We start from the raw sequence: 72,089 nt of genomic DNA, 5'->3' as shown, positions 1-72,089 counted from the left end.
AGATATATGACAAAATAAAAGAACAACATGAAAGAGATTACAATAAAAGAATGGAAGAAGGATGAATGTAACTACAAGGAATTGAGAAGAGAAAAGTAAAAGAAGATGAATTAAAACATAGATCTAGAAATTCTAATCTAAACCTAATCCTAATTCTAAAGAAAAGTGAGAGCTTCCTTTTCTAAAACTAACTCTAACTAATCCTAATGAGTGTGAATGAATGTAAATCCCCCTTTGCTCTTCAATCCTTGGCTTTAAATAGCATTTTTGGCACCAAAGTTGGTTAGGATTGGGCCCCACAACCCTTCATAATTTGCTGGCCACGTTTTCATTAAAAAAATCATATTCTAGCACCGGCACGTACGCGTCCATGGGTTAATTCGAAAGGTGTGCGTAAGCGCCTTGTACACGCGCGCGTCCATGGGCGAGTTCAATTCTTTGGCTTTTCATGATTTCTTCACTTTGCATGCTTTCCTCTTCACTCCTTTGATCCATTCTTAGCCTTTTCAATCTGAAATCACTAACAAACACATCAAGGTATCTAATGGAATCAAAAGGAGATTAAAATTATCAAGTTAAAGGCCTAAAAAGTATGTTTTCACACTTAAGCACAAATTAAGGGAGAATCATGAAACCATGCTATTTCATTGAATAAATGTGGGTAAAAGGTCATAAAATTCCTTAAAATCAATACAAGAGAAACCCTACAAATGGGGTTTATCAGATGTTGAGCGAACCACAAGTGTAGGAGCAGAACTCCACCATAGAACTCAAGCAAGAGTTGATTTAACTCTTGCGAGAGAATTCTGATTTGTATGCTTGGAAAGCATTCGACATCCTGGATATCTCATCCAAGTTAATGTCACACAGGCTGGCAATTTACCCTAGTTTAAAACCAGTTCAACAAAGGAGAAGGAAACTCAGCTTGGAGAGAGCCTGAGTAGTAGAAGAACAAATAGAAAAACTCTTGGAGGCCAAATTCATTAGAAAAGTTGAATACCCGCTTTGGTTGGCCAACATTATTTTGGTAAAAACAAATAGGAAGTAGAGGATGTGTGTAGACTATACTCACCTAAATAAAGCATGTCCCAAAGATCCATGTCCCTTCCCAGCATTAACGCTCTAGTAGACATGACATCAGGATACAAATTCTTATCATTCATGGATCTCTACTCAGGCTAAATATCCATGCATGCCCTAGACCAGGAAATGACCTCGTTCATCAGTCCAAAAGTCAACTATTGCTTTGTGGTAATGTTATTTAGATTAAAAAAATACAAGAGCCACTTATCAAAGGTTAATGAACAAGGTCTTCCATGAACATCTCGAATCCTTGATGGAAGTGTATGTAGATGGCATGCTTTTCAAGTGAAAAGTGAAAATGACCTTGTGTTCAACCTTTAAAAGGTATTGTATACAATCAGAAGACACAAGATGAGACTTAAGCTAGCCAAATGTGCATTTGCCATAAGGGCTGAAAAGTTTCTGAGATTCTTGCTCACTCAAAGAGGAATCGAGGCCAACCTGGATAAATGCTCTGCTATGAATTTGTCATCCCAAACTTGTGTTAGGAAAGTACAATAGCTAAACTAGAGGCTTATAGCTCTCTTTTGATTTCTTGCAGGATCAACCCTTAGGTTGTTAGCCTTGTTTTTCCTGCTGAAGAAAAGTACTGACCACAAGTAGACAGAAGAATGTGAAAAATTATTCCAAGAATTCAAAGAATATTTATCCTGATGTCCCATTTTGATAGCCAAAATTTTGGACGAACTAGTGATCTACATGCTAGTGACTAATAAAGCTATGGCAGCAGCCCTTGTCTGAGAAGAAGACGAATGAAAGTAATAGCCTATCTATTTTACAAGCAAAGCACTACAAGGGCTGAAATAAATTATCAGAAGATTGAAAGGTAGTCAATTCAATTGTATTGACACCTAGAAGATTGCAACCTTACTTTCAAGCTTACATTATTAGAGTATGAAAAAAGAAACCCATGAAATATATTATAAAAGACTCATAGTAGGGCGAATGTTGTAATGGGTAGTGAAGATATTCGAGTTCGATCTCAACTATGAGCCTAAGTTGACCATCAAGTCCCAGTATCTCACTGACTTCAAAGTAGAATATGTTGGTCAAGAACCTAGAGAAGAACCAATAACTTGGAAGATCTATGTTGATCGATGGTCCAACAAAGTTGGTAGTAGGGTCAAAGTAATTGTTGAAAAAATGAAGAAGGCATCATAATAGAGTTATCTGTGAAATTCAACTTCAAAGCATCTAATAATCAAGTGAAATATGAAGTAGTGTTAGCAGTATTGTGACTTGCTCGTGAAGTATGAGAAACCAAGGTACTTATTCTCAATGACTCTTAGGTCATCACATCGTAGAAGATCTTAAGTCTGCTTTTAGAATTTTGATTAGTTGAGGTCTATCACATAGCAAGAAAGGAAAATGGCCAAGCAGATTCCTTGTCGAAGCTTGCAAGCACGAAGCCAAGAGGAAACAACAAAAGTTTGATATATGAAAACCTCCAAGCCCCTTCGATCACTAACAAGTCAGATGCAGAGGTACTCACAATAATAGGACTAGACATATGTTAGATGAATCCTATTTTGAAATACCTCAAGTTTGATATCCTTCATTCTGAACAAAAGAAGCCAGGAAATTTGCCCGAGAAGCACAGTATTAAACCCTCGTATAAGGAACTTTGTATAGAAAGGGATCTCCACTCCATTACTTAAGTGCGTTGATAAACCACAATTTTATGGTAAATTTTAGATCAAAATGAGTGAATTTTATCAACTTATCTTGCATTTATTCATTGGAATAGTATGCTTTTTGTGAATTTCTTCTAATTGGGCTTAACGATTAAAGACATACTTTTTAGGCTCTTAAATTGCTAAATTTAATTCACTTTAATTCCATTCAATGCCTTGATGTGTTTGTTGAGTAATTTTAAGCATACAAAAGTAGAGAATTCATAAAGAAATGAAGTTTTTGGAGCATCTCATGGTTGTGCGTATGCTTGCCTTATGCGTACACGTGAATCTCAAGTTGTGCGTACGCATGACTGCCAGCATGTGATTTCACTTAAGTGAACACGTGGGTCACAATTTCAAGGCTCTTTTGGACCCAATCCAACTCATTTCTGAAGTATTTCAAGCCAAACTCAAGGAGGATCAAAGGGGGGCATTAGAATAGTTTTTCCCATGTTTTAGGTTAGATTTCTAGCATCTTAATTCTTGTAGTTTTACTTGCTTTTCTCTTTATTTTGTTACTCTCATGTTTATAAATTCTTGTTGGATTTTGATTTCATTTAATGTAATTTATGTTTTCATTCTTTCTTGATGTTTGATTGAGTTATTGTTATTGTTATTTTGCATTTGGTAGTTTTAGATTTTATTATTATTGAAATTTTACCATGTTTAACTTTTATGCCTTTCAAGTGTTTGTAAAAATGCTTCTCTTAGTTTTAGGGTAGATTTTTACACTCTTGGATTGGAATTGAGTAATTAAGGTGACGTTGATGTCACTAATATTCGAGTTGATTGACAATTTGGAGGTTTTAATTAATTTCATTTTCATTAACGAGTAAGACCTATGGATTGAGATTGATTAATCCCCGTTGACTTACCTCACCATTACAGGTTGACTAATTGAGTTTTCTCTTGCAATTGTTACATTGTGGTTAGTGACATGAGAGTTGTTGATGTTCAATATTGATTGGTGATCTAGGATTGTTAGTTGTTCTTTTTTTCATTGAAGAGTAAGACCTACGGATTAAGACTGACTATGCTTATTTGACATTCTACCAATGTTGGGGATGACAAAATGGGATTCTAGGTAATCGCCATGTTTGTGATCAATGACTTGGAAGAAAGCTTTGATTCTCAATCCTTGCCAGTAGTGTCATTTAGCATTTATATTTCCTTTAGTTGTTAGCTTTACCTTCTTGTCATTTATTTCATGTCTTTTATCTGCAAACCCCCTAATCTCATAACTGATAATATGCACACCTCACTGTAATTCCTTTGAAAGATGATCTAAGGTCTAATACTCTTGGTTTTTATTGGTTTGTATTTGTAATAAACAAATTAAACTTTGATATGGGTCAATTTTTGGTTTGGAACTATACTACTGACGAATCCATTCTTTCAATTAGCGAAATTTCTAACCGACATTTGGCCCACAACATGCATCTTGACATCCAAAATGGAAGAAGTGTTGGAAGAAATCCATGTAAGAATATGCAAAAACCATTTTAGAGCCAGTCATTGGCCAAAATGGTCATTCAAGATGGGTTTTATCGACCTACTCTGCAAAAGAATGCCACCAACAATGTGCAAAAGTGCCTGACTTGACAATTCCATGCCAACTTCCATGTGACAAAACTCAAAAAGCTCATTAGTGTCACTTCACCCTAGTCTTTAGCAAAATGGGGGATGAATCTACTCAGACCATTTCCACAAGCTCCTGGACAAGTGAAGAATTTGATTGTAATTATCGATTACTTCACAAAGTAGATAGAGGTAGAGCTCTTAGCTTCTATTGCTACACAAAAATGTTCTTGCTCATAAATATAATCACTAGGTTTGGTGTTCTAACTTCTGTCACGATGGACAATGGTACTAAATTCACTAATGAAACCTTTAAAAAATTGGTGGCCGACCTCAAGATCAAACATCAGTTCAAGTTCGTTAAACACCCTCAAGATGATTGGCAAGTTGAACTAGAAAAGAATGTCATATTGGTAGGATTAAAAACAAATTTAGACATAGCAAAGGGGCCTGGGCCAAGCAACTACCACATGTATTGTGGGCATATCGTACAACACCTCAATCCACTACTAGTGAATCACCTTTTTTATTTGTATATAGAATAGAAGCCACAATCCTAGTAGAAATAAATATGGAAAGCCCACATGTCTGATTTTACAATGAGGTTAGAAATATCAAGCCTTGAAGAGAAGAGCTTGAGCTATAACCTGATGATGAGCGGATATTCTATACGCTTTTTTATGTTATTTTCATAGTGTTTTCAGTATGTTTTGTTAAGTTTTACTATATTTTAGTAGGTTTTAATGCAAAATTTACTTTTTGGATGCTAATTTGAGATTTTATATTTTTCTATGAGTTTAGGATAATTTTGAGTGAATTTGGCAGAGTTGTTGCGAAGTCTGATTTAGAGGCAAGAAAAGCATAGCGGATGCTGTCAAAGTCTGACCTCTGTGCATTCAAACGAGTATTTCTGGAGCTACAGAGGTCCAAATGATGCGTTCTTAACGGCATTGGAAAGCTAACTTTCAGGGATTTCCATCAATATATAATAGTTTATACTTTTCTTCAGATTGAACATCCCAAAATGGGCGTTGAACGCCCAAACTACTCCCTAGTGGGTGTTCAACGCCCCAAAGGCGTTCAATGCCACAAAGGGGGCAAGGGCACAGCTCATTCACCCCCTAGTGGGCGTTCAATGTCCACTTCTTCAAGTTAGACGCCAAGCTCAACTCAAACACTCACCAACTGGGCGCAGAAGTGGATTTTTGCACCTTTAGCTTAGCTTATTTCATTGTTGTAATTTCCAATTATTATTAATGTCTCTTTAGGTATAGGTTAGTATATATAGAAAGAAGATCACTCTTGTTGGGGATCTCCACCACATTCGAACTAGACATTATTCTCTGTACAGTATGAGCAACTTAACCTCCTAGGTTAAGGTTAGGAGCTCTGCTGATTCCTATGGATTAATATAATTACTTTTCTACTCCAATCTATGTTTGATTCTATTCTATGATGCATTGTCGTTCTTCATCCTAATGAATCTCGATTCTACATGAGTTCTTTACGAGTCTGACCTAGATAGTATTGAGCTACAGCTTGAGGATGCATCACGGGTTCCAATAAGTTATCTGGGCTAATTGGGGTATGTGACATAAAACCTCGTTAGTCAAGGGTAATTGAGGTTCCTGTGGCTCTAAGGGCTAGAACCATAAGAGCATCAGTCTCTGATCCGGAAGATCCAACCTTGTCTGTGGAATTTTGAGTAAGATCATCAAAGAGATTAAATTGCGCGCGCTTCACCCTCTCCCAAATTGATCTAGTCCGCTCGGATGTTTGGTTTAGACCTGAGGAGATTAATGACCACGACCAATGGCTTAATCACTTACAGCCTTGCCATTGAAGGAATCTTTCATCATTGAAGTAGTGAGAATAACGTGTTAATCCAGAAGAAGAAGCATCTCAGAAACCTTAACTACTGCTAATAACTGTCTCTACGTTCTATTATTGCTGCTTGTTTATGCGCCTACAACAAACAACTACTATCCTTCTATTCGCCTGATTAAGATCTGCAGGATAACCACCGCTTGCTCAATCCGACAATCTCTGTGGGATTCGACCCTCACTCACCCGAGGTATTAGTTGGACGACCTGGTGCACTTGCCAGTTCAGTTGTGCGAGTCACAAATTCGTGCACCACCCGACATTAGAAAACAAGCTAGGATAAAAGAGGAAGCCAAGAAGTAAAGAATGGCAATTAGATACAACAGGAAAGTCATCAAGAGAAGCTTCAATGAGAATGACCTCACTCTGATTCAGGACGACTTCGTACACCAGCTCCTGGGGAACAAAAGCTTGAAGCTAACTAAGAAAGGCCTTACAAAGTCGTATAAGTCAGGATATTACAAGATCTCTGACTAACAAAGCAACAAGCTACCCAGGTCGCGGCGTCCTTTCATCCTTAGGAGATATTTTTGCTAGATAGCGAACTTTGCTCCATGATGTATTCTTTTTTTTACATATGGTTTAGGAGGATGTTAACATGGTGGTGTGTCTCCCAAGAAACAAAATTCAATTAATTAAAACTATATACAAAGAGAGGGTTAGGAGAATATTACCATGGTGGCGTGTCTCCCACCTAGCACTTTTATTTATTGTCCTTAAGTTGGACAATTGAATGAAGCTTTTGCTATGGTGGCTGATGAATGGATTTTTGACGGTTTAGGATTTTGCAAATGAAATCTTATTGTAAAGTATAGTCTCTAAACCAACAATAATCCTTTCATACAAACATTTGTTTGTCACAAGTAATAAACCCCTAAAATTATAAACCGAAGTATTTAAACCTCGGGTCGTTCTCCCTAGGAATTGCAATAAAGTGTCTTATTATTGGTTATGGAGTATGTTTTGGGGTTTTGATAAGAGACGTGAAAGATAAATGGCAAGGAAGTAAACTAATGGCTAAAAATGTCTTGGCAAGGGTTGGTGATCAATGATCTCTATCCTAATCACTAACCACAACATGAGAATTGGCAAGGATCAATCCCATTAAGTCATCCTCTAACTGGTAGTAAAGGAAAGTCAAATGAGCTATATCAATCCTAGTCCATAAGTCCTAACTCTCCACTAATTCAATTAGTGAGAACTAGAGTTAATGGATCCCAATCATCAATTACTTGGACATTAGTAACTCAAGAGTACCTAAGTTACCTTTCCAAGCCAAGAGCACTAAAATTCTACTCTAAAATCCAACCAAGCTATTTATCAAACACTTGGAAGGTAATAAAGGTAAACATTATTAATTACAAGAATTAAAGGAGTCTACAACTACAAAAACAAGAGATTGACAATAGAAAGGCAAAACAATTATGAAACAACAAAGAACTTACCAATTACATTGAAGAAGAAATGTAGATCTACAAAAAAAAAGTCCATAAACTACAACTAAAAATACAAAGGAATTACAAGAGAAGAAGAATTCTACAACTACAAGAGAACAACTAAGGAAGAGAAAGGAAAATTAGAAGAGAGAAGAAGTAGTAGATCTAGATCTAAACGTAATCCTAATTCTAGAGAGAAGTGAGAGCTTCTCTCTCTAGAAACTAACTCTAACTACTTCTAAAACTAAACTATGACTAATGATCAAAAGTATGTTGATTCCCCTTCAATCTTTGGCTTAAATTGAATCAGAAATGAATTGGATTGGGCTCACAAGGCTTCAGAAATCGCTGGCCACGAGTTGCACTTTAAAAAGTCACGTGCAGCATCGGCGCATATGTGTACAGTGCGTGTACGCATCCCTATACGCGTGGCAACTATAGCAAATCTTATATTATTTCGAAGCCCCGGATGTTATCTTTCCAACACAACTAGAACCGCCTCATTTGGACCTCTATAGCTCAAGTTATGGTCAATTAAGTGCGAAGAGGTCGGGCTTGACAGCTTTGCGATTCCTTCATTCCTTCACGAGTTCTCCATTTCTACATGCTTTTTCTTCATTCCCTTGATCCAATCTTTGCCTCCTAAACCTGAAATCACTTAGCAAGCACATCAAAGTATCTAATGGAATCAAGGTGAATTAAATTTATCTATTTTAAGACCTAAAAAGTATGTTTTCACTCTTAAGCACAATTAAAGGAGAAGTTATAAAACCATCCTATTTTGTTGGATACATGGGAGAAAAGTTGACAAAACTCTCTAAATTCAACACAAGATAAACCCTAAAAATGGGGTTTATCAGTGGCTTGTGCTTAAATCCTTCCTTGAATCCCCATCAATGTTTGCATCTCCAATAGCCTCTGGGATCCCAAATCTGGCACACCCGATCTTCTTGTTGATCCATGTGATTCCATCCGAGTGGCAAGCATTCAAATTTCTCACTCAAGCATCCAAACATTCTCCGAGATCCATCCAATTGAGAATTACACCAACCATAAAATTTTAAAGATTCAACTTCTATGAACCTAGGATCATGTTTCCAACCACTACCTAATTTTCCTTTATTTCCCAATCCACAAAGATTCCTAAGTTGACTATTATTTTCAATCATACCATATTCAAGTGGGATAATGAATTCAAGGTTAAGGATGTTACCCACTTAAATGAAGGAGGTGATAGTGCTTCTTATATGATCTCCACCTCTTGACAAGCTTCCTTAAGCTTGTTTCCTTGTTCAAGTTCTTCAAATTCTTCAACCACTTCTTCGAGTTTCTTGATCCCAACCTCCTCCTCTTGCAACTCATGCTTTAATTCCTCTTCTTTCCCTTGTGGTTCCAAGCGCTCCTCCACTCCACATGCTTTAATTGGGGTTGGTTCTTCACTTTTATTCATGGAAGTGCTTGAATTGCTGGAAGAGTGTAGTGAGGCTAAGTGAGATAGGGCTCCGACTAAGGTAGCCATGATGTTGTCTTGCCTCTTTTGGTACTCTTCTTGCTCTTCAAAGAAGAATTGGAATGTTTCCTCCATTGAAGGTTATGGGAAAAAAGGAAGTTCATCATATGGGAGAAGGTCCTCATATGTTGAAGGTGGTCAACAATGATGAGAGTATTAAGGTGGTGTGGGATATTGATGTTGGAATTGTGGTGGTTCTAAATATGGTTCATAATGTTGTTCATAAGGCACATAAGGTTGATGGTATGGTGGGTATAGGTTAGGCTCATATGGAGGTGCTTGGTAATAATGTGATGTGGCTTGTGTGTAAGGTTGATCATAATTTTGAGGGTTTGGGTTATATTGGTGTGCATTAAGAGGTGGATAGTAGCTATAAGAATATGGAGGAGGTTCTTGCCAAGAGAGTTGCCTAGAAGCATATGTCTCATCACTTAATTGATCCCACAATTCATGATGCATTCCATCATTTTTGTTCTCACTTCCTACAACATTATAACAACCAAACTCCAAGCCAAAGGGGTGAGATTTCATAGAGAAAATAGGTCTAAACACAAAAGCTAATAAGAGAAACTAGAACAAACTCCTAACAACTAACAAAAGCAAGCAACTAATCAACCAAAAATAAGCTATTCACAATATTCACATATGCACAATAGCCAATAATAAGAATGATAAACCCCATTTTGAGGGTTTATCTTGTGTAGAATTTGGGGGGGGGGGGGTTTTATCAACATTCTTTCACACTTATTCATAAAAAATGCATGATTTTGTGTCCCCTTCCTAATTTTGCTTCATGGTTGAAAACATGCTCCTTTGACCTTAAATATACTATATTTTAACCTTCTTCTATTACCATTTGATGCCGTGATGTGTTTCTTGAGTGATTTCAGAGTTTATAGGGCAGGAATGAACTAGAAGAGAGGAAGGAAGCATGCACAAGTGGAAGGAACATGAAGAATGGAGCTTTGGAGATTTGGCATCGACATGCACGCATGTCCTGCGTGCACGCGTGGATGCATGTTGCTGGAGTTGGCGCAAAATGTTGGCGCATTCGCATGGATGAGCAAAAATCCTAGCGACGCGTACGCGTGTCTTACGCGTACGCGTAGCTTGAAAAGCTCATCGACGCGTACGCGTGACGCGTAGCACGTGACTTCATTAGTGAAATCATGCCTGGCGATTTTTGAGGAGCTCCAGGCCCAATCCGAGGGAATTCTAGAGGCAAAAGACCCAAGAAGATCAAAGGAATAGGGGGATTCACACGTGAAGGATTTTAGCTAAGTTTTGGAGTTTATGTTTCTAGAGAGAGAAACTCTTGCTTCTCTTTAGGTTTTGGCTTTCTCAATTTGAATTTCTCTTGGATCCTTTGGTTCAATCTGTTGTTAATTCAATTTTACATTGCTTTAATTTGTAGATCTAGTTCTTCTACTCTCATTTTAGTGTTCTTGTTATTCTAACTATTTTAGATCTTGGATTGGGATCTTGTTTATTTTGAATTCTATTAATGCATTGAGGTATTTCATGTTCATTGTTGTTAATTGCCTTATTGTTGTTAATTGTTTGTAGTAGATAACTTTGATTTGAATTTTCTTCTTAGTTTCACAATGTCTCACATTCATGTTCACCAAGTGTTTGAGAAAATGTCAACTATAGTTATGGAGTAGACTTTTCACTCTTGGCTTGGGAGTTGAGTTATTGCAGACACTTGAATTGTTAATGTCTTTTGTTGATTCATAATTGAAAATTGCTAATCGATTTGCATGCCACTAAAGCTAGTCTTTTCTTAGCATTTGACTAGGACTTGAGTACTCAAGTTGATTATCTCCACTTGACTTTTCTTCATAGTTAGAGGTTGACTAAGTGGAGTAATAACCAATTCTTATCACAATTGATGGAGACTATAATGATAGGATTTCTAATTCTCACCACTAGCCAAGGCTTTTACATTGATTGATTGTCATTGACCTTTATTAGTTTGATTTCTTGGTTTTCTTATTCCAATTGTTAATTGCTCATTATCTCAATTTATGCTCATTTACTTTTGTTGCATTCAACTTCAAAATACCAAGAAAACTCCTAACCAATGATGTGCATCTTAGGGCAACTCCTAGCGAGAACGACCTGGGATTCTACTCCCAGTTATTGATTTTGAATTGTGCTGACACATTTTCTAAATTTGGTACGGGATTGCTTGTTGGTTTAGATGATACTTGCGACGGGATTTATTGATAAATTCTATACCGACAAAATATCTCGCATCAAAGCACACATTGCAACTCCCCGGTAACGACGCCAAAAACTTGATGAAGAGGATTTGTGCCGGTTTAGAATTTTTCTCTAGAAAAGAGAACTTCGTCGTTGATAGCATAGTCTAAACCGGCAATGGAATCCCAACATCAAAGTATAAAATAAGATGTCACAATTCAACACAAAATAATCGGGAGTTTTAAGTCCCTGGTCGTTCTCCCTAGGAATTGCAATGAAATGCTCAATTATTGGCTATGAGCAAATGAGGGTTGATGGCAAGAGGCAAGAAATGTAAATGAAAAAAATAAAATAAAATAAAATAAAATAAAAAGAAAAAAATAATAAAAAGGGGACAAAATGCTCCAAAGTTTGAGAAATAAAAATGCACATGGGATGCGAATTAAAAAGAATTCATAAGTGTGTGAAAAAATGAATTATGGGTAGCAAGGTATTGTACTAAAATTGTATAGGTTTTTATATGTGTTTGGTAAGAGCTGATGATCGGATATTACTCACTATATCAATATGTATATAATGATTCCGTCCTTAGCAAATGCACCAAATTATCGTCAAGTAATAACTCACTATGAGTGAGGTCGAATCCCACAGAGATTGATTGATTGAGCAACTTTAGTTAATAGGTGATTTTAGTCAAGCTAATCAATAGAGATTGTTGAGTTCAGAATTCTAAATAGCAGAATGTAAATGACTTAAAGGTAAAGGAAAGCAATAAAGTGCAGAAAAGTAAATGACAAGAATGTAAAGTGCTGGAACATAAATGAATTAATTGTAAATGGGGAATGGGTAATAGCAGAAATTAATGAAATCTATAAAGAATAGGGAGGATAAAAATAGGGAAAATCATTAGGATCAGGAGATATTACTCTCTTCGGATTATATCTAGATCATCTCATCTTCAATCATGCAACTCATTGACCTTTTGGCAATCATGATTGATTGAACCCCAATTCCTTGATGATTCAATCTCTCAAATCTTGATAATCAACCAATTCCTTGGTCTAATTGCTCATGAAGAGATATAGGCTTGGTCTCTGATTATACCACACATCCTCATAGATCTAAATAGTGGGTGGATTTTATGTCACCATATCCAATCCCAAAACCCAGATCTACTCAAGTGTGAAAAGGGATTTCAAGCATGATTTCATGTTTTCTTTTCCAAGGCTCCCATGAAACCCAAGTTGCATTCAATCTCTTTTCCAAGATGATTGAATGTTAAGCATGAAGAACGAAATTCCTTCTAGCTAATCAAAGAGAGATGAAGAGAAGAAGAAATTCACTATTATTAATCCATCAAATACAATAGAGCTCCCTCTCCCAATGAGAGGGAGTTTAGCTACTCATAGCTTAGAGAAAAGTACAAGAGATAGAAGAAGATAAAGTGAAGTAAAGACTACTACTAGCCAACCCAACCAACCAACCCCTTTTTCAGAACTCTCAGGGGGTATTTATACTACTCCTATTACTAGAAGGTAAAAATTACAAAAAGGAAAAGAAAATTACAATTAAAAATAAAAGAAAAACTCTTTAAAATGAACCACATGCCTGGAGTGTGAGCGGCGTGCCATGTCCAGCTCCTCAGCTTGGCTTGGCGTGCCACGCCTGGCTTCCAAGTGGCACGCCTCCTTTCTTGCAGCTAGCCTGGCATGCCACGCCTTCGAGCTCAAGTGGCATGCCCATTGTGATTTCTCTATTCTTCCTCTCTGAAAACTTGAACTGGTGTGCCACGCCCTCAATAAATCTCTCCTTCCCTTCTTCTGGAAACTTGAACTAGCATGGCACGCCCAAAACTGGTGTGCCACGCCCTTGTTGAATGCTTCTTCTTTCTTCTCTAGTCAAATGAACTGGCGTGCCATGCCTAAGTATGGCGTGCCACGCCCTCAAGGAAAGTAGAACTGGCAATAAGTCCTTCATGCTCTTCTCTGGAAAGTAGAACTGGCGTGCTACACCCAAGTCTAGCGTGCCACGCCTGTTATAATGAATGAATAAACCCCTCTGGTTTGGTGAACTGGTGTGCCATGCCCTGTTTTCAAGAGGCACCCCCTGGTGCGAGCAATTTTGGCGTGCAACGCCTTAGTCATCAAGTTGCATGCCCCGAGTCATTTTGCCTTGGCGTACCATGCCTAGAGTCCCAAGTGGAACTCCTTCGAGGAGTCTTCATTCTTTCTTTTCTAGAAACTTGTATTGGCATGCCACGCCCTTGTTGAAGCCACACTTATCATCTCTGGTTGGTTGAACTGGTGTGACACGCCTTTGATCTCAAGTGGCACGCCCATAATGGTGTTGAGCTCTTCAAACTTGGCGTGCCATGCCTAGAACTCAAGTGGCACGCCCAGGATATGAACAAGGTTGGCGTAACACGCCTTAAACATCAAGTGGCACACCCATTGTGTTGAACCTTCCACTCCCCTCTGCTTAGTTGAACAGGCGTGCTACGCCTTCGATCTGGTGTGCCACGCCCTTTGTAGATGGTGGGGTGGTGGACGAAATTGTGATCATCAACAATGGCTCCAAAGACTTGGTACTCTTAAACATGAATCACACTTTGTCACAACTCCGCACAACTAACCAGCAAGTGTACTGGGTCGTCCAAGTAATACCTTACGTGAGTAAGGGTCAATCCCACAGAGATTGTTGGTATGAAGCAAGCTATGGTCACCTTGTAAATCTCAGTCAGGCGGATAATAATTGATTATGGAATTTCGAAAATCAAATAATAGTAAATAAACATAAAATAAAGATAAAGTTACTCATGTAATCCAATGGTGGGAATTTCGGATAGGTGTATGGAGGTGCCGTGTTCCTTCTGAATCTCTGCTTCCCTACTTCTTCCTTCTAGTTTTTCATCATTCCTTTCTATGGCAAGCTGTATGTAGGGCATTACCGTTGTCAATGGCTACATCACATCCTCTCAGTGAAAAAGGTCCAAATGCTCTGTCACAGCACGGCTAATCATCTGTCGATTCTCAATCAGGTTGGAATAGAATCCAGTGATTCTTTTGCGTCTGTCACTAACGCCCTGCCTTCAGGAGTTTAAAGCTCGTCACAGTCATTCAATCCCAGAATCCTACTCGGAATACCACAGACAAGGTTAGACTTTCCGGATTCCCATGAATGCCGCCATCAATTCTAGCTTATACCACGAAGATTCTGATTAAGGAATCCAAGAGATATGCGCCCGGTCTAAGGTAGAACGGAAGTGGTTGTCAATCACGCGCGTTCATAGGTGAGAATGATGATGAGTGTCACGGATCATCACATTTATCAAGTTGAAGTGCAACGAATATCTTAGAACAGGAATAAATCGAATTGGATGGAAAATAGTAGTAATTGCATTAAAACTTGAGGTACAGCAGAGCTCCACACCCTTAATCTATGGTGTGTAGAAACTCCACCGTTGAAAATACATAAATGAAAGGTCTAGGCATGGCCGAATAGCCAGCCCCCAAAATGTGATCAATAGTCTCCTAAGATGAATAATAAAATAAAACTGAGACCAAAGATATCTAATACACTAGTAAAAAGTTCTATTTATACTAAACTAGCTACTAGGGTTTACAGAAGTAAGTAATTGATGCATAAATCCACTTCCGGGGCCCACTTGGTGTGTGCTTGGGCTGAGCCTGATCTATCCACGAGCTGAGGCTTCTCTTGGAGTTGAACGCCAAGTTGTAACGTGTTTTGGGCGTTCAACTCTGGTTCGTGACGTGCAGGCACGGACCTACGTGCAAGGAAGAGGGGGCATTTGCCCCTATAAAATTTTTAAAATATACACATATATATGTTGTTATATTATGTTTATTTTAAAATAAAATATAAATGATTTTCTTGTGTTTTATGTTAAAATTTTGTTATTAAACTTAACATATAACAATAATAATTATTATATTATTAAATTTGAGTTTGTATAATAATAAAAAATAAATAAATAAATAAATTCAAAAAATACTGATAATTAATTTTATTATATTAGTTAATTAGTTGATAATTAAATTAAAATTTAATTATAAGTGATTGTGTGTATATTTTTAGTTTTTATCAATATGTATAGATAGTTATAATTTAAAATTTTAAATACATCTAAATCAATTTGGATTAGTCGAGTGATCAGTTTAGTCATTGTCCACTTAAGTATGTGTTGGAAATTCAAATTTCATCTCCTATGTGTAGCAACTCATTGGCCAATTACAAACTTTTAAATGAAATTCAAATTCATAACAGTTTAATCCTTAATTTGTTGAGTATTGTAGAAAACAAAAAAATATATATCTATACTTAAATTTTATTATATTTTTCCCCCAACTGCAAAATTTTTCTGGGTCCGTCACTGGTGACGTGTTTCTGGCGTTTGACTCCAGAATGCAGCATGGAACTGGCGTTGAGTGCCATTTTACGTCCTCAAATTCCGAATAAAATATGGACTATTATATATTGGTGGAAAGCTCTGGATGTCTAATTTCCAACGCCGTTGAGAGCGCGCCATTTGGAGTTCTCTAGCTCCAGAAAATCCATTTTGAGTGCAGGGAGGTCAGACTCCAACAGCATCAGCAGTCCTTTGTCAGCCTCCTATCAGAGTTTTGCTCAGGTCCCTCAATTTCAGTCAGAAAATACTTGAAATCATAGAAAAATACACAAACTCATAGTACAGTCCAGAAATGTGAATTTAGCATAAAAACTAATGAAAACATCCCTAAAAGTAACTAGATCATACTAAAAACTACCTAAAAATAATGCCAAAAAGCGTATAAATTATCCGCTCATCATGGGGTTGGCGTGCCACGCCCAGCCTGGCGTGCCACGCCCCTTGTGGGTCTTCAAGAAAGCTTCTTTGGAATGTATAGTTGGTGTGTCACGCCTGGCCCATGGCGTGCCACGCCCATAGTAAAGCTTGTTGTCCCTTCTCTGGAGTTTATAGTTGGCATCCCACGCCCATTATGCTTCATCTCCTTGGCATGCCACGCCTGGCCTTGGCGTGCTACACCCATTGAAAGCTTTATGTACTCTCATCTGGACTTGATAACTGGCGTACTATGCCCATTAGCTGGCGTGCCACACCCATTCAATTTGTTGGCATTTGCACCAAGTGGCACGCCAGCATACACACCCAGCTCCTCTTTCTTGTTTCCTTCTTCTTTTGTTGCTCTTTTCACCTGAAATTCAAAAAAAAAAACTCATTTTAAAGCAATGTACCATAAAATTCATCATTTAGTTCATGAAATTACATTAATTGAATGAGATTTCACTATTTCTATGGTCTTTTTTTATAAGAAAAAGAGGTAGATGATGCAAGTCATCACGAGCTTAGGCTAATCAAAGATTCAAATTTCAAGCTCATTTGACTATATGCATCCTTACCTTTACCTTATCCCCATTACAACAATGAAAAGTCCTCATGATACTTGTATGCATACATTGAATAATTGTCGATTGTTAGATAAAAAACAAATCTTGGAAAGCATGGGTATGAGAGAATTGAGTGAATCAACCCTAAATACTTGAGCGATTAGAGTGTATACACATCCGGTGATGGGTTCAATTGCTCAATTCTATGCTTCCACCTATTATTATTGCTTATCTTACAAGTTTGTAAATTCTTTTGTAGAACATAACTCAATTGTGGATTTGACTTTGTTATGATTACTTTAGCCTTATGTTCATATATGTATTCTTGGAAATTGATTTATTTTGACCAAGTAGTTGCATGTAGTTAAGTAATTTGCATATATAGGTAGTTTACTTTGAATAAATGTAATATCCCTTTCTTGTTTCTTTCTTGAGTATAGCATGAGGACATGCTATTATTTAAGTGTGGAGATGTGATAAATTCACATTTTATGGTTTATTTGCTTTAATTTGGTGGATTTCATCAACTTTTCTTGTATTTATTCACTAAAATAGCATAGTTTCATGATTTCTTCCTAAATTGTGCTCGAAAGTAAAAACTTGCCATTTAGGCCATTTAATTGCTAAATTCTATTCACTTTAACTCCATTTGATGCCTTAATATGTTTTTTGAGTGATTTCATGCTTACAAGGCTATTATGGATTGAATAAGTGAGGAAAAAGCATGCAAAAGTGGAGAAATCATGAAGAAATAGAGTTTGGAGCTTTTCAGCAAGCATGCCTACACACAAGTAGAAGTTTGTGCAGTCATGCGTACACACAAACCTTTGTGCATACGCACAAGTGGAAAAATCAGCAAGTGTGTGTACGCACACATCTGTGCGTACGCACAAGTGCCAACACGTGACCTCATTTAATGCAAAACACTGGCAGCGATTTTTTGGCTTCCTGAACTCAATCCAACTCGTTTTCTGAGCTATTTCAACCCTAATTCAAGAGGAAACAAAGGGGGAGAGCAATTAGGTTTTAGTTTTAGACATGTTCTAGGTCATTTCTAGAGAGAGAAGCTCTCTCTTCTCTCTAGAATTAAGTTAGATTTAGTTAAATTTCTCTTAGATTAATACTTTAATTCTTGTTTTAATTTAGTTTTTTTACTATTTCTTATTCTAGCATCTTGCTTCTTTTAGTTTCATTTGTTATTTTCTTTTATTTAGTTATTTTATTGTTAATGAATTCTTATTAATTTGAATTTCTAGTAATGCAATTTAATATTTCTTTGTTTATTGTTATTTAATTGAGTTGTTATTATTAGTTTCTTACATTTGATAGCTTTAGATTTTATTATTGTTATCTTCATGCACACCAAGTGTTTGATAAAATACTTGGCTTAGTTTTAATGTAGTTTTTCCCCACTCTTGGCTTGGAATTGAGGACTTTGGTGACCTTGAGTCATTGATGTCTATTCTTGATTGATATATTGGGGTAGTTAATTGATTTGGTTTCCACTAACTCTAGTCTTTCACTAAGCTAATTAGTGAGTAGACTAGGACTTGTGGATTGAGATCAATTATGCCTATTTAACTTATCCTCGATTTTAGAATTGACTAAGTAGAATTAACTCTTCATAATCATCATATGCTTGTGGTCAATGGCTATGATAGGTACCTTAACTCTCAATCCTTGCCAAGAGGTTCCTTAGCATTTGAATTTCCATTCCTTTTGATTAATTGCTTGCACTACAACATTTTAGGTCTATGGCTACGGTTTGTTTTGTCACGGTAAAAAACCGTGACCATAGACCCTTTATGGTCACGATTTTTTAGGGTGACTAAAAAAAGCTATGGTCACGGTTTTTTGGAAAGGGTGACGATAGAGTACCCATGGTCACAGTTTTTTAAAAAAGGGTGGCCTAAAAGGGTCTATGGTCACGGTTTATTACAGTGACCAAATAGGGTCTATGGTCACGGTTTTTCAAAAAAGGGTGACCTAAAAGGGTTTATGGTCACGGTTTTTGGGAATGACCTAAAGGGGTCTATGTTCACAGTTTTGGGGAGTGGCCTAAAAGGGTCTATGGTCACAGTTTTGGAGGTGACCTAAAATGGTCTATGGTCACGGTATTTTACAGTGACCACAAAGGGGCTATGGTCACGGTTTTTCAAAAAATGGTGACCTAAAAGGGTCTATGGTCATGGTTTTGGGGGGTGACCTAAAGGGGTCTATAGTCACGGTTTTGGGGGTGGCCTAAAAGGGTCTATGGTCACAGTTCTAGGGGTGACCTAAAGGTGTCTATGGTCATGGTTTTTTACAGTGACCAAAAAGGGTCTATGGTCACGATTTTTCGGAAGGATGACCTAAAAGGGTCTATGGTCACGGTTTTGGAGGGTGACTTAAAGGAGTCTATGGTCACGGTTTTGGAGGGTGACCTAAAGGGGTCTATGGTCACGGTTTTGGGGTTGGCCTAAAAAGGTCTATGGTCACGATTTTGGAGGTGACCTAAAGGTGTCTATGGTCACGGTTTTTTACAGTGACCAAAAAGGGTCTATGGCCACGGTTTTTCGAAAGGGTGACCTAAAAGGGTCTATGGTCACGGTTTTGGGGGATGACCTAAAGAGGTCTATGGTCATGGTTATAAGGGACGACCTAAAGGGGTCTTTGGTCACGGTTTTAAGGGGTGACCTAAAGGGGTCTATGGTCACGGTTTTTTACAGTGGCCAAAAAAAGTCTATAGTCACGGTTTTTCAGAAGGGTGACCTAAAAGTGTCTATGGTCACAGTTTCGGGTGGTGACCTAAAGGAGTTTATGGTCACGGTTTGGGTGGTGACCTAAAGGGGTCTATGGTCACAGTTTTGGGGGTGACTTAAAAGAGTCTATGGTCACAGTTTTAATAATTTGAATTTTAATTAATTAAGATTTTTATGTATTTTTATTATTTTAAATATTTTATCTTTTTAAAACTTAAAAATATTAATAATTAAAACAAAATAATAATTTTATATGATTTACTTTAAATATTAAAATTTTAGATATAATTTTATAAATAAAAAAATTAAGTTGAATACTATTAATTTTAAATGGGAGTATTATATAATTAAATTTAAGAAATTTCTATTATGAATAAATTATGGTTTATTTTATTAATTTGAGCTCTTAGAGATTAATTTATTAGGAATGATTAAATTAATCTTTATGAATACATTGAGTTTAAGTTAATTAATGTTTATGTACAATCTTTACTGTAATTAGTTATTTTATATAAATTAGAATTAAAGTTTTGGTAATAGAACAATAATAAAAAATTATATCATATAATCTGAATAATTGATATTCTCGGATTTAAACCAAATTTTATAAAATGTGATTAGTATGTTCTTTTTATAATTTAAATTGAAAATAATTATTTGAACTCATTGATAAATTGATAAATAAAATTATGTGTTCCGAAATTAATTTTTATAGTATTATATTTAATTTCTAAATTGTTATTCTATCATAAATATTTTGTAAAATTGTTAATTTACTCATGTATATTTTACCCTAACTCTAATTTTCCAAATTAAAACTCAATTCTAACCTAATTTTACAAATAATAAACGCATACATACCTTCAGAAAGGGGACGAACGAAAATAAGGGAAGCTTGAGGGGGGAAAAAAAGAGACAGAGAAGGGAGAAGGGGGAATCGAGGGAGAACTGAGGGGAAGGAAGTCACCGCGCCCTGTACACTCGTCGCCGCTATTTCGTGGAGTCTGCCCTAGTGCCGGTTGAACAGGGATGAGGGACAGGTGTCGAGAGAGATCAACGGAGAAGTTCATGTTGTTCGTCCTCGTCGCTGCCATGCATTGCTGCCGCCGCCGTTAGTTCCGCTGCCGTCAAGCTTAAAGGAGAAAGGGAGAGCGACGCTGAGAGAGAGTGATTGACGGAATCCAATGAAACATGTGAGAGAAGGGAAGCCAATTCTGTCACCGTCGCCGTACCCAGTCACCGTCAGTGGAGCTCGCTGTAGGTGGAGGTGAACCGGTATTGCGTCCTTTTTGCCAGAGCCACGAGCGCCACTACTACTCCTCAAATTACACCCCTCTTCCATTAGGGTTTGCTATCTCAGCCCCTTTGTTTTATTCCAGTTTTGTTGATCTCTACCAAGTTGTTCTAATTTTATCAGTATACATACATCTCTGTTTTAGTGTCTTACTGTTTTGTAATTGCTGGATTTAGTCTAAAATTTTTGTCAAAAACTTTAATAAGAACATTAAGTTCATCAGTTTGTGCTTTCCATCTCGCTACAAAATCCTCACAGCGGATTCTAAGCCGACCACTTTGTTGACCAGCTCTTCTCTGCCATTTCTGTCACAGTGAGACTTGTATAAGAGCCAACCTCAAAGTGTTCTTTAATCTCTTCCTGTAGTAACTGCACTTCCTGTTGATGCTGACTTATTTTATCAGCATCTTCTTTCAACTCTTTTGTTTGAAATTTACTGATTTAGTCTGAAATTTTTGTCCAAATTTACTGATGGCTCTGTTTTGTAATTACTAGTTGCTAATAGCTCTTAATTTTTTTTTCAAATTTGCTGATGGCTTTGTTTTGTAATTGCTGGTTGCTGATAGCTCTTAATTTTTTTGTTCAAATTTACTGATGGCTTTGTTCAAATTTTATTGAGTTGCGTGTTTTACATCAAGCAGAAAGTATAAAAAATGTAAAATTAACTTTATATATTCATTGCCTCCCTAGAGAATTCAAGTTTTTCTATGTATTATGCTTAACTTCATTACTTTGACAAGTTTATATTCTATCTTAATATGTTTATTGGCATTCAAGGACGTTGTATATAGGTCAGGTTCTTGCCACATTCCTGATTTTGGTTTTTTGCTATTTGCTTTGTTCTAGGCTTGCCATCTTCATTGCTTTTTATCCAAGGAACTCTTGGGGGATTTTGAAGCTTGTGCTAAAATGTTTATACCAGTAAGTTCTACTTGTTTTCTCTAATTCGGTATTGTGATGTGAATGGAGACTTATTTGTTTGTCTATTTCTGATTTCCTGTAGAACTGAGATTTTTGGAATGAGAATGATAGAAGATAGACATTACGAAAACAAACAAAAGAAACTTTTTGAATTGAAAATGCCTTAAACCAGCAATTTGATCTATCTTAAATAGAAAATATGATTCTGATTCGTATAAAATAGACAATAAATGCCAAATAAATCAGTAGTGCTTTCATAAAGTATAAATTTTTTGGAAAAAAAATTAAAAACAAAAACGAGATAATAAAGATGAGGAAGCTTAGTAGAAGAGGTGATAATAAAAAGAAGAAAATAGCATTTTATTTTATTAGTAGGTAGTATTTACATTAAGAAGTTGAATGAGTTAATAAGAAATAGTAGCTAGTGATGGTAGGAGAGTTGAAGACGATGAGAGCAGAGGGTACAAAAGTACTGTCGTTTGATGTTGAAGTACATGGGCAAGAAGCTAAAGTAGTGGTGTTGTTTGTATGTATTAAGGCTGTATTAGTTTAGCTTGAATTTTTAATATAGCTGGTAAAAACAATAATTTATTTTAATCGAATTGAAATTGTTAAAACTATTTTTGCTTATTCAAGTTTCTATTATCATATGTGTGTATTTGTTATTAAAACTGTTAATCTTCTTCTTCTCAATTCTCATCCACCACCACTGAAGTTCAGATTTACACTCACATTTGCCATATCTAGAAAGCATTCGCTGTTTTTGATATAAAAAGTTTACTTTTTTGAGAACTGAGTAGATTTGGGTTCTTTGTTTTATGTGTTACCCATAGTCAAAGATCTGAGCTTTTTGGGTTTGGTCTCTTTGTGTAAAAGGGGTGACTCATGTTAAGGGATTTCAGAAATCTGGGATTTGTAGTTTTGACCTTGTGAATCTGAGTCCGTACAAATAGGTAAGAGTTAGAAAGACTATGTTCGAATGCTCGTATTACTTAGAATGCTTATGCTTATCTAATAATATCTACTAACACAAGTTGGTTTATGATGTAAGTGCTGAATATTATGTTTTCTTTTTTAGCCTAATTATTTTATTGTAAGGCATTATGATGCTTGCTCACATTACTTTTTAGTTAAATGTTATCCATCAATTAAGATTCCAGGGTCTGGTATATGCAGGATGTTACCTATTAATTAACAAAAAAATTGAATGTTGATGTGATTTATTTAATGTTTCTTTCTTATCCAAATTTTGTTTGTTTGTTTTGTTACATATATTGTAGGCATCATGGCTTTTTCTAAGAAATGGGTTCTGATCTGAAAGTTGAAATGTCCAAGAAAACTCCAATTTTTGTTGTTATTAGTTTAATTAGTTTTAATTTAGGTCTTTTGTGAAATTGTAGCAGTGTAGCACTAATTAGTTTTAATTTAGGTCTTTTGTTATTAGTTTAATTAGTTTAACTTGTGCTCCATATTCATTACTCAACTGTATTGCATCATCAAAAATATTTTTGCTCTGTTCTAACATGTTTATTTCTTTTGCTAGTAGGAGCAGGAGGACATGATGTGAAGAAAATATGTTCTATACAAATATAAGATGGGATGAGTCTTATAATGATTTTGGTTATCTAAATGTATTATTTTGATGTGTTCTTTACTTTTTGATAAGAGATTTTATCCGATATTACATGTAATGGATAAATTACACCTTATTTTGATTAATGTTGTAATGGATATCTAGTTTTTAATGAAACTTTTATGATTTAGATTTATTGAATTTCTCATTTTTAGATTTATTTTGTAATTATCATTATTATGGGATGTGATTATGATTTAAAAAAATTAAATCTCATAAAACAAAATAGGCTGTAATCACCATTTGAAAATTATCTATGGTCATGGTAAAAACTGTGACCATAGATAAGCTATGGCCACAGTGAAAACAGTGACCATAGATAAGGCTATGGTCACGGTTTTAAGGAAGGGTGACCATAGATAAGCTATGGCCACGGTAAAAATCGTGACCATGGATAAGGCTATGGTCACGGCAAAAAACCATGACCATAGATAGGGCTATGGTCACAGTTTTAAAAAGAGGTGACCATAGAGGCTATGGCCACGATAGGGCTATGATCACGGTTTTAAGTGGGGTAACCATAGAGGCTATGGTCACGGCAAAAATCGTGACCATAGATAAGGCTATGGTCACGGCAAAAACCGTGACCATAGATAAGGCTATGGTCACGGTTTTAAGGTGGGGTGACCATAGAGCTATGGTCACGGCAAAAACCGTAACCATAGATAAGGATATGGTCACGGTTTTAAGGAGGGGTGACCATAGAGTCTATGGTCACTGTAACACCTTAATTTTTAGCACGTCATGATCGTACTAAAGATAAGGTATTACTAATCTACTTTCTTGTTTACTATTTAATATTGAGCCTTTAGTTCAATATTGCATTTCAATTTTTAAGAAAATGCCTGAAAAGTTTTCTTTTATTAATTAAAATCATATATCAAAGATCCTCAAGCAATACTAATCACAAAGTTATTAATAATAATAAATATCATACAACAGAATTCAAATAAAACTCAGTTACAACTCCTGTCCCTCTGTATAAAATAAAATCTTAAATAACAATGGCGAGGAAATTCAATGAAAGCAACTCAACACATAAATTCAACTCAAATAAAGCTAATATTCACCGGCAGCTTCAAACTGAATCTTAAATCTTATATGCTCTTCAAACTGAGTTTTATTTGAATTCTATTGTATGATATTTATTATTATTAATAACTATGTGATTAGTATTGCTTGAGGATCTTTGATATATGATTTTAATTAATAAAAGCAAACTTTTTAGGCATTTTCTTAAAAATTGAAATGCGATATTGAACTAAAGGCTCAATATTAAATAGTAAACAAGAAAGTAGATTAGTAATACCTTATCTTTAGTACGATCATGACGTGCTAAAAGTTAGGGTATTACAGTCATGGTGAAAACCGTGACCATAGATAAGGCTATAGTCACGGTTTTAAGGAGGGGTGACCATAGATGCTATAGTCACAGTGAAAACCGGGACCATAGATAAGGCTATGGTCACGGTTTTTACACATGACCATAGATTAACCTTGGTCACGGTAAAAAAACGTGGCCTAAAATGTCAGAATTTAAAAATTGAAACCATGACCATAGAAACCATGACCATAGATAAAAAAAACCGTGACCATAGACCTATGGCCACGGTAAAAACGTGTGACCATAGGTCCAAAACCGTGACCATAGATCTGTGGTCACCCTTTTTACTAGCTATGGTCACGGTATATAGGCCTTTTTCTTGTAATGTTTGAGTTTAGTTTCTTTTGATATTTAGTGATTGTTTGATTATTTAATTTCTTGTCATTTATATTTCTTACCTCTTGCCATCAACTTCCATTCCCTCATAGCCAATAATTGAGCATTTCATTGTAATTCCTAGAGAGAACGACCCGAGACTTAAAACTCCCGATTATTTTGTGTTGAATTATGACATCTTATTTTAAACTTTGATGTTGGGATTCCATTGCCGGTTTAGATTATTGGTGCACGAAATTGTGATCATCAATGGCGCCATCAACATGGTACGCACAATTGCAATCTCAACTCTTTATCACAACTTCGCACAACTAACCAGCAAGTGTACTGGGTCGTCCAAGTAATAAACCTTACGCGAGTAAGGGTCGATCCCACAGAGATTGTTGGTATGAAGCAAGCTATGGTCACCTTGTAAATCTCAGTCAGGCAGACTCAAATGGGTATAGATGATAAATAAAACATAAAGATAAAGATAGAGATACTTATGCAATTCATTGGTGAGAACTTCAGATAAGCGAATGGAGATGCTTTGTCTCTTCCGTCTCTCTGCTTTCCTACTGTCTTCATCCAATCCTTCTTACTCCTTTCCATGGCAAGCTGTATGCAAGGGTTTCACCGTTGTCAGTGGCTACCTCCCATCCTCTCAGTGGAAATGTTCAATGCAGCCTGTCACGACACGGCTATCCAGCTGTCGGTTCTCGATCATGTCGGAATAGAATCCAGTGATTCTTTTGCGTCTGTCACTAACGCCCCACAATCGCGAGTTTGAAGCTCGTCACAGTCATTCAATCATTGAATCCTACTCAGAATACCACAGACAAGGTTTAGACCTTCTGGATTCTCTTGAATGCCGCCATCAATTCTAGCTTATACCACGAAGACTCTAATCTCATGGAATGGCTGGCTCGGTTGTCAGGCGAGCGCTCGGTTGTCAGGCGATCAACCATGCGTCGTGTATCAGGAATCCAAGAGATATTCACCCAATCTAAGGTAGAACGGAGGTGGTTGTCAGTCACACGTTCATAGGTGAGAATGATGATGAGTGTCACGGATCATCACATTCATCAAGTTGAAGAACAAGTGATATCTTGGAACAAGAACAAGCTGAATTGAATAGAAGAACAATAGTAATTGTATTAATACTCGAGGTACAGCAGAGCTCCACACCTTAATCTATGGTGTGTAGAAACTCCACCGTTGAAAATACATAAGAACAAGGTCTAGGCATGGCCGTGAGGCCAGCCTCCCAATGATCTAAGATAGCATAAAACTAAAGATAGCTACCAAGATCAAAAGATGAAAATACAATAGTAAAAGGTCCTATTTATAGGGAACTAGTAGCTTAAGAATTACAAAGATGAGTAAATGACATAAAAATCTACTTCCGGGCCCACTTGGTGTGTGCTTGGGCTGAGCAATGAAGCATTTTCGTGTAGAGACTCTTCTTGGAGTTAAACGCCAGCTTTTGTGCCAGTTTGGGCGTTTAACTCCCACTTTGGTGCCAGTTCCGGCGTTTAACGCTGGGAATTCTGAAGGTGACTTTGAACGCCGGTTTGGGCCATCAAATCTTGGGCAAAGTATGGACTATCATATATTTCTGGAAAGCCCACGATGTCTACTTTCCAACGCCGTTGAGAGCGCGACAATTGGGCTTCTGTAGCTCCAGAAAATCCACTTCGAGTGCAGGGAGGTCAGAATCCAACAGCATCTGCAGTCCTTTTCAGTCTCTGAATCAGATTTTTGCTCAGGTCCCTCAATTTCAGCCAGAAAATACCTAAAATCACAGAAAAACACACAAACTCGTAGTAAAGTCCAGAAAAGTGAATTTTAACTAAAAACTAATAAAAATATACTAAAAACTAATAATAGTCCATACTTTGCACGAGAATAGACGACGTAACTTGGCGTTGAACGCCAAGTACATGTTGCTGTCTGGAGTTAAACGCCAGAAAAACGTCATGATCCGGAGTTGAACGCCCAAAACACGTCATAACCTGGAGTTTAACGCCAAGAAAGGCCTCTACTCGTGGATAGCTTTAGTCTCAGCCCCAGCACACACCAAGTGGGCCCCAGAAGTCGATTTCTGCACCAATTATCTTAGTTTACTCATTTTCTGTAAACCTAGGTTACTAGTTTACTATTTAAACAACTTTTAGAAACTTATCTTGTACCTGATGACATTTTCATATCTGAATTACATACTTTTTGACGGCATGAGTCTCTAAACTCCATTGTTGGGGGTGAGGAGCTCTGCAGCGTCTCGATGAATTAATACAATTCCGTTATTTTCTATTCAAACACGCTTGTTCTTATCTAAGATGTTCATTCGCGCTTAATTATGGAGAGGGTGATGATCCGTGACACTCATCACCTTCCCCAAACCATGAATGTGTGCCTGACAACCACCTCCATTCTACATCAGACTGAATGAGTATCTCTTAGATTCATTACGCAGAATCTTTGTGGTATAAGCCGGATTGATGGCGGCATTCATGAGAATCCGGAAAGTCTAAACCTTGTCTGTGGTATTCCGAGTAGGATTCTGGGATTGAATGACTGTGACGAGCTTCAAACTCCTGAAGGCTGGGCGTTAGTGACAGACGCAAAAGAATCAATGGATTCTATTCCAACCTGATTGAGAACCGACAGATGATTAGCCGTGCTGTGACAGAGCATAGGAACGTTTTCACTGAGAGGATGGGAGGTAGCCATTGACAACGGTGACACCCTACATAGAGCTTGCCATGGAAGGGACTTTTTGTGTGTTGAAGGATTTTAAGGAAGAGTTGAAGTTCGAAGGACAAAGCATCTCCAAAACTCCAACATATTTCTCATTACTGCCCAACAAGTAACGCTGCTATTCTCTTTTATTTTTATAATCAAATCTAGTAATTTCACTTTTAATCCTATTGGCCTCCTGACTAAGATTAATAAAATAAACATTGATTGCTTCAAGCCAATAATCTCCGTGGGATCGACCCTTACTCACGTAAGGTATTACTTGGACGACCCAGTGCACTTGCTGGTTAGTTGTGCGGATTACAAATTCGTGCACCAAGTTTTTGGCGCCGTTGCCGGGGATTATTGAGTTTGAACAATTGAAGGCATATTTTATTTCTTAGATTAGGAATAATTTATTTTTGTTGTTATAGAGTCATTAAATTTTGATAGGATAGTTTCTTTTCAAAAATTTCTTTTCAAAAATATTATTTTTCTCAATTAATTGTTAATTTTTCGTGAGTTTAGTGTCTTATTCTAAGTTTGGTGTTAATTGCATATTTTATATTTTCTTTAAAATTTTCGTGTTAGTGTTCTTGGTTCTTCCTTGATTTTCAAGTTATTCTTGTTCATTTTTCTTGATTGATCTTTAATTTCTCTTGTTCTGTGTCTTTTCTTGTTTTTCTTATACTAATCCAAAGCATTAGTCTTCCAAAAAGAATATACCCATTTAGAACAATTGTTACTTTTTCTGCCCATTTGGGTAGAATATTGGGTTATATTCTTGATAAGGGAGCACCAATACTTTTGAAAATCTCTTTAAAAAATAATTTTTCTTTGATTTAATCTTGTGCCAAACTTTAAGTTTGGTGTTTTCTTGTTAATCTTTTCATAAATTTCGAAAATTTATTTTGATTTTCTAAAAATTTTAAGTTTGGTGTTCTTTCTTTTGTTCTTGGTGTTCTTGTGAATCTTCAAGTTGTTCTTGAGTTATTCTTGTGTCTTGATCTTAAAATTTTTAAATTTGGTGTTCCTTGGTGTTTTCCCTCCAAAAATTTTCGAAAATAAGGAACATTAGATCTAAAAATTTTAAGTCTTGTGTCTTTTGTGTGTTTTCTCTTTCATCATAAAATTCAAAATTCAAAAAAAAATTTTATTTTCTAACCAATTTTAAAACTACATTTTCGAAATTTTTAATATAAAATCCAAAATTCAATTTCAAATTTTTCGAAAAAAAATTTTCACAAAGTATTTTCAAAATATTTTTCATATATTCCATTTTTAGTTATTCCACTACTGTAAAATAAATAATATAAACATACATATCATCACTCTTGTATTCCATTATGGAAGTAAGTATGAATGGACAAGACAAGAGGACTCTGGGGTCATATGCTAATCCCACTACTGCTTCATATGGGAGTAGTATCTGTATACCCTCCATTGGAGTTAGTAGCTTTGAGTTGAATCCTCAGCTCATTATCATGGTGCAGCAAAACTGTCAGTATTCTGGTCTTCCACATGAAGAACCTACAGAGTTTCTGGCACAATTCTTGCAAATTGCTGACACAGTACATGATAAGGAAGTGGATCAGGATGTCTACAGATTACTACTGTTCCCATTTGCTATAAAAGATCAAGCTAAGAGGTGGTTAAATAACCAGCCTAAGAACAGCATAAAAACATGGAAGCAGCTGTCAGAAAAATTCCTGAATCACTATTTCCCTCCAAAACGGATGACACAGCTAAGGCTAAGCATCCAAAGCTTCAAACAAGGAGATAATGAATCTCTTTATGATGCCTGGGAGAGATACAGAGAAATGCTCAGAAAATGCCCCTCTGAAATGTTTTCAGAATGGGTGCAATTAGACATCTTCTACTATGGGCTTACAGAAAAAGCTCAGATTTCTCTAGACCACTCAGCTGGTGGATCTATACATATGAGAAAAACAATTGAAGAGGCTCAAGAGCTTATTGATACAGTTGCCAGAAATCAGCATCTGTACCTAAGCAGTGAATCCCCTATGACAGAAGAAGCTAAAACAGTAACTGCAGAACTCAATCCAGTGGACCAGGCTAATGAATTCAATCAGCAATTAGATTTTCTAACTCAGCAGCTAGCCGAATTCAAGGAAATATTACAGGAAACAAGAATGGCTAACAGGAACATGGAAGTACAATTAAAGCAGACAGAAAAGCAACTGTCAAAACAAATAACAGAAGAATGCCAAGCAGTTCAATTAAGAAGTGGGAAAACATTAAATACCTCACTTCAAAGCAGCAGGAAACCAAGAAATGAACAAGTGGATACTCAAAATCCTTCTGAGGACAGTCAGAGCCCAGAAAGGAACAAAGCTGGCGCTGAACGCCCAGACCATGCTCATTCCTGGCGTTCAACGCCAGAAACAAGCATGAATCCGGCGTTGAACGCCCAAAGGGAGCATGGTTCTGGCGTTCAAACGCCAGTAACAAACAAGGAAGTGGCGTCTAACGCCACTCCAGCTCCCACCAATGGCATTCAAATGCCAGAGGGGAATCAGTCACATACAAGTGCTGATAACAACCCTTCTAAAAAGGCTTCCCAACCCACTTCTGTAGGTAATAAACCGGCAGCAACTAAGGTTGAGGAATACAAAGCCAAAATGCCTTATCCTCAAAAACTCCGCCAAGCGGAACAGGATAAGCAATTTGCCCGCTTTGCAGACTATCTCAGGACTCTTGAAATAAAGATCCCGTTTGCAGAAGCACTTGAGCAAATACCTTCTTATGCTAAGTTTATGAAAGAAATCTTAAGTCATAAGAAGGACTGGAGGGAAACTGAAAAAGTCTACCTCACTGAAGAATGTAGTGCAGTCATTCTGAGAAGCTTACCTGAGAAGCTTAAAGATCCTGGGAGCTTTATGATACCATGCACATTAGAGGGTAATTGTACCAAGCAAGCTCTATGTGATCTTGGGGCAAGTATCAACCTGATACCTGCATCTACTATCAGAAAGCTTGGTTTAACTGAAGAAATTAAACCAACCAGGATATGTCTTCAACTTGCTGATGGCTCCATTAAATACCCATCAGGCGTGATTGAGGACATGATTGTCAAGGTTGGGCCATTTGCCTTTCCTACTGACTTTGTGGTGCTGGAAATGGAGGAGCACAAGAGTGCAACTCTCATTCTAGGAAGACCTTTCCTAGCAACTGGCCGAACCCTCATTGACGTCTAAAAAGGGGAAGTAACCTTGAGAGTCAATGAGGAGGAGTTCAAGTTGAATGTTGTCAAAGCCATGCAACATCCAGACACCCCAAATGACTGCATGAGTGTTGATATTATTGACTCTCTGGTAAGAGAGGTCAATATGGCTGAGAGTCTCGAATCAGAGCTAGAGGACATCTTTAAAGACGTTCAGCCTGATCTGGAGGAGTCAGAGAAAGCAGTAGAACCTCTGAAAATCCCTCAGGAAGAGGAGAAACCTCCTAAATCCGAGCTCAAACCATTACCACCTTCCCTAAAATATGCATTCTTGGGAGAAGGTGATACCTTTCCTGTAATCATAAGCTCTACCTTAGAGCCACAGGAAGAGAAAGCACTAATTCAAGTGCTAAGGACACACAAGACAGCTCTTGGGTGGTCCATCAGTGATCTTAAGGGCATTAGCCCAGCTAGATGCATGCACAAGATCTTACTGGAAGGTGACGCCAAGCCAGTGGTTCAACCACAAAGGCGGCTGAACCCAGCCATGAAGGAAGTGGTGCAGAAAGAGGTCACTAAATTACTAGAGGCAGGGATTATTTATCCTATTTCTGACAGCCCCTGGGTGAGCCCTGTCCAAGTCGTCCCTAAGAAAGGTGGCATGACAGTGGTTCATAATGAAAAAAATGAACTGGTTCCTACAAGAACAGTTACTGGGTGGCGTATGTGTATTGATTACAGAAGGCTCAATACAGCCACCAGAAAGGATCATTTTCCTTTACCATTCATAGACCAGATGCTAGAAAGACTAGCAGGTCATGAATACTACTGGTTCCTGGATGGATATTCAGGTTATAATCAAATTGCAGTAGATCCCCAGGACCAGGAGAAAACGGCGTTCACATGCCCATCTGGAGTATTTGCATACAGAAGGATGCCATTTGGCCTGTGCAATGCACCTGCAACCTTTCAGAGGTGCATGCTCTCAATTTTCTCTGATATGGTGGAAAAATTCCTAGAAGTCTTCATGGATGACTTTTCAGTATTTGGAGACTCATTCAGCTCCTGCCTTAACCATTTAGCACTTGTTCTGAAAAGATGCCAAGAGACTAACCTGGTTTTAAACTGGGAAAAATGTCACTTTATGGTGACTGAAGGAATTGTCCTTGGGCACAAAATTTCGAACAAGGGGATAGAGGTGGACCAAGCTAAGGTAGAAGTAATTGAAAAATTGCCACCACCTGCTAATGTTAAGGCAATCAGAAACTTTCTGGGGCATGCAGGATTCTATAGGAGGTTTATAAAGGATTTTTCAAAAATTGCCAAACCTCTAAGCAACCTGCTAGCTGCTGACACGCCATTTATCTTTGATAAAGAGTGTCTGCAGGCATTTGAAACCCTGAAAGCTAAATTGGTTTCAGCACCAATCATCTCTGCACCAGACTGGACTTCACTATTTGAGTTGATGTGTGATGCCAATGACCAAGCCATTGGTGCAGTGTTGGGACAAAGGCATGACAAGCTTCTGCACGTCATTTATTATGCTAGCCGTGTTCTAAATGACGCACAGAAGAACTACACAACCACAGAAAAAGAACTACTTGCAGTGGTTTACGCCATTGACAAATTCAGATCCTATTTAGTAGGATCAAAAGTGATTGTGTACACTGATCATGCTGCTCTTAAATATCTACTCACAAAGCAGGATTCAAAACCCAGACTCATCAGATGGGTGTTGCTTTTGCAAGAGTTTGATATAGAAATAAGAGACAGAAAAGGAACAGAGAATCAAGTAGCAGATCACCTGTCCCGACTAGAACCAGTGGAAGGGACGTCCCTCCCTCTCACTGAGATCTCTGAAACCTTTCCGGATGAGCAACTCTTTGCCATCCAGGAAGTGCCATGGTTTGCAGACATTGCAAACTACAAGGCAGTGAGATTCATACCCAAAGAGTACAGCAGGGTGCAAACAAAAAAATTAATCACAGATGCAAAGTACTATCTTTGGGATGAACCATATCTCTTCAAGAGATGTGCAGACGGAGTAATCCGTAGATGTGTGCCTAAAGAAGAAGCACAGAAGATCCTATGGCACTGCCATGGATCACAGTATGGAGGACATTTTGGAAGTGAACGAATAGCCACAAGAGTCCTCCAAAGTGGCTTCTACTGGCCTACTCTCTATAAAGATTCCCGAGCGTTTGTGCTTAATTGTGACAGTTGCCAAAGATCAGGCAACCTACCTCACAGTTATGCCATGCCTCAACAAGGAATCTTGGAGATTGAGTTGTTTGATGTATGGGGCATTGACTTCATGGGACCCTTCCCACCATCATACTCAAACACTTATATTCTGGTGGCAGTAGATTATGTATCCAAATGGGTGAAGGCTATTGCAACACCCACTAATGACACTAAAACAGTGTTAAAATTCCTCCAGAAACATATCTTCAGCAGATTTGGTATCCCTAGAGTATTAATCAGTGATGGGGGCACTCATTTCTGCAATAAACAGCTTTATGCTGCTCTGGTTCGTTATGGAGTCAACCACAGGGTAGCTACTCCATATCATCCACAAACTAATGGGCAAGCTGAAGTCTCAAATAGAGAACTCAAAAGAATCCTGGAACGGACTGTAATTAACCGTAGAAGGGATTGGGCAAGAAGCTTGGATGATGCTCTGTGGGCATACAGAACAGCATTCAAGACCCCTATAGGGACCTCTCCATACCAACTTGTGTATGGAAAGGCATGTCACTTGCCAGTGGAACTGGAACACAAGGCCTATTGGGCAACCAGATTCCTGAACCTTGATGCCAAGTTAGCTGGAGAAAGACGATTGCTCCAGTTAAATGAGCTAGAGGAATTTAGACTCAATGCTTTCGAGAATGCAAAAATTTACAAGGAGAAAGCAAAAAGATGGCATGATAAGAAATTGTCATCCAGAGTCTTTGAGCCAGGGCAGAAAGTTCTGCTATTTAATTCAAGGATCAAATTATTCCCCGGGAAATTAAAATCCCGGTGGAGAGGTCCATATGTCATTACAAACGTATCACCATATGGATACATAGAGCTTCAGGACAATGACTCTAACAAAAAGTTCATTGTTAATGGACAAAGAGTCAAACATTATCTTGAAGACAATTTTGAGCAAGCATGCTCAAGACTGAGACTCAATTGAAGATCAGTGATAGTCCAGCTAATGACATTAAAGAAGCGCTTGCTGGGAGGCAACCCAGCCAATCACAAAATTTAATTTTATTCGTATTCATTAATTAATTAATTTTGTTTCAGGTATATGTCAAAGTATCTTCAAGGTAAAATAGTAAGTGGTTGGATTCACTAAGTTATAAGGGAAATTGGAAGCTCACTGGCTTGAAAAAGCCAGTAAGAAACATTTTGGGCGTTGAACGCCCAAAAGAAGCACCCACTGGGCGTTCAATAAAGTAGTTGATAACTTTGTTCTGACCTAACGCCAGCATTCAGTAGATATTTGTTCATAGTTTAAGCAATATTATTGTACACATCACCGAACCTCCCTTTAAAATTTGAGCTTCATAAATTCATGATCACTTTACTTCTATTAAAGTGCTAGTTACATTCGTTTGTAACCGGGATAATTACTAAACATATCTTTAAAACACGTTACCATAAAAGAGGTAGATAACCAACGATTCAAAGAATAATTAGATTGATCTCATGTACATGGGTCTTTATGTTCATGATGGATGTAGCTATTCATGTGATTAACCAACTATCCATATCTATTGTTTGTTTTCACTGTGTAACGGGGAACCATCCATGTGTAGGTCTATTTGCAAATTGCAATGCTCCAATTTTTTTTTTTTAGTTTACCCAAACGGTATCCCCCAATCCGATAGGTTAAGGACTAATTCGTCGCAGATCTTAACTCTATTTAAGGGTCTGCCGCTGGCCAATAAATTGCTGCATGCACAAGATAGGGTTCAACGCCAGTAAGGGTAGCCTTCTGGGCGTTAAACGCCAGAAAGGAGCATCTTCTGGGCATTAAACGCCAGAAAGAAGCACCTTCTGGGCGTTTAACGCCAGATTGACAGCATCCTGGGCGTTTAGAAAAACGCCCAGTAACAAAGGACTTCCTGGCGTTCAACGCCAGAAAGATGCATCAACTGGGCGTTGAACGCCCAGGAGAAGCAACATTTGGGCGTTAAACGCCCAAACCATGCAGCAGTTGGGCGTTTAACGCCAGGATGGTGGGGAGAAGGTAAAATTCGTTTTTCTTCACAATTTTTCTAATTTCCTATGTTTCAATTCATGATTTCTTGCATAAACATATTTCAAATTATCATCCCTAAAATCAAATTAGTGTTCTAAAAATCCTAATTTCAAAAATCCCTTTTTCAAAAATATCAAATGTATCTTAATCCATAAGGACAAATTAATTTTCAATCCAATCCAACTCTTTTAAAATTTGTTTTCAAAACTCAATTTTCTTTTTAAAATCTTTTTCAAAATTAAAAATTTCAGATCTATCTTTTAAAATTATTATTCATATCTTTCTCTTTTAAAATTACATCTTTTTCTTATCATATCCTTTAAAATCATATCTTCTATCTTATCTCTTTCCTATTTTTCGAAAATTTCCCACCCCCCCTATATCTTGTATTCGGCGCCTTCCTCATCATCACCATTCCACAATTACTCTCCTCTTATCCCTCTTCTTTCTTCTCTCTTGCTTGAGGACAAGCAAGGCTCTAAGTTTGGTGTGGTTATCCGTGATCACAAAAACATACTCATTAAATTCATGGCCCCTAGAGGAAAGCAACCCACCCCAAAGGGCAAGAAAGAGAATGCTCCAAAGCCCCTTTGGAATCAAGGGAAGTTCTTAACTAAAGAACATTCAGATCATTACTACAAAATAATGAGTCACAGATCAGTGATCCCGGAAGTCAAATTTGATCTGAAAGAAGATGAATATCAAGAGATTCAAGAGCAAATTCGAATCAGGAATTGGGAAATTCTGACCAATCCTGAAACAAAAGTGGGAAGAAACATGGTTCAGGAATTCTATGCTAATCTATGGCAGACAGACAGACAAAGACTAGTTGGAGCTGCTCTCTTTGACCATCGGACCCTAGTCAGAGGGAAGATTGTCCATACCAATCTTGACAAGATCAGGGAGATATTTAAGCTTCCCCAACTGAAAGATGACCCAGACTCCTTTAATAGGAGAATGATGAGGGTAAATAAAGGTCTAGACAAGATCCTAGAGGACATATGCATCCCTGGAGCCAAGTGGACCACCAGCACGACTGGCATCCCAGTTCAACTCAAAAGGGAAGATCTGCAACCAGTAGCCAGAGGCTGGCTGGATTTCATTGGGCGTTCCATATTGCCTACCAGCAACCGTTCTGAAGTAACCATCCTGCTCAAGGAACAGGAAGAACAAGGGCGTGATCTAAGGGAGCTAAAGCGCCAAAAAAATTAATCCTTGAACAACACCCCAAAGATTAGAGGAGCGTATACTCCTCAAAACAACAGGTTGCTGAGTTCCAATTTTTCTGCTTTAACTTAGTGATAGTAGTATTATAGAAATTTACCTTAGGAGATATTTAGAAGTAATTAGTATGTCTATTTTGATTTTATTTCTAATTAAGCTATAATTTATTTTTCTCATCATCATCAGGCATAAATAAAGTAGTAGATTTTTTTTAGAATAAAGGAGTAATTTATATTTTCGAGTTCTTAATAATAAAAATTATAATTAATTATGTGTGGTGGCAATGCTTTTTGTTCTCTGAATGAATGCTTGAACAGTGCATAAATTGTACTTTGAATTTGATGAATATTGGCTCCTGAAAGAATGAGGAACACGAAAAATATTATTGATGATCTGAAAAATCATGAAATTGATTCTTGAAGCAAGAAAAAGCAGTCCAAAAAAAAAAAAAAAAAAAAAAAAAAAAAAAAACAAGTCATGAGCCCTAGGTAAGGGTAAAAAGGATCCAAGGCTTTGAGCATCAATGGATAGGAGGGCCCAAGGAAATAAAATCCAGGCCTAAGCGGCTAAACCAAGCTGTCCCTAACCATGTGCTTGTGGCATGCAGGTCCAAGTTACAAACTTGAGACTGAGTGGTTAAAGTCGTGATCCAAAGCAAAAGAGTGTGCTTAAGAACTCTGGACACCTCTAATTGGGGACTCTAGCAAAGCTGAGTCACAATCTGAAAAGGTTCACCCAATTATGTGTCTGTGGCATTTATGTATCCGGTGGTAATACTGGAAAACAAAATGCTTGGGGCCACGGCCAAGACTCATAAAATAACTGTGTTCAAGAATCAACATACTACACTAGGAGAGTCAATAATATTATCTGAATTCTAAGTTCCTAAGGATGCCAATCATTCTGAATTTCAAAAGATACAGGGAGATGCCAAAACTGTTCAGAAACAAAAAGCTACAAGCCCCGCTTATCTAATAAGAATCTGAACTTCATTTAAAACTCTAGAATATTATTACTTCTTAATTTCTGTTAAAACCTATTTTATTTATCTAGTTGCTTGAGGACAAGCAACAGTTTAAGTTTGGTGTTGTGATGAGCGGATATTTTATACGCTTTTTGGGGGTAATTTCATGTAGACTTTAGTATATTTTAATTAGTTTTTAATAGAATTTTATTAGTTTTTAAGCTAAAATCATATTTCTGGACTTTACTATGAGTGTGTGTATTTTTCTGTGATTTCAGGTATTTTCTGGCTGAAATTGAGGGAGCTGAGCAAAAATCTGAGTTAGGCTGAAAAAGGACTGCTGATGCTGTTGGATCCTGACCTCCCTGCACTCGAAATGGATTTTCTGGAGCCACAAGAGTCCAATTGGCGTGCTCTCAACGGCGTTGGAAAGTAGACATCCAGGGCTTTCCAGCAATATATAATAGTCCATACTTTGCACGAGAATAGACGACGTAACTTGGCGTTGAACGCCAAGTACATGTTGCTGTCTAGAGTTAAACGCCAGAAAAACGTCATGATCCGGAGTTGAACGCCCAAAACACGTCATAACCTGGAGTTTAACGCCAAGAAAGGCCTCTACTCGTGGATAGCTTTAGTCTCAGCCCCAGCACACACCAAGTGGGCCCCAGAAGTCGATTTCTGCACCAATTATCTTAGTTTACCCATTTTCTGTAAACCTAGGTTACTAGTTTACTATTTAAACAACTTTTAGAAACTTATCTTGTACCTGATGACATTTTCAGATCTGAATTACATACTTTTTGACGGCATGAGTCTCTAAACTCCATTGTTGGGGGTGAGGAGCTCTGCAGCGTCTCGATGAATTAATACAATTCCGTTATTTTCCATTCAAACACGCTTGTTCTTATCTAAGATGTTCATTCGCGCTTAATTATGGAGAGGGTGATGATCCGTGACACTCATCACCTTCCCCAAACCATGAATGTGTGCCTGACAACCACCTCCATTCTACATCAGACTGAATGAGTATCTCTTAGATTCATTACGCAGAATCTTTGTGGTATAAGCCGGATTGATGGCGGCATTCATGAGAATCCGGAAAGTCTAAACCTTGTCTGTGGTATTCCGAGTAGGATTCTGGGATTGAATGACTGTGACGAGCTTCAAACTCCTGAAGGCTGGGCGTTAGTGACAGACGCAAAAGAATCAATGGATTCTATTCCAACCTGATTGAGAACCGACAGATGATTAGCCGTGCTGTGACAGAGCATAGGAACGTTTTCACTGAGAGGATGGGAGGTAGCCATTGACAACGGTGACACCCTACATAGAGCTTGCCATGGAAGGGACTTTTTGTGTGTTGAAGGATTTTAAGGAAGAGTTGAAGTTCGAAGGACAAAGCATCTCCAAAACTCCAACATATTTCTCATTACTGCCCAACAAGTAACGCTGCTATTCTCTTTTATTTTTATAATCAAATCTAGTAATTTCACTTTTAATCCTATTGGCCTCCTGACTAAGATTAATAAAATAAACATTGATTGCTTCAAGCCAATAATCTCCGTGGGATCGACCCTTACTCACGTAAGGTATTACTTGGACGACCCAATGCACTTGCTGGTTAGTTGTGCGGATTACAAATTCGTGCACCACATACCAACATCAATGCTAAGGTTCAAAAAACAACTAAATCACAAGGGTTTAGTGAAACCTTACCTTACCCACGAGGTTAGGGGTAAAACCCAACAATATTCCAATGCTAGATCACCCCTAAACAACCAAAATCATAAAACTTACTCGAAAACCAAATCCAAAAATGCAGAATTATTAGGGCTTGAAAATGGAGCTTGAGTTTCAATTTCTTTCCAACAAAACTTAGCTAGAAACGAAGAGCTCGACAAGAGCTTTGCGTGGCCGCAAACGGCTCGTCAATTGAAGCACTGTAACTCAATTTATGGTCGCTGGAAGGTGGTTGTGAATAGTGACCAAACCCTCACCTCTCCTCTCTTCTCAATCAGTGCCCCTTTCTTTGTTTTAGGGCAAAAATGAGCTGAAAGCTCATTAAACATACATATATATGTTGGGCCTTGGACCCGGTTTGGGTCCAGTCCAAGCCGTTAGCGTTTTAGGTCCATTTGTGGGTCAAAACCTTTAAGATTAGCGCCCGATTTTCGATTCAAAATTATTTTTTTTCAAAATAATAAATTCAATTTTCAACATCTCATTTTCCAAAATACGCGATACTGGACAAACTAGTACCGGCTTAAGCACCGGTACGTATTTTTATAAAAAAATTTTTGAAATAATACATTTTCCAATTTAAAAATTCATTGAAATCAAATTTCACATTTATATTTTAAAAAGAACATTTCTATATTTTTGAACCGACTCCAGGCAGTTAAAAATTATTATTTTGTTAAAACGGTTATACGTGAAAATTTCAATTCTTACAACTGGCGCGAAGCTCCTCCAGCGACGTCTGTTCGTGGACGGATTGGCGGTGAGCTGGCGGTGAGGGCGACGGTGAAACAGCGTGGCGATGAGGAATGCTCCCCGCGTTCAGCCTCTCTCTCTTTCTCCTGAACTTTGCGCATCTCTCCCTCTTCCCTTCGTCGGCGACGCGACAGCCTTGACAACGCAGTGGTGGTGCGCAACGGTGGCGGTGTGACGGCTGCTTCCTCTCCTTCCTTGGCTCGATCGTCTTCTCCTCTAATATCTCTTAGATCTCGCTCTTTTTTTCATTTATTTGGGTATATGCATTGCAGCTGAGAGGGAAAAAGGGGTGAAATGGCAGTGGGTGAGGTGGTGAGGCGGTGCTGATATGATAAGGGAGTGAAGGTGAGTGTTAGGTTAGGATTAGTGCCAATTAGGGTTTAATTTCGGAATTAGGGTTTGTGTATGAAATTGGGAATTTTGAGTAGTTTAGTAATTTTAATAAAATTAAGGGGTAATAGAGTAATTGAAAACTAATTTTGAATCTAATAATATTATCTATAAAATTATCATTTAATCATCAATTTACAAATTCTTTTAAACTCAATACTCTAATTCAATATTTAGAGATAATCAAATTAATTTTCTTTAAATTATAAAATAGAGCTAAAAATCTAATTATTCAAATTAAAGCATATAAAATCCTTATTATCATTCAATTACTAAAATTTTAAATCATAACTAATAAATTACTTAATTTATATATAAAATCTTTTAAAAATATAATCTTAATTAAATATAATAAATTATAAATAAATTTCTTATTTAATTTTTAAAAATCGGGGTCTTACACTCTTTTCCATTTGCTTTCCCCTTCTCCTCATCACATCGACAACGACGGCTCCCTTCAAAGCAGTGATGACGACGACTTCATGGCAACAAGACGCGACGGTAATGGCAACAAGCCCTAACAGTACGGAGCACTCCTTCATCTCTCCTCCATCGCGTTTTCTTTCTCTCGTGTGCGACAATTTCGATGTCTCTCTCCTCTGACTCTTCTCCTCTCGACGATGGCAACTATAGCAGTAGCGACAAAGCGTGGCAGCGGAGCCTTGGCCAACGTTAACCTACACCTCTTTTTCCTTTCTTCTTCTCTCTGCGTGTGTGTTTATGAGTGAGGGGTGTGTGAGTGTTGTGTGCGGCACTGAGAGTGAGGAGAGTAAGGTGTGGGCGAGTGTGTCTTAGAGTTAGGATTTTGATTTGGGAATTAGGATTAGAATTAGAATATGGTAAAATTAGGAATTTTAGGGTTTGGATAATATAAAAATTTTAATAAAATTAGAGAGTAGAGTAGTAATTGAAAATCAAATATAATTCAACATAATTATTTTTGAAAATACTATTTATTTATAAACTCATCAATTAGTTTCGAGTAGCTAATCTAATTTAAAAATTATAGATAATCTAAGAAAAAAAATTTAGTTCGTAAAATTAAAGCATTAAACCCCAAATCCCAATTATTCAAATTAAACTAACAAATTCTCGTTATTTTTTAATTACTAAAATTTTAAATTTTAAATAAAAAAAATCTACTTATCATAAAAGTTACATAAATTCTAATTAATATTAAACTCAAAGTCTCATATATAACTTTAATTTAATTATTTTTTATAAATAATTTTCTAAAAATAAAATTATAAATAAATATAATAAATCACAAATAAATTATTATTTAATTTTCAAACATTAGAGTCTTATACAAAATACCAGAGTTAAGTGATAAAATTAAACTCTAGCAATTTTGAAACACAAACCTAATGACATTTTACCACGAGAAAGTACAGAAAATTATTTTTTAGTTAGTTAATTTTAGTTAATTTTTTTATTTTTAAAATTCTCATTTTTAAATGATTTAAAATTTATAACTTAAAATTTAGGATTAATAATTTATAATTTTAGAATTTAAAAATTAATTTTAATAAAATAATTTATAATTTTAGAATTTAAAAATTAAGTTTAATAAAATAATTATAATTTTAATTAGAAAAAACAACTCCAGATTGAATAGAATATTAACAATCCTAATAGAGCATGAAAAATATCCATATAGGAGGAGACGATTACAAAATATACATTCTCAATTTAATATTCGATACAACATATTTTTTGGTCACATATTCAATACAATATAATATATGAGAATTTTAACATTATTTTATTTAAATAAATACTAACGTTTGAGTAAATAATAGGAGAAAAAACTGAATATGGTTACAAAATCTAACATATACTTAAATGATAGCATAAAAAACTTTTACAAGGTATATTTCAAATTAAATCCAGATATGTGTAACCATAATCTTTAGTCCATTGAACTAATATTGCACATCAGAATACAATTTTAGAGTTCACTAGCTCCTCATTCACTGTATAAGAAAGGGGAACAAAAGTTTAAACCCAAAAATGGTCTACGTTCTGTATAAAAAAAAAAAAAGAAACGGCAACCACTAGCACTTGTCTACTTTACAACTTAAACATACAAACATATATTTAACCATCAACAAACCCATCATGAGGATTAAATAATCCACATGATTATTATGTATGATGGGTGAAATTTGGGAAGGTTTTATCAAATTCCACAAGGAAACATACATCCCTTATTGGAATATAAACATATAAAATGTAATTGTAAGTTTTATGTTTCATGAGAAGACCTGTATTAAAGCCTATTGTTCTAGGCCATAAAATGTCTAAAAATGTCACTTTTTGCTCCTTAGTATCATGAATCAAATTAGGTCATTCGATCTATTATACTTCCATCCATCCATGCATGAATTCACTAGCATTTTGGGTTGATGTTCCTGCACCACCTCCTGCATCATTTGTCACCGAAGAACCGTATCTATAGAGAGGAAGAAGAAGTTGACAAGTTATCAGCTACTTTGCAAAGCAAAATATTTGTTCTCTTAAAATAAAATTTACCCTATTTTCTATGCACTTACATAGTATTTATTTGAATAATAGACAGATAAAGATAATAGAAATATTTAACATAGAAATACCTAAAGACAATAGCTGCAGAAATTCGTTTACCATAATTTCTATGCACTTGTATAATGTTTGAATGGTATAAAAATAGAGAAAGTAGAAATATGTAAAACAAAATTATAAGAGATAATAGATACAGACAAAAATACAAAAGATAATTGATACAGAAATTCATTCGATTAAAAAGATACACAAAGATAGAAATATAATTTTTGTGCTAAAAATAAAAAATTTTAATATCTTTTATATCTTTTAAAAGTGAAGATAGAAAATATCTACCTTAATTATTGTTTTAAAAACTAAATTGAACCGATAAATTCTGTTAGGTTAAATCAAGAACTAGTTCTTCGAGTTCAAGTAAAAAAATTGATGGTAAAAGTAAAAAAAAATCAAACTCATTAAAAACAGATAAATCAATTAATATTAATTAAATCTCTGACTTCAATTTAATAAGAGTTTCAATTTTCAAAATCTTAGTCTTTGTATTGTAAAAAAAAAAAAAAAAATTCAAATATCGCTTCTGTTTGGTTTTAATGTTAACAAAAGTGTTTTTTTCAAAGACGCGTGTCTATTCCAATTTCTCGTTCCAAACAAAATACAAATACAATTATTTTTATTTATCTCTATCTATATTATCTGAGTGCCTCACATTTCCTATCACATTAATAATGTATATTTGATTGAAATGTTAAGATTTCAATGGATAAATTCAATATGCTCGAAAAATTTCCATCCTATTTACATCACAAATCAAAAAACACCCTTAGAGATAAAAAGAACATTACCCGATTTGTAATGTGCTATTGCATTGTGTTGTCTCATAGTATCCCTCTGATTGCTGAGGGTGTCGGCTGTAGGGAGCATTTTGCTCCCTAGCTTCCCATGTTGGTTGAATCGCCATATTAATTTCCTCCAACTGCATCCATTAAACATGAAAGGTTTTCAGATAAGTCAAGTAATCAATCAAATGGGGTAGCAGAAAATCATGAAATCAGAATACATTGAAATCCCAAAATTAAGATCATCTTTATGTTGTATCAGCTAAGTTTCAGTTTTCCAACTTTTGAAGCAAAATAACAAGAAAATGGTTTTTGTCTTATTTCTTTTCTCCTCCTCTCACCAAGCAGAAAATTCTCTTAGATTATTGTGGTCGCGGTCGCACCTTAAATAATGCAACTGTTATATTGTATTCTTGCCCTAATTAAAGATAATAATATTTCATAAGCAAAAAGGACTAAGGTTGTAACTAACTATGGCCTTACAACAACTTTTTGTTGTTTAAACGATAAATATATATATATATATATATATATATATATATATATATATATATATATATATATATATATATATGAGAATGAATATGAATATCTTCAGAAACAGCAATCCCATAATTAGCAACAGTGTAGATTACTTTTATTGACTATTTGTAACTTTGTTTGCTCTATAATCAACTGCAGACATAACATTTTTGTTTGAGAGCGAGTGTGTCAAATAAGCTAAGATCAAAGAGTAAAAGATAAGAGTTTAGTTGTTATAAAATAAGGATCAATAAACTATTCTTAAAAAATGAGTCGTCATTGAATTTATAATCTCTATTCTACATGAACTCCACTACTTTCATTCAAAGATTACTAAATTCTCACGTTTTCACTTATTCAACCTCTTCATTTTAAGAAAAACATGATCCATATAACATACATGAACAACAGTAGTGTTTTGTCTTGATACCTTGCTCCGGAGGACATTATTTGTTTCCAACAGCATCTCTTCCTATGAATCCATTAAAAACAGAGTTAGCCAGCCTCTACAAGTACATGTTTTATATTAATAAATTAATGCATTATGTGCACACCAAAAATTTATATAGAAATACGTATTTGGTATCTAAAATTTTCTTTTACTATACTACTATATAAATTTGATGTTTTTTTACTAATATGCCATCTTTGTCGAAACTTACCAAAATCAAATATACTATTTGTACACAAAATCAGACAGTGTATATCTAACATAACAACATTATTCTTTTAAAACTAGTTACTCATATGTCACTCTTTCTATATTATTATAATTAATTATAATTAAAAATAAAACAGCAAATTAGTTGCCACCATAACAAAATGGTGAAATTTAGTTAATTAGATGCAAAATGGTGACGTTTTGATAATAAGTTTTGAATATTAGTAGAAAGATCCAAGTTTGATTTTTCATCTGTTGCATACTTGAGTTTTCTATTATAGCAGATTTTAATTTATTTTTGTAATAATTGATTATTTAATTAAAAAATATATTATACATTTTTATAAATATATATAAATGTATAATAAGTTATTTGATGATTGACTCCATCAAGTATTTTTTTGATAATCAACTAAATAGATGATGCACAAAATACAAACAGAATTTTACCTTTCTTTGCAAATCCGAGAGTTGGTCGAGCAAAAGTTGTGTCTGTTGAAAAAAGAACAGTTAACCAACCAAATTTTCTTGGAATCATAATGTAAATCATAAGTTTATGGATCAAGTACTTGAAACAATTATTTACTATGAAAAGCACTGATACTATTGATACTGAACATATATAACGCAAAACACAAGTACAATAAATTTTTAAAATGATAAAACAATATGGAATACACATTCATATTTTCAAAATTCATAAATTATTCAAGGAATTATATATATTACGATACTAATAGTTGTTACCACTAATATTCAAAAAACCAATGTTATTGAATTGGTACCAGGAAAAATACATAGCTTTATCAGTGAATTCATGTAAACATGGTTTGATGCGTACTAGTTTGAGCATTCCATTTCATAGTTCTTTTTATATAGTAGAACATCATAATTAACTTGCGAAATTGGGTCGTCTGCCATTTTTAACCAAGACTTAGAGGAAAAAATCAAATCTACAAATTAAACAAAAAGCACTAGATGAAGCGGATGGGCGGATTCTGATTGATAAGAATATGTGAATGATAGAATTTCTCTGAGTGTAGAATGCATGGATTCTAGCTTTGTTTCTCCTTTTTATAAGGAAAAAAAAAATTTAAGAGCATAGCCCCAAATATTTGACTAGGAGTGTTTATAGTACAGTTTACTAAAATGAAACTCGAGATTTTTTTCAACATAAGAAAAATCATTCAAATTTTAAAAAATATGACATTTAATATTAGGTTATAAAAATGTGATAAATTTAAATTTTCAGGTTCTTTCCATAATTTAAAATATAATAGAATTTAATAGATATAGTGTAAAGTTTTTCACAAACAATAAATATACACATACACTCTTGATATAGTTGTTTCACTTAAAAAGAATTATTAATTAAATATTAGTATTAAAAGTAAATAAAGTTAGATCTAGCAATATGTAAATGTAGAGTTTAAATATTATTATTTTTCTTTTTCATTATATTGTCTACTAGAGATGTATCATCTTTTAAACAATTTTATGTAAATATAGAAGAGGCCAAGAGGGTATTTGTAGCATCTAACTTCATACCTAATTCTATTTACTTTTAACGCCTACTAGTATGTATTTACTTAATAATATCTTTTTAAATGAAACACTACATCTTTGTATTTGTTGTGAAACTAAACACTACATTATGCACAGACACGGACCCAATAAGAAAATAGAGGGGGCACTTGCCCCACAACACATCTTGAAAAAAAAATTAAAATTATAGATAGATATCGAGTTTTATGATAAAAAAAAATTATAAGTATCTTGTTAAATTTGATTTTTGATATAAAAACTGAAAATAAATAAATAAATTAACTCAATAAAAAATAATAAATAGTTATAGTTAACTTTTAATACTGTTAATAATCAAACTGAAATTTAATTTTTAAATATAACAAAAATTATTAGTGTTTATTTTAAAATTAATTAAGATAAAAATACATATTATCTATATATTAATATATCAACATTCTTTACTAAAATAATTTGGTCTAGCCGGGTAATTGTTTTGGTTAAAAAAAATATTTATATTATAAATATTATAATAAATAAAATTTTTCAGATGAATGAAAAATAATAAATAGTTAAATAACTATTTAAAAATACATAAAAAATAAAAATATTTAATTTTAAAAAAATTAATTATAAGTTATTTTTTATTATTCTAGATTAATATATTCTTATTGAATAATTAATTTATTAAAAATTTAAATTTAATTATTATATATATGCATGTTTGTGTATATAATTTTAATTTATTTTTGATAAATATAAATAGTTTTAATTTTAAATTATAAATAATTATACTAAAATTTTATTTTTATACACGTTATTATTAAATTTTTCTGAGTCTGCCGTTAATTATGCATGCCATGTTCTTTGTTTGATTGAGAGAATTAGAATACTACAATATGCATGTCAGGATCTTTGACATTATCTTGGCACAATTTTCAAACATCACATTTTTGTAACACTTTTAAAAAATTTTATTGTTATAATTCATTTTTTATTTTTCTTTATTTAGGTGAATTAACCAAATAAAACTATACTAAATCATTTTAAATAATCTAAAAATGGCACAAAACCACTATTTTACAATGTAAATATTTAACTTTAAAATTAGTTTTAATTTAAAATTACTAGCCAGTTTTAATTTTAAAAATAAATTTAAATCGTTTACTTAAAAAATTAATATATCAAAAAATTAAATAACTTTAATAAGTATATACAAACAACTTGTTTTAAAATCAGGTTTTGTTTAGTGTAAAACTGGACCAAACTACAAATTTAATCTTTAATAAATTAATTTTTAAATTTAAAAAAGAGCTACGGTCATGTTTTTTGACAAATAACATATTATACTCGCCTACCATAGTTAAGATTAGTCTACTATAAGTAAGACAATAATCATATTAAGTGTACACTAAAATTAATAATTTAAATTAGGAGTCACTTAGATAAAAACGTTAAAAATATATTTTTATAAAGATGTTTTTTAATAATTAAAATTTAATACATATAATCGATTAAATTGTATTATTTTTGTCAAGATTAGGCTAGACAAATTGATTTGACCGAAAAATGGTTAATCCAATCTTGAACTGGTCTAAATTAATATTATTTTTTTTATAGAAAATGACTACAATATCCTATTATAAAAAATGACTAAAATACTTCTATTATATATATTAATTTTGAGAATTCTAAATTTTAGTCTTTTATTTTTCTATCGTAGGATTAGGATTTTGAATTTTTAAAATTATATATATATATATATATATATATATATATATATATATATATATATAACAGTATTTTAATCATTCTCTATAGTAAGGGTATTGTAGTTATTTTTTATAAAAGAAATAATATTAATTTAGACCAGTTTAAGGTTTGATTCACCATTTTTTCGGTTAAATCAATGTATAACCTAATTTTGAAAAAAATAACATGATTTAATCGATTATATATGTTAAATTTTAATTACTAAAAAACATCCTTAAAAAAAATATTTTAGATGTCTTTATCTAAGTGACTTCTATTAAAATTAACTATTAATATAAAATACACATAAAAATATAAAATACACATTAAAAATATATTAAATTATATATATATTTATATATAAATACACGATAATTGATTGCAAATAATATTTTTAATAAGAAAATGTCCACTATAATTGGAAATGAGAAACACTATGCATGAAGATGTTCTTTCAGAAACCACATGGTTTCAAATTGCAGGACAACATACACGATGCAGCTTACAGATATGACCGCAATTACAACAATATTGCAAGGTAACTGTAATAACTGCGATAAGTTACTGCTAATTTAACGCATAGAAGGAACTTAAGAATTTCTTATGATGAACCACCCTATTCAGTTTCTGACTTCATCTATTTCAAGCATATATAATAATATCCACGCAAGCAAGAGAGAAGACTCAGATACTAAATTTGCATACCTTGTTAGACCTAATTTGCTTCAACGAAGAGTCAAGCTGACGCTCAAGCCGTTCAAGCTCGTTAACATCTAAGTTATCCAATTCTTCCCCAAGGAGATTTCTACATACATGAAATTAAAATATAATTTATTTTTTCACGTAAAAAAAAAAAAAAAGTCAAATGTCTGCTTTAGCTTGATAATACCTTTGAGTCTTCTGTAGTGCCTCAACTTTTGATTTCAGCTTGAGATACTCTTGATAGCGCCTCTACTCAACAATATATGGACATGTATGTTAGAATTTTCTCTTGACTTGGATAGCTTGTATTTATGGTTATAGAAATGTTATTTGTAACACACACAAAGTGTACATTTACTACCTACTTACTTTTTTTTTTTCTCCTAATATTAATATTAGGAGTGAGATTCGAATTTATCATTTCTAAGTAAATATGAAGAAAATATGTCATTTGAATTATAACTTGTTGGATATTTACTACCTACTTTTGAATACAGCCTAATAAGAATGTATATAATATTAAAGAAATACTACTATTTTATTAAAAAAAAATTATACAACATTAATTGAATTTTTAACTAATATTCTTATCAAATTAATCAAATGAAAAAGAAGGAGTATATATATATCCACATAAAAAAAAGAAGAATAAAACTTAACAAAGATAGTTTGGTACAATTAGTTTAATTTATCTGAAATCAAGATAATCATTCCCTTAATCCATACTTCTATAACGGACACTTATTTGAAACTAAAAGTAATAATTATGAAATGGTTGCAAACACAAAAATGTTATATAAACTACTAATTTTGACAATTATACATCACAGCTCACAACTATATACAATAAATAAATAAGTTTAATTTTAACTTTATTATCTAAGACGCATTATATACATCTCTCTTATTCTCTATAGTTATCCTATCCTGTATAGTTGTTAAAAGCTAGTTGTTTATGCAGCATTTTAAAAATATAAATGAGACTACACGACACAAAATGTAACAGTAAAATCAGAGTGAGTGAGTAACTATTTTCTGATTTGTCGAATAACTATTAAACAGAGGAATGAACTAATCACTAGACCTAGTGATTGAGTGAGTAACTATTTATAGTAATGGTTCATACCAAAGTTCCCAATTAAGGAGTATCCATAAACTTTGTGAAAAGTTATGATTCACGAAGCTTAATCTACCTATGTAGTAGCTGATTTTTGTACTTAAAAAGTAGAGAAAAGGACAAATCGATCATTGACATTTTGGTCTACGGATATTTAAGTTTTTGAGAATTTAAAAATACATCTAAGTCTTTGACTTCTTCAAAATCTGGACATATTGATTCTTGAGTCTAATTTGTTCAATTTTAAAAACTCTCTTACGTGTACATCCCTATCAACCAAGTCAATATAACGGAAGTCACGTTTAATTTTTCTGTTGAGTTGAGTCTGACATACCCAAATAAATATGAAGAATCAATATGTTCAGATTTTAAAAAAAGTTCAAAAATTTAAATGTATTTTTAAATTTTCGAAAATTTAAATGTCTGTAAATTAAAAGGACAAAGACGTATTTGTCATTTTCTCTAAAACGTATAAATTGAATGGAAAACAAGTTCACCTGTGTCTCCATAGCAGGTTGGTGATTTACTTCCAAGGCTCCATAACTGCATTTCTGGTACCGTTCAAGTGTCTTCGCCATGCTGTTCATAACCAATAATAGTACAGTAACTATGTAAGTATAATATATATTTATAATAAACGCAACAAAAACACAAAGTCAAATTAACTATGACTTCCCACACTGAATGAGATCAAATACTTACATGAATCAAACAATATATTATATTTTTGTTTTATCATAAATTAATTATATTCACAATTAAGTAGTTAGCATTTCAATCAATTTTAATACTTTCATTTTGGATGTTTAAAACCATAAAACTATCCTCCATGTAATGTATTTTATTTTTTTGATGCACTTATTTCTAGTTCTATACTGTTTAGTTTGTCAACTCATTCATTATATTGTAATATTATCATCTTTCCTGCATATATGTTAATAAAAAGTGATATTTGTATTATTTTTTGTGTGTATTCTATTTTGTACATTTTATTTTAAAAAAAGAAAAAAATTATCATCAGTGTTTCCATAATTCTAATTCAATGAAGATTATAAGCAAGTCTCTGTCTATCAATGAAGACTAGTTAACTAGTTAATTCATAAAGTATTGCATTAGAAAGCTAAACTCAAAAAACTTTACTGGTTTAATTTTATAAGTTAATTTGAGAGTTTGATAGCGTTATTTATCAGTAAATTTTACTGGTAAATTTTGGTACTTCCTTTCTTATTTTTATTTTTTTCAAATAAATAATAATACCCATCAAAATGCTCCTCTACATTGAGCATCTAACTTAATTGAATTCTACTATTTATATGTTGAGTTCTACTATTTATGTGTCCTTTTAATTCTCACTAATTAACATTGGACAAAGGAATTGATAAGAAACTAAAACCTTGTAACTTGTGGTAGACTCCAACTTTTTCATCTAAATTAGACTTTGTGTGTGAAGTAAACATGCATCTCAAATATATACTCTATTATACAGAAACTCTGTATTTTCATGACTTGTGTCCATACCTCTGACTTTTCATTTAATTACCTTAATTATATTCTTCTACCGAAACTGTATCATTTACCAAAAGCATGCATCATGGTGCAAGGACTTGAGGAACGGATCCACATATGGCTGTATGGGGCAATTGCCCCCTTTGAATTTAAGAGAAAAAAATAATAAGCATATGTGTATATATATTGTTCTGACTTTAATAATGTGTTGGTCCTCATACAAATTATATTTCAAATATATTTTGTGGTATATAAAAAATCAGCCATGCTTATAAAATATATATTAAAATACTTATTCATTAAAAATAAATTGTAATTTTGGTAATTAATTTTTGGTGTGCAAATTAAATAGTATTTTATTTATTTATTTATGTGTGAAAAATTTATATTATTATATATCACTACAAAATATTATTATGTTATATAAATTTAGTTTATTGAGATAATAATAATAATAATAATAATAATAATAATAATAATAATAAGCTAATTATTCAAAGTAAAACCTAAATTCTCAAATACAAATAAGACTAGTAGCTAGTATTTCATAGTTTTTTTTTTAAATTTAATTGATATGATATATATATTTAAGAGAAAAAAATATATTAAATGATTTTTGCTTGACAATTATCTCGAAAGATAATGAGGTGTTCAACAAAAAAAATATTCTTTTACTTCTGAGACTGATTGATTCTTCTATCAATATTTTTTTGTATATTAATGGAATAAACCTATCTGACATATTAAACTGTTGATTTATCCGTTAAGAGCCAATTATAATTGATAATTTTTTTTGTTGGAAGTTTGATTGTATTTTGGATAATTGTTAGGATTGTTTAGTTTTTTAAATATTTTTTTGTTATCTTTTTATATATATTAGCTTTTTAAATATTTTTTGTTATCTTTTTATATATATTAGTTAAATTTATTGTATAAAATTTAAAAATATTAATAATTCTTAAATTATTTTTATTTATAAAAATTAAATAATAGATATATTAATAATTAATGTGTACATAAATATGTTTAAAAAAAATCATTAACGTAAAGACTAATTAATCTCATAATATTAAAGTACAAGTATCGAAATGGATACTTTCTTTTGTTGGGACCTGATGGTCCTGCAAAAAAAAATTACCAGAGAGAGGAATGGGTATTCACCCTATATTTAGTGGATACAAAATGCCTGACAAGACACTGTTTATTATTTTCGTATATTCACTACTTGAATATGATCAATAAGCATATTTAAGACCAAGGTAAAAAGATAATGACTTCGAATTGAACCCAAGTGTTAGTTGACCAGCCAGCTATGCCCTTTCCTTTTTGTATTCTCCCCAACATTAATAGGTTAAGCCAAATCCGAACCCAGTTTGATAATAATACCTCAAAATTTTATTAGAACCTATACCTGATTCATTCAGCACTTTTTTAGACCGAACCAATTCATTAATAACACCAAAATTACTAAATTTACAATTCTGCTAAAAAATTAATAAGGTATAACCAACAACTAAGTTAACAAATATATTTAAATGACATTTTATATTAATTAATTATTATTAATTATTTATTATTTAAATTTTATTTTTTAAAAATATAAAATTAATAATTATTAATTATCCCTTCTTATTCTAATTCACCTTTTATCATATATTATGCAAACCCTACTTCATCTTTTTTTAAAAAAAAAACATTCAAACTCTAAAAAATATACCAAAACATGAGATAAAAAATCATCCAAATTCTAAAAAAAACATACAAAACATAGAAAAAATTCATCAAAATCCTAAAAAAGAACATACAAAAAATAGAAAAAAGAATCATCCAAAACAAATAAAAAGAATCATCCGAAATTTAGGAAAAAGAAACATAAAAAACTAGTTAAAAAAATCATTCAAAACCAAATAGGAGGAGGAGAAAAAAAGAGTCATAGAGTGACTAACAACGACATCTTGGACGGCGTTGCGTGCATGGTGAGGAACTCGCGGTGATGCATTGCGAGGAGGAAGTCACAGAGGCCGCGCATTGCGAATGGAGGAGCCGCTATAGATCGGAATAGTTGATCGTACATCGCGAATTGGGGCCATGGCGGTGGTTGCGTCGCAACGGACCGGGGCCGCGGCGGTACAGATGCGTCGGGACAGTGGGAGGGGGCGTCGACGAAAGAAAAACAGCGACGGAACGCGAGGAAAAGACTGTGTAGCGCGACGAAAGACGCGATGGTGGTCGGTGAGCGGCAGCGTCAAAACTGTATTAAGATAGCGAGTTTGTAGAGGGAGAGATTTGATTGTTTTAAAGTGAATAGAAAGAGATTAGGTTTTTTATAAATTGTTTTTATTGTGTATTATAAATGTGATTACGATAAATGTATAAAGAATTTTTTTTTTAATTTTAAATTTTAATTTTAAAATTTTATTTATTTATAAAATTTAAATTATAATAGAGTTGATTTATGTTGCATTCGTAGAAAAGTTACTTCCTATACTTTTTTCCCAAATTTAATTGGGTCAACACAATATCAAAGATATGCCTGTGGTTAATGGTTGAGGTGCCTCATCAGAAGCTCAAGGATGCAATGAATTATAAACTTTAGGGTAATTGAAGAGATGCTATGCCTAATCTAATAGCCAAGGTAACAGCCAACAATGCCATCATCAAAGCAGTTAATTATGTATAATGTGGGTAATTTAGCTAAATATATAAGACTATTTAATCATGTCTTTTAACCATGTTCATGTAAATAATATTATGTTTCTTAGTGTATTTATATTTTTAATCTTAAACAATTGTTTTTAGCAATTAATAAACAAACTAATAATATTAAAGACTTATTTTATTAGATGAGATTGACTATATAAATTAACAATATCATTGAACTCTATGATGTATTAAATCTATAATAAAAATATTTATACGCAAATTTTCTAATTAATTCAGGTATGATTTTTTTGAATTTTTTTTATTTTTTGCCATCTATCTATTTATCATTTAATCCATCGTTCTAATTGAATAATTTATTGATTTTCTTTCCACATGTTCAATCCATCTGAAACAAAATTCTATCATCTTTTTAACAATATGCGCTACTTCAATTTTTTCTCATATCTTTGTTCTCTATTTTGTTCATACGTGTGTGGTCGTTATTTCAATATTCTCATCTCTACCATATTGAATTTATGTTTATGCTCACATTTTGCCATTTAATGCTTTGTTCTATATAACATAGTTGTCTAGTTAATCTGATGATAGTGCAATAAAAATTATTTTTAAGTTCTAAAAATACATTTTTCTTACATATAAAACTAAACGCACTCTACCGCTTAGACCAACCTGCTTATATTCTATGTTATGCATCCTTTTTGATTTCTCCGCTATATTATATGATATACCTAAGATACTTAAAAGACTTTAATTATGATAAGATACTCTCTCCAATTTTTTCTGTCTCATGCCGAATTTATATTTATATATTCCGTTTTACTACAGTTTATACACAAACTAAAAGACTAACAAAGATCCTTATATGCTTTTATTCTTATTTCACTTACTATCACTTTTGTCTCTTCTTAATTATCTTTTTTTTTTTCTTATTTTCAGTATTGAGATACAAATACCACTCTTTAAAGTATTTTCTCTTTATCTTTATATTTTCCTGTACAAGCTTGACATTTGTGTTCCACCACCATATATAACTCTTTGTCCCTTACTCCAATTCTTTTAGTATTACCAAAAAAATTTTTTGTTACTCTTCTGATAATTTTTATTATGTCATTTTACATGTCATTTGTATTTTCGAGTTCTTGTTTTAATGTATTTTTTTTACTTTTTGCTCAACGTAAAAATTCATGATAAGTATCTTATATTGTGTTACGGCCCGGCCCAGAACCAGCTTTGGGCCGACCCGACCCATGTAACACCCGACCCGGGCACGCGCCCTACAACCGACCCGGACACACTTCCTGTACGGACCGCACACGTGCTGCAGGACAGCGTCCTTGAGAATATGGGCCTGCCACGTAAGTGGCCCACTACTGACATGTATATAAGGGGAAGATTGGCTCTTCCCCCGAGGTACGTCACTTTCTACATCACTCCCCCTGCTTGTGCGATTTCTGACTTGAGCGTCGGAGTGTCTTTGCAGGTGGCACCCCCCCTCGTCCGTTCACCAACTCAAGTGCTCGCCAGCTCGGCAAACCCTCGATCAGTGCATCCAGGACCAAGACACCCTCATCTATCCACCTTTGCATCTTCTGTCCACCCGACCTGTTCAGAAGCCGACTAACGAACATTGGCGCCGTCTGTGGGAACGTCTAAATGGAAGTTGTACTGGGTCTTGGCGACCAAGGCCGGGCTGCCGGAGCGGAGGGGGCAGCCTCCGTCGCCTCGCAAGGGGGCGGCGAAGGTCCCCCCATCGACGCACGGGGACACGACCATTCGGAGGAACAGGCGGCGATAGCGCCATAATAATGCAAGAGCTGCGCCACCGAGTCCAGAACCTGGAGCGGCAGCTTGCCGACAGGGAGCGGGACGGACGTTCTACCGATCCGAGCTATACCCCGTCTCCCGGAAGCGAGGAGGAAGACTCTTACCGAAGCCGCCCGCGGACGGAGGCAGAGAGTTCGCGGGAGGAGTCACCCATAATGAGGAGACGAAATGACACGATCATCTACTCCCGAGGCAGACCGACCCATCGAGCGACAAGAGGTCGCGAAGACGGAAGAACACGACAACCTGTGATAATGGGCGCCACCCCGTTCCACCGATCTATCCTCGAGGTCCGGCTGCCGAAACACTTCGACAAGCCAACGGACATGAGGTACGACGGAACTCAAGACCCTCTAGAACACCTGACGGCCTTCGAGGCCAGGATGAATCTAGAGGGAGTAGGCGACAAAGTGAGATGCCGTGCCTTCCCGGTGACCTTAGCAGGACCAGCGATCAAATGGTTTAACGGCCTCCCTCAAGGTTCTATCTACAATTTCTCAGACATCAGCCGCGCATTCCTGGCTCAATTCACAACGCGAATAGCAAAGGCCAAGCATCCTATCAACCTTCTCGGGGTGACCCAAAGACAGGGAGAGCCGACCAGGAGGTACTTAGATCGGTTCAACGACGAATGCTTGGAAATCGACGGCTTAACCGATTCGGTGGCCAGTCTCTGCCTGACGAACGGCCTCCTTAACGAGAACTTCCGAAAGCACCTTACAACGAAACCGGTTTGGACGATGCATGAAATCCAAACGGTGGCCAAAGAATACATAAACGATGAAGAAGTCAGCCGAGTCGTGGCTGCCAATAAGCGGCAGTCCGGTTACGGCCAGGCTCGTCAGTTCGGTGGCGACGGGGAGAGGGCGAAAGAAAAGGCCAGGGAGGAGGCGCCAAACAAAGCACCCAGACCGTTCCCTCGAGTGGGGAAATTTACTAACTACACTCCACTCACCCTCCCCATCATGGAAGTCTACCAACAAATTGCGGAGAAAGGAATTCTCCCGAAGCCCCGACCACTCAAGGACCGCACAGGCGGAAACAAGAACCTTTATTGTGATTACCATAACGAATATGGCCACCAAACGCAAGACTGTTTCGACTTGAAGGATGCATTAGAGCAAGCGATAAGGGAAGGAAAGCTGGCAGCGTTCTCCCATCTCATCAGGGAGCCGAGAAGGCGTTATCGCGACCAGGACGAGGAAGGCAAGACACGCCCGGTCAAGCGGCGACAAGAGCCTGAAGACAAAGACCACGGCCTCACGGTGATAAACGTGGTAACGGCAAAGAACACTGCACCAAAATCCCGGTCAGCACACAGGAAAGACGCCAAGGTTCTGGCGATCTCATCTTCACCAGTGCAGAGTACCAAAAAACCCCCGTCCATTTCTTTCGGCCCAGAAGATCAATGGTTCAGCGACGCCCCGGAAAACCCTCCCATGGTCATCACGGCCAGAGTGGGAACCGGCCTCGTCAAACGGATCCTTGTCGACACTGGGGCCGACTCAAACATCATGTTCCGAAACGTGTTCGACGCACTGGGGCTGAAGGATGCCGACCTGACGACCCACCAGCACGGGGTTATCGGGTTAGGCGACCACTTCATCAAACCAGACAGAGTCATTTCCCTACCGATCTCGGTAGGACAGATGCAAGGCCGAAGATCGGCGATGGCCGAATTCGTGATCCTCCGAGACTCCACAGCCTACAATATCATCTTGGGAAGGAAGACAATCAATGATTTTGAGGCCATAATCAACACCAAGCTACTAGTTATGAAGTTCGTCACCGATGATGGATCCATAGGGACCATAAGAGGAGACCTCGAGACGGCGGTCGCCTGCGACAACGCCAGCCTTTCCCTCAGAAAGAAGTCCAAGGAAGCATCCGGCGTATTCCTAGCCGACCTCGATGCCAGAGTAGAGGACAACCCGAGGCCGGAACCAGAAGGGGACCTGGAGAAATTTAGCATCGGTAACGAAGGGGAAAGATTCACATTCGTTAACAAGAACCTCCCGCATGAGTTGAAGGAGCCTTTGATTGAAATGATAAGGGCCAACAAGGACCTGTTCGCATGGACGCCAGCCGACATGCCGGGCATTGATCCACAAATCATTGCACACCACCTAGCCGTCAAGCCGAAAGCACGCCCAGTGGCTCAACGAAGGAGAAAGATGTCGGCGGAAAGAGCAGAGGAGGTAGCCAAGCAAACGGCCGGCCTCCTAGAAGCAGGCTTCATACGAGAAGTGGACTACTCGACGTGGCTCTCAAACGTGGTATTGGTGAAAAAACACAATGGCAGATAGAGAATGTGCGTGGACTACTCTGACCTCAACAAAGCATGCCCCAAAGATTGCTTCCCCCTCCCCAACATAGATGCACTCGTCGACGCCGCGGCGGGGTACCGGTATCTGAGTTTCATGGACGCCTACTCCGGTTACAACCAGATACCGATGCACCCACCAGACGAAGACAAAACGGCGTTCATAACGCCAGGAGGAACTTTCTGCTACAAGGTAATGCCGTTTGGCTTGAAAAACGCAGGGGCGACATATCAAAGGCTGATGAACAGGATATTCCACGACCTCATAGGGAAAACGGTCGAAGTCTACGTGGACGACATCCTGACAAAAACAACACGACCCGACGATCTCCTAACCGACCTGGCAAGTGTGTTTGCGTCCCTTCGTCAACATGGTATGAGGCTGAACCCCCTCAAGTGCGCCTTCGCCATGGAAGCCGGCAAATTCCTGGGATTTATGATAACTCAGAGAGGGGTAGAAGCCAACCCGGAGAAATGCCAGGCAATACTTCAGATGAAGAGCCCAGGCTGTGTCAAGGATGTCCAGAGGTTGGCAGGGCGATTGACATCACTTTCCCGGTTTCTCGGAGCCTCGGCGACCAAGGCCCTGCCATTCTTCAACCTCATGAAGAAAGGGATGGCGTTTGAGTGGACACCCGCGTGCGAAGAAGCCTTTCAACACTTCAAGGAAATCCTAGCGGCACCTCCCGTTCTCGGGAAGCCAAGGGACGGGGAACCACTGTACCTGTACCTCGCTGTAACAAGCGACGCCCTGGCCGCAGTACTAGTGCGGAAAGACGGGAGGACCCAACAACCAGTCTACTTCATAAGCAGGGCCCTACAAGGAGCAGAGTTAAGATATAGCAAATTGGAAAAGCTAGCCTTAGCACTCCTGACTTCCTCGAGGAGATTAAAACAGTACTTCCAGAGTCACCAAGTGGTCGTCAGAACGGACCAAGGGATCCGGCAAGTTCTCCAAAAACCCGACCTGGCGGGAAGAATGATGACTTGGTCCATCGAACTCTCCCAATATGACATACGGTACGAGCCCCGGCAAGCCATCAAGGCGCAGGCCATGGCGGATTTTTTGGTTGAAATAACAGGAGACCCAGGCGAAGACATGGGTACACGGTGGAAGCTCCATGTAGACGGAGCCTCCAACCAGACCTTCGGAGGAGCCGGGATCATCCTAGAAAGTCCGAACGGGGTCGTATACGAACAGTCGGTCAGATTCGAGTTTCCCATCTCGAACAACCAAGCAGAATACGAAGCCCTCATAGGAGGCTTGACCCTAGCAGCAGAGGTCGGCGCAAAAAGGCTGGAAGTATGCAGCGATTCCCAAGTCGTCACTTCCCAAGTAAACGGCAGCTACCAAGCCAAGGACCCCTTGTTGCAGAAGTACTTGGAAAAGGTCAAGAGCTTGAGCCAAAAGTTCGACGAGCTCACGGTCCAGCATGTACCCAGAGAAAGGAACACACGAGCAGACCTCCTATCAAAGTTAGCCAGCACGAAGCCAGGGGAGGGAAACCGGTCTCTCATCCAAGGCATGACAAGGGAACCTGCAATTGTACTACACACAACAACCCTAAGTTCTTCATGGCTAGACCCCATCACAAACTACCTAGAACACGGCCAAGTCCCTGCTGACGAAAAGGAAGCGGTGAAATTAAGGAGGAAAGCGGCCAAATACGCCGTCATCCAAGGACAGCTATTCAGAAAGGGGCTCAGCCAACCCCTACTGAAGTGCCTGCACCCCGACCAAACGGACTACGTCCTCAGGGAAGTCCACGAGGGCTGCTGTGGGCACCACATCGGAGGAAAAGCCCTAGCAAGAAAGTTGATCCGAGCTGGGTACTACTGGCCGTCGATGATGGCAGATTCCAAAGAGTTTGTCAAAAAGTGCATAAAGTGCCAACAGAACGCCAACTTTGCCAAGGCACCGGCAAACGAGTTGAGCTTGCTGACGACTTCCCGGCCGTTCGCACAGTGGGGAATCGATCTCTTGGGGCCCTTTCCCGTCGGCCCTGGGCAGGTCAAATATCTCATAGTGGCAATTGATTACTATACCAAATGGATAGAAGCCGAACCATTGGCTAGCATATCCTCTGCCAATTGCAGAAAATTCATGTGGAGGCAGGTGATAACACGGTTCGGGATACCAGAAGTCGTCATCTCGGACAACGGCACACAATTTTCCGACAAAAAGTTCACAGAATTTCTCAACGGCCTAGGTATAAGGCAAAAGTTCTCTTCGGTAGAACACCCTCGGACGAACGGACAAGTGGAGTCCGCCAACAAGGTTATCCTTTCAGGGCTAAAGAAGAGGTTGGACAACAAAAAGGGTGCTTGGGCCGACGAGCTGGCATCAGTTCTCTGGTCTTACCGAACGACCGAGCAGTCCTCCACCAAGGAAACCCCTTTCCGGTTAACGTACGGGGTGGACGCGGTAATACCCGTAGAAATCGGAGAACCGAGTCCACGACTTCTTTTGAAAGGGGTGGAGGAAGCCGTAGAAAAGGACCTGATAGAAGAAGCCCGAGAAATGGCCCACTTGACAGAAACGGCGCTAAAACAAAGAGTTGCGCTCCGCTACAACACCAAAGTGCTCAAAAGGGAATTCGAGCCAAACGACCTCGTCCTGAGGCGAAATGATATCGGCCTGCCGACCCCCGGAGAAGGCAAGCTGGCGGCTAACTGGGAAGGCCCATATAGAGTCAAGAAAGTGATGGGAAAAGGAGCATTCAAACTAGAAAGGCTCGACGGCAAGGAAGTCCCGAGAACTTGGAATGCGGACAACCTTAGAAGATTCTACTCCTAGAGGACGGAGCGACCTGCCGACTAATCTAGCTAAGTAGTTAATTTGTCGTTTGAACTTCATAGTAACTTGCAAGTCTTTTATGTGGATACCGAATAAGATACACTTGTGCAAATTCTCCATTCTATTTTACCTCCGTTTTTTCAGATAAATCACCTTGTCGCGACTGACAACGACGTGCGACCCGGGACTGATCACCCCGGGAAGCCGTCAAACACCGTTGTAACAAACAACTACACGAAAGGTCACGGGCCGCCGGTCTAAGCGACTTCAAACCAAAAACGGTTAATAGGAACGATAACGCGAGCATGCCGGAAAACGACAAATATAAACCAAAACGGTTAAAAATGATAACGCACTCAGATAAGTAAGATTTATATCGACAACACGGGCAAACGACCAAAAAGGTCATTGTTCACGAGCCAAAAGTAAAACGGCTAACATCAAATAGTTCACAAAAGCCAAAAACGGCAAAGACTAAAATAGTCTACAAGTCAAAAGAAAGCGGCTAAACAGGAACTGAAGGGTCATTTCGTGGAGGCATCAAAAACCTTGCCGTCATGGATGACCTTGCGGACACCAATCGCCGACGTATCGAACTCAGGGGCAATAATTTTGACTTGTGCTTTAAGGGCTTCCTCGGTAGCCAGGATCGCGCCCCTGCCCTGTTTGACGACGTCCTTGTACTTAGCCTTCCATGTCGACAGTTCGGCCTCCACGGCCTGCTTCTCTTTCTCAACTTCGGCCACGCGCTTTTGCGCCTCGCCGACCTGACCCTCCAGAGCCATTTCACGCTCGGTTAAACGTTCAACCGTCGCGACCGACTCTTTCAGCTTCTTCTCGGCATCCGTTGCCTTCTGTTCGGCGGCAGTAGCTTTCTGCTCGGCAGTGGTGGCCTTCTTCTCGGCAGCATCCAGTTTTTCCGAAGATTGAGTCAATTGCTGCCGGAGAGTTTCAACTTCACCTTTTAGTTCATTATTTGCTCTCCCAGCAGATTCCAACCTTCGGCGGAGGGACTCCATCCCGGTTAGCTCAAACTCGGCCTTCCGGGCTATCACGGCACCGCGCAAAAGGGTACGGTACATCCACCTCGCCTGCGCGGCAAGAGAAGACTCCTGGAAGTACTCCTTGGTACCAGGGATCAACTGGGAATCTATGAAGTCGCTTGCATTAAAATTCCTCTCCATAACAGTAAGGGCTCCCTCAGGGCTAGACGACGCCGTGGAAGCCTTCTTTCTTTTTCTTGGGTTGGGGACCTCTTCCACCTCAACGTCCGGGCCAGGAACAGAACCATCAGTTCCTACCACCTCGTGGACAGGGGAGGCATGGACGGCCTTACCACTCTCGACCGCGGCACCCTGAGACGAGGTACCGATCCCATCGGTTGCGGCTTTCTGCTCGGGAACGTCTTTGTCCTCCGGAGCATCAGGTCCCTCGGGGGCCGGTTGCTCGTCACTCTCCTCATCACCGCCGCCGAGGAAAGTCTGGAACAAGTCGGGAAGACCCGTCACGGACGCAGACATATCCACTGCAGGAAAACACGGAAGGTCGGTTAGTCGTCACATAATACCAACAAGAAGGAAAAAGAATAAAGGGTAAAGTAAAAAGCTTCTCACAAATGTAATTACGACCGGAATCCCGATCACCCATGAGGAGGTGGGGGTTTACTGGATTCTTCCCAAAAACTGCGTTTAGCACCTCGGCAATCTGCTGATCTTCTACCGACATGTTTTTATAAATTACCTTAATAAAACTATTGGCTCCTGCCCCGAAGCTCCAATAAGTCGGGATGAGCCGTACCCCTTCCAGGGACAACCAAAAGGGGTGACGACCTTTGGCCGGACGGACCTTAAAATACTTGTCCTTAAACCCATGGTAAGAATCTTCGAACAAGCCGAAAATCTTCCGACCCTGAGCAGCCCGGAAGGACATGAACCCTTTCCTATGTTTTCCCTGCTTGGTAGGGTTTGTAAGGGTGAAGAAAAAGAGGAAGACATCTACGGAGACCGGCAGGTCGAGATATTCACAAACCATCTCGAAACAGCGGATCGAAGCCCAACTGTTCGGATGCAACTGCGACGGTGACACAGAAATTCGGTTTAAGAGCGCCATCTGAAAGGCTGAGAACGGAATACGAACTCCGACTTGAGTGAACATGGCCTTGTAGAACCAAATCCAGTCGGCGACCTGGCGGGGTTGGAAGTTGATTTCATACAACCGCTCATGAGCAGCCGGGACGAAGGCGTCATAATTGGCCTCCTCGTCAGTCCCGCCACACAAGTACCCGACTTGTCGGAACTCGGTGAGCTCCTCTTCGCTCATTTGGTTGGGTGAATCCCTTACATCTGAGACGACCCAAGCATACTGGTCGTAAGCCGCCGGGTTAACGGATGCTCGGGAGACCGTGCGGGCCATATCTACATGGGGGTACCATCCAGTTAGTCTAAGAGATCGGTTACTCAGGCCGAAAACAAACACCACCCCCCACGACTTCCCGACTAACGACAAACAAGACTAAAAGACTAAAGGAACGAGAAAAAGCCTACCCTAGAATGGTACTTTCCCCCCTAACACGTCTACTCGCAACTAAGGCTATGCAGTAACATCAAAAGAACCAAATAACAAGCATGCAGAAGTAATGCATAAAAGGGAGGATGATCAGAAAAATTACCTGAATTGATGAGAGGAAGATGGGATTGAATCTGGTAAAATGCAAGAAACCCGAACGGAGGCACCACAGCGAAGCCTTGTAGCAAGGAGGGAGAAGGGAGAATAGAGGGTGCGGAGAAAGTACATAAAATGAAGAAACACCAAAACCGCTCGTTTAAAAGCTGCCTCCAGAGCGCGAAACGCCTGGGGGCAAAATGGTCTTTTCAAACGGGGTTTTTCACCCCATTATGAGCATTCAATGCCCGGCGCAGGAAACGAGGCGATGAAACGGTTGTTTGAACAACCAAGAGACGCGCCTTGGGGGCACGTCCTCCCCACGAGCAACCGACTAGACGAGATACGAGACGACACGCCATTGGTAGCTCCCACGACCACCATTGGCGCGTGGGGGCACTGTTACGGCCCGGCCCAGAACCAGCTTTGGGCCGACCCGACCCATGTAACACCCGACCCGGGCACGCGCCCTACAACCGACCCGGACACACTTCCTGTACGGACCGCACACGTGCTGCAGGACAGCGTCCTTGAGAATATGGGCCTGCCACGTAAGGGGCCCACTACTGACATGTATATAAGGGGAAGATTGGCTCTTCCCCCGAGGTACGTCACTTTCTACATCACTCCCCCTGCTTGTGCGATTTCTGACTTGAGCGTCGGAGTGTCTTTGCAGGTGGCACCCCCCCTCGTCCGTTCACCAACTCAAGTGCTCGCCAGCTCGGCAAACCCTCGATCAGTGCATCCAGGACCAAGACACCCTCATCTATCCACCTTTGCATCTTCTGTCCACCCGACCTGTTCAGAAGCCGACTAACGAACATATTGTGTTACTAAACTCTCTCAAAAAATAATTTTATTATTATTAGTGTAAATTTTTTTGTCAACTCACCACAACAAAAGAAAATTTATTTAAAAGCTTGTCTTATCATCCTTGTATGTTATTATAAGGTGTTCTTCTCTCTTGCTAAAGGACTTATTTGCAATAAGAATATCAAAAATTGAAGAAAAACTCAAAAAGGTCTTAACCTCAGTTTTGTCAACCCCAAAATCATGGCCTCTACATATTTTTTTTCATATTCATTCACATCCTTTTTGATATGGTCGTTTAAATATCCACCTAAAAATTTCTTATCACCCAATGATGTGCCTTGGATTAAATTTTCTAGTTCCTCCCAAAAACAGTGTTTTCTAAAACTATTTATAGTGCATATGTGCTAATTATACGAAAAACACCTTCAGATCTTTTTACCACAAATTTTATAGTGATAATCCAATTATCCATTCTTTTGACGCATTTTTATTCTTTAGATTTTCTCTACATTAAAACTAATAAAATCTGAAAATACACAACTCTCTCTCCACCCATCTCATTTCTTGCAAGCACATAATATTAAAACTTTTTCTTGTCATGGAGTCAATATCTCCATAAATATTTCTATTAGTGTGTCTACATTCCATGACCTAACCATAACTTTCTATTACCCATACTACCTTAATTAGGTATGAAAAATTGTATGGTTGGAGTATAAATACAAATATACGCCTTTTTTTTTTTAATTTTGCAATTGTCTTTTTAAATTGTTCATGTAATACTATTGATTCCAAGTTTCCAACTATCACAGATCAACTGATTTTTTTTTTCAACTTTTATTTTAATATTTTTTATGTCTTTCTAAGAAAATAGAAGTAAAATATAATTTATATTTCTTTTTCTAATTGTTAAAGCTAAAAAGAGAGTTTGTTCTTAAATCTTCAATGTACAACCTTTTCATACCATTACAAAAATTTTAATTTTAATTATGTTTTGAAAAAAATTATCACTCTTCATTTACTAATAGTATTGTGAAAATATTATCAACTTTACATTCAAACTTCCAGCAACTTCTCTTTCAAAAAACATAAATAATACTTCTACAATCTTATCAACATAATGGTTTATTTATGTAAATGAATAACAACATCATGCCAACATCATTTGATTAATTGATCCATTAATCTGTACCACTTATTAGGAAAAAAGCTTGGTTACTGTTGTAAAACAAGAAAATCTATAACAAGGTTTTTTGAAAATGCCTGGTTATTAGAAAAATGCTTCGTTACTCTTGTATTATGTTGAGATCTTCCTTTATTTCCAAGTATTATCTATGGAAGAAATTAATGAGAATGTAGACATTATTCTATGATAATAATACAGGACTGGAGGCTCATTTCTGAATCTATATCAGCAGTCACCTAGCTGATCAATGTAGTCCTAAATATTAATGTAATTTCCATATAAAATAATTACGACCATAAGATAAATGTCAACTGTACCTTCCAGAATACTAATTACATGCCACAATTTTTCTTGAAAATATGCAGTTAGAGACAATATGCACATTCTACGAGAAGTTTAGTTAGTATATATTGTTAGATATATTATTGTTTATATATCTTTATCTAACACATCAAATTTTTAAAAAAGATGTTTCATAATATGATGTTAAAATTTTTATGATAAAAGAGTATAGAATTTAATTATTATTACTTATATTTTTCTAAATAAAAAATAGAGTTCAGCTAATGTGAAAAATAGATTAGTGTATTCTCTATCCTTCAATATTAATTTCAAACCTAATTGCTGTCGCATAGAAAAAAAAAAAAAAGGACAACATGCATGATCACTCTATCAAATGGGGTAGGTTCAAGTGAGATCAGTGGTGTTCTCTAGTTGTCTAGTTTACTGAAGTCAAATGTTGCTTCAATTTATGATTTTACTATACAAGATTACAAGGTGTTAACTACACTGGCAGCCACACACAACCGTCTTAAAAAAATAAAAAAATATATAAAAAAAAGTAGAAAAATTTTGAGTTTTACTTTTATGACAATAAGAGTAGGGAGTTAACTCTAATTACCCTACAAGAGAGATTAATAGTCTTTTCCAGTAAGAGAAGAGGTGATGATATCCTTAAAACACTAAACAAATTACAAGGATAATGGTTCAGAAACGAAAAACAAAAAATAAAGAGAAATATTATATACATCATCTTTATTTACACTTCTCCTCTCTAGCACATATTTTAGAAAATATAAAAGATTTAAGTTGTGGTTTATGCCATAAAAAAAATTGTATAACAAAAGTGGTAGAAATATTATTTTCTTAAAAAAAACCAAATTATACATCTATCTCTCTCTCATGTGATTGGGTACTTCAAATCAAAATCATACCCACTAATAATCCGATGGTAAGTTGAAATTTTGAGGAAAAAATAGAAAAATAAAATAAATAGTAATAGAATAAATATATCGTTTGAAAATTTTTAAGAAAAAAATCAAGTCTGTCCAAAAAAAATTTTGTGATAAATTTATAGATATTTAAGAAAAAAAATTTAAATAATTAAAAAATTATAACAATAAATTTATAAATATGTAAAACTTCAGTGATATTATTTCTATATAAAAGTGAATCCTTAGTCATACATTTCATTCCACACCCGTGATTTATAGGTTTGATAGTGTAATTCTTAAATAATTTATAAGCTGATTTTTACAATGTCTAATTTTTGAATTATTTGATACAAAAATAAAAAATAAAAGATGGAGTCTATTATTACCGCTAGCTCACACCTTTTATGCAAATTAGACACCAATATTTTAAACATTATAAAATTTTCCGACTTATAAATATTTTTTTCATCTAAAAACTTTTACAAATTTGTCAAAAAAATTTGGACCAAAACTTATAAAATTACTACAAATTTTTTCAGAAACCTAAGATATCTTGTTATTGAAGAGATAACAAATTTCATGTTACCCTTTAATATTCACAAACACATATGTCTGCATGCACATAAGTATCATTAATCCTGCAATTTTAAGGTTTTAATCAAAGGCAAAAAATTAAATTTGTCTCAGAGTTTTGTGTGTTAATTTGCCCTCTGATCTCTTGTCTCTTTGTGAGATAGGCTTTAATAGCTGCTGCTACTACTACTACTACTACCAGTAAAGGCCTATACTTCACGCATAGAATCCATGACTAAAAAAGCATAGTCTCTATTCTCTACTATCTAGCTCTACTGCTCTAACCACTTTATCCCTCTTTGTGAGACACGTTTTGGGGCAAATCCATGGTGTTCAAGAACAATGCTGATGTTGTTTCACATCAATAAGGCAGAAGAATTTTCTTTCATCAGGATCTATATAGGTTATTTTGGTCATTAAAAAAATTAATTAAATCTCTTACTTTCAGAACTATTATTCGTGTAAATCCTTGGCCAAACTTGTATTTTTATATCCCCTAGTGTAATATATATTAATATCAACTATTAAATATTACTGTACTGTAACGATTACTTGATGTCGTCATATTTTAATTGCTTCAATATAGTGTTCGAAATTGATTCATAAAACTTAATTAAATCAAAATTGATAAACAATATTAAGTCACATAAATTAACTTTAAATATTATATTGACAATAATTAATAGATGTTTATATCAACTAGTCATTATACTGTCAAGAGTGACATTTAACTATTTATTCATTGCTATACTATTGATTATGAGAGAGAAATTTGCTCAAGAACAAAAATGAGTCATCTAATTCAAAAAATAAAATAAATGATCTCAAATATATTATTTAGAATGAAAAATAAAAACAAAACTTATCTATATTATTTTATAACTTTTATATTCTTAATGAATAAAGATAATAGTGACAAAAAAATAGAATATAAATCTTATATAAATTTTATCATTATTCAAAGCTATTACCAAATATAATACAAAAGGCCAACCTTTTTTATAAACTTTGTCCCCAATATTTCTATAACTCTTTAGCTCTACAGAATCTAAACGCTAATTATCTTGGAAATTAAAATGCTGATCTAACATAAAAGATACAACGATAAAATTTCACTGTAGGAGAGATAAAAACCTATTTTAACAGTAAATATTCTAGTTAAGTGACAAGATAATAAACACGTTGGGTTGAGTGATTACATATATACACCACTATCATGTTTGATATGATACAATATATACAGGTATACTTTTAAATTCTTATAAAATATATAAACATGAAATATATATAAAATATAAAATATTTTTTAAATAAATTGTAATAATATTTAATATTTTGTTAATATTTAAATATAAATTAATTTTTTAATTATATTTAATATTTTTTAATTATATAAAATATTTTAAAATATTTTTTATTTTAATATATATTATTTTTAAATTTATTTTAAAAATATATTAACAATAACACTGGACACGCTGACACGTGATATTATTTATATGTGTCAAAATATGTTTAGAGAAGAATTTTTTATTTTCTACTAAAACATAATTTGACACAAAAAATACGCTCGTCGATTGAATGTCGTGTCTAAAATGTATCTGATATGCGAACACGACAACTCAGCAAAATATCTATATTTTATACCTACACAGTTAAAAAGAAATTTGTTTACATTCAATAAATTTTGTCAATTCAATTATTAAATAATATTATATTATCATGATAATTAAATTTATCAAACTTCATAAAAATTTAAACATCAATAAATATACAAAAGTATCATATACATACTAAAAATCATTCACAAAATCAATTACTACAAATATATATATATATATATATATATATATATATATATAATTTACTTTTTAATATGTATTTTGTATTTTAATATAAATTTTACACTAATAATTATTTCTAGTAACTAGTTTTGTATACTCCTAACATAGTTAATATATATATAATCTAATAATCATATTTTCTTGTATTTTTAAAATTATAATACACACAAAAATAAAATATTAAAATACTATATCAAATCACATTACATAAAACAGCAAAACATGTCATCGTACTTTAAGTTTCATCTTTTCATTGAATACAAATTTATTGATATGTTTTCTGATGAGTTCTGACTTCTGACATTATAGTGTGTATCTATCAGAAAATTAGTTATGTTATCTAATCTCTAAGCAGAATTGTTGCATTTCTTCTCAGTGTTTAGGTCCATCCATTATTACATTAATCTAATCATGCACATTTCTTTTTAATTTCTTTCCTTTTGTCCCAGTGGAAGAAACATACATAACTAATTAGAAAAGAGGTAACGAGAGGACCAAATGTTTCATATTCGAATTTGAATGGAAAAATAAATAAATAAATAAATGCACATCAGTAATAACTAGATTCTTTTTACGGTCAAATTCTTTAATATTTTCAGATATTCAAAAATTATTTTTGATAATACCGAAATATCTGAAAAGAAAAACATTTTTAAAAATAAAAACAATCAAACAATTAATGGTTTTGAAAAAGCTGTCCGAGGAAAGGAATATAAGGTTTAAATATTATTGCTATAACATAGGCACACTAAACGTTAAAACTCTGACGATCTTAGAAAGAATGATTGATAGCTTATTAATTAATTAACCTATCTTTTTAATGAGGTGATGGATTGGTATGACTTATAAGTGCTACAGTATAAGATTTGGAAGACACACCAAAAGCTTCCAAGAATTTGGATTTTGCAAAACCGAGAGAGCACATGAGATCTCTGATCTCCCCTCTTCCCATCTCTTTTTAAACCATTTCTCTCAGCTGCTAAGATTCTTTTTGTTAGAAGAAGAAGAACAACAAATTATTTTGCGTAACCATTGCTAAGTTAATTCATTTCTTCAAAGTCAAACCAATTTTCATTAAACATTGACAGAAGAAAATTGCTTAAGGAAAAACCGTCGAAACTAATTAAATCGAGTTTGGAATTTTGAAGGAGGACAATCTGGTCTACTAAATGAGACCGTTTTTTAATTATTTTAAATATATAAATAAATAAATAATATAAAAAATACATAAAAAATCAAAGCACACAAACAAAAAATACGTTTGATTTATATTTTTTATTTTTTTTTCGGAATTTAAAAAAAAAACAAGAAGTAAAACAAAAAAATGAATTTATTATTTTTTTCATAAAATTTTAAAAATAAAAATATTGAAAAAAAATCAAAACGCAAACAAACTTATTTTTATTTTCTTCTTAGAAAGGGAAGTAGAAACCAAACCACAGTATAATTCATGAAGCCCTATGAATAAAAAGAAAGGTGGAAGCTGGAAGCAAGATATTAATTATGTTTAATTGATTGTGAGTTAAGCTCCAAAGCGAAAAATAGATTCTGGATGCCGTTGATGGGAACCAAAAAAGTAGATCACAGGCAAAGCAACCCAAAAATCAGATCAAAGACCAAACAAAAAAAAAATCAAGACTTGCAAGATGGAAACTTGATGAACAGCAACAACGAAAAGCACAGAGATTCAAACAAGAAAAGAAAGAGAAAGAGAAAAGAATACCTAGAAGTGCTGCAGAACTCATAGAGCTTGCCACGGTTGGAGAAGATAATGAGAGCAACTTCGGCATCACAGAGGATAGAAAGCTCATAAGCCTTCTTCAGCAAACCGTTTCTTCTCTTTGCAAACGTCACTTGCCTGTTTATCTTGTTCTCAATCCTCTTCAGCTCCACCTTCCCTCTACCCATACCTCTTCTTTTTTGTTACTTTTTCTTTTTATTATTATTATTCCTTCTTCTTTTCTCTTCTCTGTTTTCTTTTGTGCTTGTGTTGTTGTTGCTATACAACTGTTTTCTGCAAAATTCTCAACAATGTTGTTTTATAATGTAATTGATTTTTGTGTGAGCGTATGTGTGTGTTTATTAATAGGTGTGATAATATTTATAGGGTTGTGCAGTCGTGCTAGTGGGTGGAAGGATATGAATTATGAAGAATCAGACTCAGATGTTTGCTAGTTGCTACTCTCTTTTTTTTTCTTTGCTTAATTAATTCAGTATAAAAATAAAAATAGCGTACATCCCAATTTTTCTTGTTATGTTAGGTGAATCTAGGTTGTGTGTCAGAATATGTATTAATATCAACAAAAATGCTAAAAAGAGTATAAAATAATTATGCATATGTATAACCTTTGATATTTAGGGTTAAATAAAATAATTAAGTAAAAATATAATAGGCTGTTATTGTATAAATTAAAAACCTTTTGCACAATAAATTTAGTGTCTTTTTTCAGTAATTTGATAATATTTACTTTTTACACAAAGAAATATGAATAAACTATTATTGTTAATTATAAAAATTTTATGTCTAAATAATTTTAATCATAAAATATATAAATTAATTCAATACTCATAAAAGAATTTGTTAATTCAACAAAAATGCTTATAACAAATAGTTCTAATTTTGTCGAACGCTTTGAATAATTTTATTGAAACAACTCAATAATTAATAGACATTGAACTAGTTTAAATCTTATATGATAAAAAATAAT

The 72,089-nt window shown here is 35.7% G+C and overlaps 1 protein-coding gene across 1 annotated transcript; it reads right to left on the bottom strand.

Moving 5' to 3' along the window:
• Positions 1-42,385: 42,385 nt before the first annotated feature.
• LOC130979829 (agamous-like MADS-box protein MADS2) lies at positions 42,386-71,370 on the bottom strand. Its single transcript, XM_057903375.1, has 8 exons — positions 71,105-71,370; positions 50,474-50,555; positions 49,047-49,108; positions 48,863-48,962; positions 45,332-45,373; positions 44,651-44,692; positions 43,705-43,835; positions 42,386-42,773 (listed from the first exon to the last, which is right to left on the bottom strand). The coding sequence occupies exons 1-8, from the start codon at positions 71,287-71,289 to the stop codon at positions 42,680-42,682; spliced, it is 738 nt and encodes a 245-aa protein (XP_057759358.1). The 5' UTR covers positions 71,290-71,370; the 3' UTR covers positions 42,386-42,679.
• Between the last annotated feature and the right edge of the window lie 719 nt (positions 71,371-72,089).

The sequence above is a fragment of the Arachis stenosperma genome, chromosome 5, assembly GCF_014773155.1.
Source record: "Arachis stenosperma cultivar V10309 chromosome 5, arast.V10309.gnm1.PFL2, whole genome shotgun sequence".
NCBI classification, from domain to species: Eukaryota; Viridiplantae; Streptophyta; class Magnoliopsida; order Fabales; family Fabaceae; genus Arachis; species Arachis stenosperma.
This window is presented reverse-complemented; position numbering and strand designations above follow the sequence as displayed.

Excerpts from the sequence above, each read along its gene's own strand:
- LOC130979829 (XM_057903375.1), bottom strand. The coding sequence starts at position 71,289 with ATGGGTAGAGGGAAGGTGGAGCTGAAGAGGATTGAGAACAAGATAAAC. Across the intron at positions 50,556-71,104 it reads GAGTTCTGCAGCACTTCTAG|CATGGCGAAGACACTTGAAC; the intron begins GTATTCTTTTCT and ends GGTTATGAACAG. Across the intron at positions 49,109-50,473 it reads AACCTGCTATGGAGACACAG|AGGCGCTATCAAGAGTATCT; the intron begins GTGAACTTGTTT and ends ATTGTTGAGTAG.